The 72,089-nt window shown below is 34.9% G+C and overlaps 2 protein-coding genes across 9 annotated transcripts in view; both read right to left on the reverse strand.

Moving 5' to 3' along the window:
• hccsb (holocytochrome c synthase b) overlaps positions 1-2,162 on the reverse strand; it is a 10,678-nt gene extending 8,516 nt beyond the window's left edge. The window contains 3 exon segments of the mRNA NM_201451.1: positions 190-323; positions 400-534; positions 2,095-2,162. Of these exon segments, the coding sequence (NP_958859.1) occupies positions 190-323; positions 400-520 (255 nt within the window). The 5' untranslated portion in view covers positions 521-534; positions 2,095-2,162.
• Positions 2,163-3,891: 1,729 nt separating this feature from the next.
• On the reverse strand, positions 3,892-50,648 carry tlcd4a (TLC domain containing 4a). 8 transcript variants are annotated; one of them, XR_012399478.1, is made up of 8 exons: positions 50,364-50,648; positions 33,483-33,652; positions 30,731-30,820; positions 30,526-30,584; positions 26,882-26,976; positions 10,241-10,314; positions 6,292-8,565; positions 3,892-4,839 (listed from the first exon to the last, which is right to left on the reverse strand). XR_012399478.1 is itself a non-coding variant. In XM_073940934.1 (8 exons), the coding sequence occupies exons 2-8, from the start codon at positions 41,614-41,616 to the stop codon at positions 8,250-8,252; spliced, it is 849 nt and encodes a 282-aa protein (XP_073797035.1). In that variant the 5' UTR covers positions 41,617-41,702; positions 50,364-50,648; the 3' UTR covers positions 3,892-8,249. The 8 variants fall into 8 exon arrangements, 6 of the variants coding, with proteins under 6 accessions (XP_073797035.1, XP_700558.3, XP_073797038.1 ...); XR_012399477.1 differs by lacking the exon at positions 50,364-50,648 and adding an exon at positions 33,733-34,251; XM_073940934.1 differs by adding an exon at positions 41,572-41,702 and having other exon boundaries at positions 3,892-8,565.
• Between the last annotated feature and the right edge of the window lie 21,441 nt (positions 50,649-72,089).

Here is a 72,089-nt window from a genome sequence, read left to right on the forward strand (position 1 = left end):
CACTATCAAATCTAAAATCTGGAATGTTTTGACTCAAGTTTATTTGATTGGTGTGGGCTTTTTCTTTCTTTATATATTTTTTCAATGCCATGTTTATGTGAGGGATTAAGTTATGCTTTAAACTGTAAAATGAAAAAACTCAATAAAAAAAATACATTAGCCAAAACCATCAACTCATCATCAGCTCACCATATTTGTCGGATCAATGGCTCCTTCTTTGGCCCTCATGGGACATTCGACAAACTCGTAAGCTCTTTCCTGATGCACAGGAGCAGCCGGTGGTGTCTGAGCCTGATGCATCGGGCACTCAGGAGGCGGAGAGCCTGGGTTTACATTACACATGATCAATTATTGCTACTAAAATCCACATTTCAAGTAAACAGATGCTGCATGACTCACTTTTGGGAGGCTCCTGATGCATGGGACACCCGGGGGGAGGAGAAGCACCGGCAAAATGAGGAGCGGAAATCACAGACTCTGCCCGAATAGTGGGAGCAAGACTGGATACGGATGCGCCCATGATGAACACCAGCCCTGAAGAGATGAGGGCAGCGAAATTAAGGCGTAAATACAATTGAAGTCAGAATAATTAGCCCTCCTGAAATATTAGCATCCCTGTATATTTTCCCCCAATATCTGTTAAACAAAAAGATATTTTTCCAACACATTTCTAAACATAATAGTTTTAATAGCTCATTTCTAATCACAGATTTAATTTATCTTTGCCATGATGACAGTAAATAATATTTTACTAGATATTTTTCAAGACACTTCTATACAGCTTAAAGTGACACTTAAAGGCTTAACTAGGCAAGTTCTTGTATAACGGTGGTTTGTTCTGTACACATTCAGAAAATATAGCTTAAAGGGGGCTAATAACTTTAACCTTAAAATGGTTTTAATAAATAAAAAACTGTTTTTTTTCTAGCCGAAATAAAATAAATAGGACTTTCTACAGAAGAAAAAATATTACAGGAAATACTGTGAAAATTTCCTCTGTTAAGCATAATTTGGGAAATCATTCATTCATTCATTCATTTTCTTTTTTGGGTTAGTCTCTTTATTTATCAGGGGTTGCCACAGCGGAATGAACCGCCAACTTATCCAGCCAATTTTTTACACAGCGGATGCCCTTCCAGCTGCAATAAATTGGGAAATATTTGGGGGGAAAAAAATTATAATTTACAGGAGGGTGAATAACTTTGACTTCAACTGTATATCTACTATCTATGATTACCTCTATCTACCATTGATGGTTATTTATTAAACATCAACATTGAACAACTGAAATCAAAACATTCAATAAAACAGTCACTTTTCTTCTTATGAATAAAAGAGAAAATAAAATAACTTGCACGATTGAAAACAAATTTATTATTCATATTTAATATTAGAAGCAGTATTAATTTCCCACACCCTTCTAAATAAATGATTAAAATACTTGACAAAGAAACATTATTACACCTCATATTTAGGCATTTAAGCTATTTGAAACATTATAGCAGAGATGTTTTGCATTTAACAGCATTTTTTATTCATTCATTCGTTTTCTTCTCGGCTTAGTCCCTTTACTAACTTGGTGTGGCCACAGCGGAATGAACCACCAACTTATCCAGCATATACAATTATGCAGCGGATGCCCAGCTTCAACTAACAGCCTTTTTATACGTACAAAATTATTTCTGTCGAATTGTTCTGAGGCCAAAATAGGATGTTTCATCTTCAATTTTTCAATATAATCATCTTTCAGACAGTAATTTGACAAATCACAAGCGAGATAGTTTTATAACAGATTTTTATCAAGTGAAAAAGATCTAACACATCATAACACTGAGCTTTCATATAGACAAACGTGACCTTTTTTATGGTCGTTTTAGTCGTTGCTGGTCACCATTAATTCTTATTGTTTTGAAGTAACGTTAATAACAGTCACACATGTACAGAACAGCCTTCCAATACAGTCATTTACACATACACTTAACACCAACCAGCATGTTACTTAACAAACAACTACTTCAAAACGAATCCAGCTTTTTGTAAAAGTTCATAAACTTTATTTATGACTGAATATTGACAAAAAAAAGACAAACTCACCTTTCGCTGTCTCTTATGTGATCATAGGACGATGCGCAATGTCAACGTGCACCGCTACTTCCGCTTCATCCAGCATGCACCGCGTGAGGGGCAGGACCAAATAATGACGCAGCTTATGAATATTAACAATGTTGAGAAAGCGTTGCTGGCTGCTTGTGCTCAGTCTTGCCAAATTAGCAATTTTGTCGCTAATTTTGCAACTTTTCATACTACCCCAGCAACGTTTTTTGTTTGTTTTTCAAAAGTTCAAAAAGCACCCAGCAACAATTTTAGCAATTTTTAACATTCACTTGGCGCCTAGATATACACATTAGATGTCGTCTACCCTGTTGTTGTCTTTTGGAAGGAATGCGTCAATAGAGCCGCCATTTTGGAACAGGGTAGCGCTCCTTTGAAATGAATGCGGGACCAAGGTACAGTGGAGGACTGTAGCCATCCAAAGCCAGAGATGAACACATATATCTATGATCGGGAGTTTTCCTGGATGTTAGTATGTAATTATAATTTTTTTAATTACGAAAATTATAATTTTACATCACTTTTCTACATTGATAGATAAGTGATCGCATTGGCATTCCTGTCAAAAAGCTTGTGTTTGTGTGTCCGGAAATGTACTATTCACCCTCCCTGTTAAATTTGATCTAATCATGTCCTGAAACCACCTCCTGCTTTCACTTCACATACAGACGGATCAGCGACTCGTTTGTGAATGAATCTCCGTTATAAACGACTCGTTCACTAGCCGACAATAATACAAGTTTCTGGCAGCGCAGCATCTCGTTGTCATATCTTTAGCATTGCTTGCTGATTTTATTCAACAAAACTAGCATAAGCCGAGTATTTAGTGCGAGTGGTGCTACTAATGGTGAATGCAGTATGTACTATTGACGCATGCTCATGGTCTCTATGCGAAATCTAGTGTATATATCTATGGGCGCCTTTTAGAAATTTAAAAAGTGACTCAAAAGCGCAGTGGCTGCAGGCTTCACTCAGTAGAGTAAATTGCTAGCTCAGATTATTTTCATAACTGTTAACTTACTGATATATTTAGTTAGCAGTTAATTCCAATCGTGCTATAATTGTCATTTTCACAAATGTGTTATTTTCACAAGTTAAAAAGAGTAAGTACACAAGCTGTGATTGTTTAAAGGAATGTAAATATTCATTATCAGTGTTGTATTTAAAAATAAAAAATTCTTATCAAAAAGTGTGTGTTACTTTTACAAATAGTCAACTTTATTTTTCATACAAATCTAAATGGACATGTTTCAAATAATGTAAAAAGATGTCGTTTTGAGTTGCGATAACGTAATGACATCATCACACAAATATGTTAACAAGAACCTATTACTGAGCATCTGGATGTAATGTTTTAGTATAATATAATACGGCCTTCCATACCTCAGAGTAGATATATGACGGAAGATACTGCATGATGACGTGAATGATATGCAAATTAGTGGCAACATTTAGCTACTTTTCATTGAAAATAGTTGGCAACACTGTTAGTCATCAATTTTGGCAACCTGTGCTTGTGTTTTTGATTCAGTAATGCAATACCTATTTCATCCACTGGGTGTCAAACTTCTATACTGCACCTTTAAATGCAATATTTGTATAAAATATTATTAATAATAATAATAATAAGTAAATTAACTTAATTCATTAACATTTTTAATGATCATTTATTAATAAAGTTATTGGAATTAAGAATTAAGTAAATTTATTTTGATGAGAGACTGAAATGAACCACTACAAAGGTTTTACCTGAAAAAGAATCGACACATGACACAATCATAGATCAAAATGAACATATTGCTTTATTGAGGCAAATGGCATAATGCAAGTGAAAAAAGTAAGACACGTGAAAGATTACCCATGTTCAAAACTGTCGTGTCGCTCGAGTACATGCACTTACTTTCTTTCACTCAAAAACAAGATCCCTGCCGCCACCGTAACAAATGTAAACCTTATAAAACAACAACTCCCGTGACAGCGTGTGGAAACATAAAAACATAAGAGATACTGTTGCATTTCACACATCCCATAAATCAAACATCAACGCTGCTGAACGCTGAAGGTTTGGTCATTGTGTATAGAAATATTTTTCTTTCTTTAATTTATTAATAAGTAAAAAAATCTATTCCAAATGTAGAAATCAGCCTCGGAAATGACGTGCAAGAGGTTTTAATAACTAATAAACTATCCCTTATTTGTCCTTCGCTTGCTTCCATTTACTGTCTGTTCTTCTGAAAATTAACCATGATTTTACTACAAATTCAACCAAATGGTCATTTTAAACTACGGTAACTACAACTATAATGATGGTAACCACAAATTCACAATGGTTTTTACCGGAGGTCCAGTTTCCTGCAAATTATAGGTACAAACCTGCACAGAAAGCGTATTATGAGCTTGATTAGTTAGCCCAGGTGTGTCTAATTGGGGTTGGAGCTAAACTTTGCAGGACACCAGCTCTCCAAGACCAACTAACCATAATTTTTCCATTGTATTTGTATACAACCTTAAAATAAACACGGCTACCACACTTTTACTATAGTAAATCATGCTGAATTTTTGTAAGAGTGGGTTTTGCAAGGATTTTCATTATCATACTGATGATTCTGACCTTTGGTTGTAACTTTAACAAACACAAACTAGTCATACATGACTAAACACCCAACTGAAAAAAAACAGCAAATGCTGGTAAGGTATGTTTTGATGCTGGTCTTGCTGGTTTCAATGCTGGTTTTGCTGGTTTCATTGCTGGTTTAGATGGTCTTGATTGTTTCAGTGCTGGTCTTAATACTGGTCCAGCAAAACCAGCATTGAGACCAATATTGAAACCAGCAAAACCAACATTGAAACCAGCAAGACCAGCATCGAGACCAGCAAAACCAGCATTGGAACCAGCAAGACCAGCATCGAGACCAGCAAAACCAGCATTGGAACCAGCAAGACCAGCATCAAGACCAGCAAATCCAGCATTGAGACCAAGAAACCCTTACCAGCATATGCTTTTTTTTTCAGCAGGGCACCACACCTTTACTATAATAAATCATGGTGAATTTTAGTAAGGATGGATTTTGCAAGGATTTTCCTTATTATACTGATAATTCTGACCTTTGGTTACAACGTTAACAAGAAAAAACAGAGAAAACAGTCACACGACTAAACACCCTGCAAATAATAATAATAAAAAAAACAGCAAATGCTGATAATGTTTTGATAATGGTATGTTTTGATGCTGGTCTTGCTGGTTTCAATGCTGTTTTTTTCTGGATTCAGAGCTATTTTTGCTGGTTTCAATGCTTGTTTTGCTGGTTTCAATTGTGGTGTTGCTGGATTTAATGCTGGTCTTGCTGGTTTCAATACTGGTCTCAAAGCTGGTTTTGCTTCTTTCAATGCTGGTTTTGCTTCTTTCAATGCTGGTCTTGCTGGTTTCAATGCTGTTTTTGCTGATTTCAGAACTGGTTTTGCTTGTCTCGCTGGTTTTCGTGTTGGTCTCAATAACCTGGCAAGACCAGCATTGAAAGCAGCAATAAAACGAAAACTACAAGACGGTATGATGCCGTTCCTTTTCACGCTAGCAGCTGACCGCTTCACTCCGTATGGACTGCTTTCCCACTGTTACCAGTTTGTCCAGTGGCTCACCGCGTACGTCGTCGAACATGAAACGCAGAGAAATTGACGATAGGGTTCTAGTCCAGCGAATAACAGTTCCAGAAAGCAGATAAGACAAAAACAAAAAATTAAAATAAACAAGTAAATACCAGGGTGAAAATGTGGTAAAAATTAGGTAGCTGCAAGGGCTTTTCTTTTTCTGGATTGCTTTTGAAAACACTATTGGTTGGGTTATGGGAAGTGGTTGAGCACTGGTCAATCGGTGCTTTCGAAAACACCTTTGGTTGGGTTTATGAAAGGAATGGGTGGGGTGATCGGTCGGCAGTGGTCTCTGGTGGACTGAAACCAGCAAAACCATCAGAAACCAGCATTGAAACCAGCATCAAAACCAGCAAGACCACCATTAACACCAGCAAAACCAGCATTGAAACCAGCATCAAAACCAGCATTCAAACCAGCAAGACCACCATTAAAACCATCAAAACCAGCATTGAAACCAGAAAGACCAGCATCAAAACAGACCTTACCAGCAGCATATGCTAGTTTTTTCAAAACCGAGTGGTACAAAAAGACGCTGAAGAAATCAAATAAAGTATGTTTATTTAACCAAAAAAAGGCATTTTGAGTGACTGGATGCAAAGGCAAAACATAAACTCACAAGTATTCCTGTATAACTCGTCCCAATGACAGGCATTCCCTTTTATAGGTCTCAAAATTCAAGTACTTAAGTTTGTTAAAAACAGAAAATCGTTTCCACACAAAACAAAACAATAAAACTCGTCATGCGCTCTCACATCCGAATGCGTGTGCGAATATTCTAGACTATACATGGTGACAATGAATTTATAAAAGCATCTCTGCGTTGTGAAATTCTCTCGTATGCTGTATAGATATCTACTCTGATACATCGACGACGTGTATATCTTTCCGTTAAAAAATAATAAATATGTCGTACAAACATTACCATGCTGTCCCAGTGTGAAACTGGATTAATAAATTAGGTGCGATGCAAGGAAAAGAGTTTTTCGACATTCAAATAAGCTCAAATAAGCCAACCCAAGCTCTTGCGATTCCATTTGTCAAAATAGTCCCGATAATTTAAGTTCGGTACTGATTGGATACACTGTACACAAACGTTCATTAAAATAGCCATCGTATGTTCAATAAAATCTCTATGTACAATGCAAACATTCAGAGAACAACATCGCCGCATGCAATTAACTGTACAGTGCGAACAAAGCATTTGTGTGAAAGGGAATAAATCCGAAGTGAATCTGGAGCGAGTGTAAACCGGTTCATTAACAAGTACAGTTCAATGCTTGTATAAAAAAATATTTTGGCGATTTAACCCACAGGTTTCATCATTTCCTCAACATAGGCTAATTCTGAAAACGTAGCCCTGTATAATATTCTGGAGATTGCGAATTACGTAGCTAGAGCTGCATTTCGTCTTGAAAATGAACGATAGAGGGCAGTATGACGCCGTGTGGACAACTTTACCACTGTAACCGCGTACGTCGGCGAACATGAAACGCAGAGAAGTTGACTGCTACGATAGGGTTCTAGTCCGGCGAATAACAGTTCCAGAAAGCGGATAAGACAAAAACAAAAGATAAAAATTAAAATAAGTCGGTAGGGTCTAAGGAAGTGGTTGTGCGCTGGTCAATCAGTGCTTTTTAAAACACTATCGGTTGGGTTTAGGAAGGGGGAGGGTGGGGCTATTGATCGGTTGATTGGTCAGACAGTCGTCAGTGGCCTCTGGTGGATTTACGAATTCACAAGTGGCACTGACGAGAGAAATTTGAGATCTCAAAAAGCGTACACAGCGGCCTCTGGTGGATTAGCGAAAACAAAAACGGCAACAACAAAAAAATGTACGTTCTGGGACGCATTTTGCACTCTCCAGAAATGTATACAGGGCTACGTTTTCAGAATGAGCCTGGGTTGCATTTCCTTCATTAAAAAGTCACGAATACAGCATGACGTTGATCTTCCGTCTTCAGTAGAATGATCCGAATGGCAGATTTTCTTCATTTGTAGTGCAGCGCAGTTGTGTGGATGAATCTTTCACAGTCAATAAATGCGGCATTTAGGTAAACGTTAACATCTTGCTGACCATTGGCACATAGTACAGTGATTGAGAGCGACGGATTTAACTTTTTTCCCGACGAATAAATAACGTGGTTTACCAGCCCACAGTTTAATTAAAACCAGCTTCATGCATTTAAAAATTCAAGAGTTAAAATACAGTTCAGCCGGTGGATGCGTACAGTGCACTGTTAGCACTTCTGGTGCAGTTTTCCCCCCGAAAAAATTACAAAATAAAAGTCTATCCAAGCATATAAGATGTCTTAAAGTTTCACCTGTGAAATATTGCTCTGGGGGGTGTTTTTTTTTTTGTTTGTTTGTTTGTTTTTAATCTCCGGTCACTACTTCATAGTGTCCTTGGGTTGTTCATTTCTAAATAACACAACAACCCAGTCAGTGAGCAAGTCGTGTAAAAAGTGAAAATTCACACTTCTCCCCCCAGCTCAATCTGTTTTTCCGTTCTCTTGGCTCTCAGCTTTGGATTTCCGGCTGGATTGCAAGACTTTATAGCAGCCGCGAAAGATTTTATGCATCCACATGACGTTCATGATGTCCAGGCAGATGCTAGAGAATATCCAAGCGCTCCGGCCGCCAAACGAAACCCTGTAGAAGGCTTCGGTGCCATACACGGAGCACATCCGGCTGTAGTAAACGGGCATGACGGCGATGCGCACCAGGAAAAACACCGCCGCCATCAGCACACCGTTAGCCATGTTGGGCCTGGAGGATTTGGGGTAACCTAATACTTCAAAGAACCAGCTGGAAAACACAGGTGAGCAAAGTGACATGCTGTCAATATGTGGATAACTTCCTAAAGACAGCATTAGAAAGGCATCTAGAATAAACCCATTTTTACTACATTTACAGTTGAAGTCAGAATTATTAGACCCTGTATATTTATTTTCTGTTTAACAGAAAAAAAAATTTTTCAACACATTTCTAAACATAATAGTTTTAATAACTCATTTGTATTTAACTGATTTATTTTATCTTTGCATGATGACAGTAAATAATATTTGACTAGATTTTTTTCAAGATACTAGTATTCAGCTTAAAACGACATTTGAAGGCTTAACTAGGGTAATTAGGCAAGTCATTCTACAATGATGGTTTGTTCTGAAGACAATCATAAAGAAATATTGCTTAAGGGGCTGATCATTTTGACCTTGAAATTGTTTTCAAAAAAATTAAAACAGCTTTTATTCTAGCCAAAATGAAACTAACCAGACTTTCTCCAGAATAAATCTGACTTTAACTGTACATAACACTTTTTATTTATAATTTTTTTATATAAAAGGAAATAAAAGAAAAATAATTTAATCTATTCATAAATAAAGCCTTTTAAAAATACTAATACAAATTACAAAACAACAAAACTGACAAACTATTAATTAAATCAATAAAAAAAAAATTGTAAGTTTCCACTGCCATGAAATTATTGCTTATTATTTTTCGCCACCCATTTGGTCAGCAAAACGGTCCAACACAAATAATAAATAGAAATATATTTTTGTGCACAAAAAAAGGAGTGAATATTTACTGAGAATGTCAATACTGTTTATTCGGAGTTCATGTTAAAATAAGTAAAAAATAATAATAAATAAAAATAAAAATAGCTTCTCCTGCTCACCAAGGCTACATTTAATTAATCAAAAATACGGTACAAATTGTAAAATTGTAAAATGTTATTCCACTATAAAAAAAACAGTTAAAAAAAGTAGTTTATAATTTAATTTAATAATTTATTCCAGTGTTTTTAAAGATGAATTTTCAGCTTCATTACTCCAGTCTTCGTGATCCTTCAGAAATCACTCTAACATGATTATTATTATTAATTATGGTAATGGTAATAAAAGCAATAATGATTGGAGTAATAATTTAATTCGAAACTATATACAATAAGAAATCAGTTATTTAAAATTGTAATAAATATTTACATTTAATAAAAAAAATAAATAAACCTTGAAAAAAACTGACCCCCAAGTTTTAACGGGGATTGTAAATAAACCTTTCATAATAAAATGATAAAAATAAACTTTAAAAAAAACAGCATTTCACAATACAAAATACTAAAAATACTAAAAAAAAAAAAAACTAATAGAAAAATACTAATAGAAAATACTAACAAATATAACAAAACTACAAAATAGATTAAATAAAAAAATAATAATAATTCACTCAATTGAACACAAAAAAACACTTGCAACACTTCACTGCCATGGAATTATTGCTTATTTTGCCACCCATTTGGTCAGCAAAAATGTAATCATCCCATATAAATATTAAATAAACATCTTATTTTTTGTCCACAAAAAGGCATAGAACATTTACTGTGAAAGCTAATATAATCAATCCACATGTCATGTTGTTATTAATGAAATCAAGACTACATGGCGAGCCTGAAAGATAACTCAACGGTCAACAAAACACCTACCGTTGGTTAACACAGGGTGTGGAAAACTCTGCAAGCAGACGGAAGTTAGCAAAATAAGGCAACATTCCTTGACCCTGGAAACACAAGGTGAAGAACAAACAAATGACACAGACACGAGTTATAGAAAAACACAGCCTCATGAATCAGCTCCAACATCTCCCGCTGTCAGAAATGCACACTAATGAGTCTCAAGTTATGATACTGATACTTCCCTCTGACAAATATAACAAAAACTAAGTAAAAACAGCAGGAAAAGAGAAAAGAGTTTGCATTGACACTGCTATTCTAGAAATACAGGGACTATTTGTAGATTAAGTTGCCTAAACCCTTTAAAGTTTACCATCTAAATGAAGCTCGCAACTTTTAGTAGATACGTAAACTAACAAAGTACAAAATAAAAATAAGGAGGACGCAAAATTGCAAACATCTGTGTGTAATATCCTAAAATACTGATATTTGATAAGGGTATTTCCTGCTGTTTTTTGTGTTTTAAGTTGTACCTTTGAATAAGTTTCCATTTAAATGCGTGATATTTTGCATCAGTGACCCATAAGTAAAATAAGTATGATTTCTAATATGATTAATCATGTTTACTTCACACTTGCTAACACTCACCTGTTTAATTCACACTATTTAAATAGTTTTTTTTTTGTTGCACTACCTCATTTGTCCACAAGATGTCTGAATCGGCTCATTGTTTGAGACTCATTCTTTGGATATTTGTTTACAAAGTAATTGACATACTTGATTCATTTCAATTCACGCATCAAAACAACTTTCATAAACAACAAAAATCATACACTGAGTATTGAGAGGTAGAAATTTGACTCAGTTTAAAATGATTTCTTTCAGTTTCTTGGCGATTTACCCCACCGAAGACATCATTTAATTTTGTTGTGCCTGAATATTATATTCCCTGATTAATGTTTTTTATTGATTGCATCATATTTATCACCTTATTTTTATTCCAGTTTTATTTATTTTTTTGTCATTTTTACCTAAAACTAAGTTAACATTTCTAATTTTGAGTCTCATCTAATTCCATCAAAAAGTTATATTTAATTGTATTGTAATTGCATTATATTCATAGAAGTTTTGAATAAAAAATAAGTTTAATATTATATAAACATTACATAAACATTATAACATAAATGCCGTCATTAATTTTCCTTTGGCTTAGTCCCTTTATTAATCTGGGGTCGCCACAGTAGAATGAACCGCCAACTTAACCAGTATATGTTTTTATGCAGCGGATGCCCTTCCAACTGCAACCCATCACTGGGAAACATCCACACACACTCATGCACTACGGACAATTTCGTTTACCCAATTCACCTATAACGCATGTTTTTAGACTGTGGGGGAAACCGGAGCACCCGAAGGTAACCCACGCCATCACAGGGAAAACATGCAAACTCCACACAGAAATGCCAACTGACGCAGCCGAGACTTGGACCAGCGACATTCTTGCTGTGAGGCGATCATGCTTAAATAATGTTTTTTTTTTTTTTTATAATTTTTTTTAAGGTTTTTTTTATCTTTATTAGATAGGACAGCTATAACTCAGAGTTTCAGCTAAAATTTCAACTACAGAAAAAGTCCTCTACATGTTGAATTGCCTAAACGTGTTAATTAATATATATTATTTATATATATATGAATATATGAATGTTTAGACGCACACAATTCTAAGTGATATCTTAGATTTTTTGAGTAATTTTACTTCTATAGCAAAGAATAGGCTCTTTTCACAGCCTTTAACGTGAAATAACTGAACATAAACATGGGAGACGGAAAAAAAATGCTCATTGTAGAAGAATATTTCAGATGGCACTTTGGTTTTTGAAACTGAACTCTTCATATTATGTACAGTCCAAAGTATAAATGAGTACACACATTTTGAAAATGTATATTTTTAATCTATTTTGCAGCAAATATAGACAATATATTTGGGTGAATTTAACCAAAACAGTTTCATTAAACATAAATATTTATTAAAATAAAAGTTTGGTCACCTGATATCTTTAGAAATAGAAAGATATTACATTTAAAATAAAAAATGGTGTCACAAAATAAAAACTACAATTATATATATATATATATATATATATATATATATATATATATATATATATATATATTTATATATATATAATTTTATTTTATTTGTTTCTCCTGATTTTTCAAGACTTTTGATTGACATTCTCCCTTTGTACATGTCATAAGCGGGGGAAAGCCCCACCCATTAGTTACGATCTCTCTCCCTTATTAGCATAGACAGCCCTGAGTGAGAAGCAGCTGTCTGCTATTAGAGCTTTTGCGGAGTATCTACTAGGGCTGGGCCGATAAACAACACAATGCTGAGCCGGCATCGCCGATCCTCCGACCCACCCCCATCGCAAACCCGCTCGCGAAAAATACACACTAAAGCCTGGCTTATACTTCTGAGTCAAGTGAACAGCGTAACCCATGGCACATACAATGCGCGTAGCTGTGCATTCATACTTCGCTATTTCTGTTGTTCTACAATGACACTTCCAAAACGCTAGTTGGCAGTGAGGTGTTAATGTTCCTCTGAGTTTAGAGTTTCTTCGCTGGTGTTTTGTTTTTTCTGAATGCTTCTTTAATCTACAAGTGGCACAAACTCGCTCATTTTGAGGCAGGAACCAGCGGATGTGCAACAAATTTAACCATGAGGTAAACACAAAACAAAACTTTTCATCTAGAGCTCCTTCACGGGACTCCACACTTGTAAAAATAAATAAATAAATCGCTCCATGGCTCTCAGTCCCGCCCACACTCGTCAGCGCCACCAAGCCGACTAATCACAGAGCTTGCGATACGCGTCATTGCAACGTGTAGGTACATTTTTTGAGATGTACGCGACGCCAAAGGCCAAGGCAAGGGCTATGCGTCCACTGCGCCGTAGCATACGTGTGCTCTTGACGCAGAACTATAAATCAGCCTTTAGGCCCCGTTTACACTAATAGGTCTCAGTTTTAAAATGGCATTTTAGAACAAAAATTATCCATATCCATAACTTGTTTTACCTTGCATTTCTGGACAGCCCTCCAACCGTGACCGAAATCTATCAGGTAACGTGTCACACTGTCAGCATACTGCTTCAATCTTTCGCTTTCACCCTTGTACTTGGTATTTTTGGTGAAAACCTCAGATACTGTTGGTTGGTTGCTGTTGGTCTTGCACCATTTTTACCTATCAAGTTTGGCGATGCCATTATAACGGCACAGATCACTCTGCCCATTTATGCCAGAGTCCCGCTGAAAAAGTGATTGACAGGTGGTAATTTGTGTGCAACTTATTGTTATTTATTCATGGTTTGGTTATGGGTAAAACAAAGACCATGTAGGTCAGGTAGTTGAAACAGTAGGCTACAAATAATTAATTCAGTGTGAATTAATTATTCATAAATAGTTAATTTACCTCCACCTATGACGACAACGCCATCGTCCATCGCAATGTTTCACATTAGACATCATTATAGGCCAAATTGGTCGACATCACCCAACCCTAGTATCTACTGATAATGTCAGCCACTAAAAAGCATTATAAATGTCGACTTTTGTGAAGCACAAATAAACAGTGTAATCTACCTAAACATATATTAAAATAAGAGTTTGGTCACCAAATATCTTTAGTAATAGAAAGATATTACATTTAAAATTCAAAAATGGTGTTTTATATATAAATATATATATATATATATATATATATATATATATATATATATATATATATATATATATATGAATATATATATATATATATATATATATATATATATATATATATATATATATATATATATATATATGAATATATATATATATATATATATATATATATATATATATATAAAAATAAATAAATAAATAAATAAATAAATAAATATATATACATATAAAATGGTGTTTTATATATAAATATATATATATATATATATATATATATATATATATATATATATATATATATATATATATATATATATATATGAATATATATATATATATATATATATATATATATATATATATATATATATATATATAAAAATAAATAAATAAATAAATAAATAAATAAATATATATATATATATATATATATATATATATATATATATATTTATATATATATATATATATATATATATATATATATATATATATATATATATATATATATATATATATTTATATATATATATATATATATATATATATATATATATATATATATATATATATATATATATATTAGGGATGGGAAGATTAACCGATATGTATCGATACGCGGTCATGCGCGTGCACGATGCGAGTGCATCGGTTGAGCAGCAGAGGATGAATGAAATTTTGGAAGCAAATCGAGATGCATCGGTTTTTGCGAGATGCATCGATTTTTCCGAGATACAGCTTATATTTTTAATATAGAATGTATTTTTTATTTATTAACAAGTGTTGTCAACCTGTTTTTGGCGCATAATTTAATCGACCTACATAAAGTAAGCCTTAGCAACGGATTTGCGGATATGTACACTTTCACTACAACTCAGTGTATCAGGTGTGCGGATGAAGCTAGTGGTGCGCCCTCAGAAAGCGCGAGAAGCAAAACAAACATATTCCCCATTGAGTTTTAAATCTAAAGTATGGCAAGCAACATTATGGATTTAAGGATGGACGACATGACAGGACAGATGCAATTTGCAAAATGTGCCGCGCATCTGTAAAATACGCGGGCAGTACGACTAATCTGATATCTCACTTGAAGCGGCGCCACGGTGTTGTTGTGAAAGCATCTTCCAGTGTTTCAGCATCCCCGGCTTTCGCACTGCTTCAACCAGTTCCAAAAGTGGTGAGAAAAGCATTGCAAGTTTTTTTTCCATGCGCAACAGTTCTGCTCGCTCTACGCCAATAACGAATGCTATTGCATTGTTCATCTGCAAAGATATTCAGCCTAGTGTCACGGAGAACGAAGGATTTAAACACCTCCTCCTGTTAATTTTTATTTAATTATAATAATAATAATAATATTAATAATAATAATGATAAAAATAATTGGGTGTCACGGTGGCACAGTGGGTAGTTTGACCACCTCACAGCAAGAAGATTGCTGGTTTGTTATATTTTTATTAGCCTGTTGTTTACAGTGACAGTAATGTTTCAACGCAGGATAACACTGCTAGTTCACAACCTTAAGTTTTGAATAATCAGTGGCAAAATATATCTTTGTAAAACTTGTTTTCATAGTTGAAAAGTTAAATCACAATTCTTGTTGTGCAATGCTAAATTTATTTATGTTGAAAGAGTGCAAATATATACATATTTTTTTAATATATATTGCACTTATACATTCTGTTTATCTTGAAAATACTTAAATAATATGTGCTATATGTTCTAAAATGGCCCTCTACTGTAAACTGACACTCTCTGAGAGAAGAGCCAGTTTGTAAAAAAAAGTCTTGGTTTTGCTTGGTTTATAAATAATCAAACTCATTCAATGGCACAGCATCCTCTTTCACATCATCATAGAATATAAGGGAGATCTGTGAGAGGTGTACTCATTTATGCTGAGCACTATATATATATATAAATAAAAAATAGGTGAACTGTCCCTTTAAATGTTACAGCAGTATTTTTATATAAAAAAACCCTAAACATTACACCTCAAGGTTCAAATTAAAACAAAACCTTTCGATGTTCAAAAGTAGCCTCGGACTATTACATATCAGCGCACCAATAAACAGCCATGCACATTTTTGCTCGGAGCCGCCAAGCGAGAATAATTCTGACCTATTCCAAACCACATTATCATTCCTACAGCAGAGGCACAAACATTCGCCGTCTCGATAACACACTTACCTTGAGGGCTGCAATTAAAAACACACATTAGCATACTTACAGCAAAATGAACCAGATCAAGGATAAAAAAAAAAAAAGAAAAATAAAGAAAAACAATCAGGTTGGCTAGCAAATGCATGCTGGTACCCCTAGGTACTGGTAAGTCCATACTGTAACTGGGCTTCAGTAACTGCTCCATAACAGCAGAACAGCAGACAAGACAGGAGAGAGTCCATCTAGATCAGCCAAGCCTAGCCCTCATCTCTTAACCCCACTAACAGACACACTGGTAGTTTTTGCATGAAGGGTTTTGCTGGTCAGAGGAAGTGAGGCTGCGTTATTCAAGAAGTCATGTTAGGTGGGACAGAGACAGACTGACAGACAGATTCTTTAGAAAAAAAGGTGCAAAAAAATAATGCAAAGGAAGAAGAACGAACGACACAGAAGAAGAAGCAGCAACAACATTTAAGACTCGTTGGACATGCACTATGAGGAACAAATCGCACGACACACTGACAAATTTAAAGGGGACCTATTATGCAAAAAAAACACTTTTATAAGGGGTTAAACAGCTGTGTGGCAATAAAAAAAAAATTTCATTCTATTAATTATAATCACACAGTCTGCCGAAACACTTTGATTGACATTCTCACTTTGTACGTGTCATGAGCAGGGGAAAGCCCCGCCTATTAGTGACAATCTCTCTCCCTCATTAGCATAGATGGCCCTGAGTGAGAAGCAGCAGAGTATCTATCGGAGATAATGTTAGCGACTACTTTTATGATGCACATATAAACACTGAAATGTCCATAGTCTAACTTTTTCTGAGCCACTTTTTTTGACATTTTTTCAGAGATAACATTAGTCGTTAGGGAGGCTCAGATCAATCAGCATTGGCCGATAATCACATTTATTGACTCGATCGGTACTCATTTATCTGGGGTGTGTTCCCGAAAACCATCATCAGCTAACTAAGATCGCTAGTTCCGTTGTTACAAACATAGTTCGTTGATTTGTTGTTTCCCAAATTCTTTGTTCCAATGAACATGCGCAAACTGCAAGGCAAACTTGTACGCTTGCAACTACACCTCTGGAGCTGTAGTCAGAAACATAGTTCCTGTTTGTGTTCTATTCCCCATTACCCCCCTTATTCAGTTAGAACATTCCAACATTTAAACTATCATTGGAATGATTAAAAAAAAAGCATTAAGGTCATCTCTCCTAGGTGTAATTTGCATTCAAAGTATTTGTACAGTTCACTTTTAGCGATCTTCAAATTGACAATTGCGTTTCCTGAAAACATTTATGCCATTTTGAACACAGCCATGGCTCATGGCGAAAGCTATAGGTGACCTATTATTTAAAAGCGGAATTTAGGCTATGTTGCATCTCCAAAACTTGTGAAAACAAAAATATATAGCATACATTAATGACTTTATATGGAATGTTCTCAATAATACTTGTAAAGGAAGCATAAACAGGTCCTATACGTGTCGTTTACATATATTTCAATGGAATACGAGTGCTTGTTTTTACCAAAACTAATATTGGATTATTTTAAAATGCGAATTCGTGTTAAACAATAGTTTCCACAAAAAAATTATGTTTTTTTTTTTTTCTAAAGAAGTTGTTACTCCACCCTGTTTAGAGCATCATTATAGACGTTTTACGTTATAACTAGGGCCAGATGGAATCTGCGGACGTTTTTTGCCATTTCAGCTGAGAACTTTGGTAAAAATCTACTGATTTCTGCAAAATTATTTTGGAGTATCCTAACTAAAACCTTAATATGTAAAATAAAAAATAACATCTTTTAAACTTTTATTGAATGCTAAAAATGCAAATCCAATTAGGTTCACTTTATTTGGTAAACAAAGCAAGTCAATTATATAATATGTCTACTAAAAGACTGCATTGAACATCCATCAGATGAACATTTTCATATTAGTCAATAATATTGCTGTAATTAATTTAAAAACTGAATAAATATAGACATACACACATTAACTCAAGTAAATAAACAGAATTAATGATGGGCTAAAACTCTGCGAAATTCTGGGGAATTCTGTACGCAGATTCCGTCTGAGCCTAGTTATAATTAGCGTGGTTCAAACGATGGATCTGCAACAGAAAATCTGATTTTGGGAAACACTCGTCACTACATTTTTCTTTTTGCAAATGATGCATCCTACTATGATAGTTCAGCCGCGAGTTTGTTGTTTGGGAAATACATCCCTGACCGATCTCATTAACTTATCGAGTTAATGATTAAGTGTTTGTATTAGTTGGAGATGAACAAACTATTTGAATGACCTTGCATGTGTTTAGGCCTTTTATACGTTTAAGAACTGAAAGTCATTGAACTAAAACCTGGCGGAAAATATTAGATAAATTATACTTAAACATATTTATTTTTAACATGAATATTTAATATAACTTACTTATTGCAATAAAGAGTTTATAGGCCTATTTCCTCTTAGTAATGAAGTAATGGATTTATACTGTTGGTGTGCATTTTAACTTCTTATATGCGCTATATTATATATTATCTTGATTGAGACATGTTTAATTCTTCCATCATTTGCAATGTTTCCAAATTGCATGGTTTGTAATTTTTTCTTACAATTTGTTTTATGTTTCATCTATTATTTTCTGTAAAGTTGCTTCTGGCCATGACCTGTTCACACCTAAATTGTTATAGGGGATGTTTTTAAAGGATTATTGGCAGCATCCTTCATTTATTCTAATAAATTAAACAAATAAAATAATTTAATCGCAGCTCCACACAGGAAGTTTGGCCAGAAGAATAATGGTCATGCCCAACAGAGCCTGGTTTCTCACGAGGTTCTTTTTTTTTTCTCTCCTTTACTTCGTCAATTGGTGAAGTTCTTTTTCCTCACCACTGGCTTGCTCGGATTGGGACTTGTGTAGCTGCTCTTTGGTGGAATTGCTCTACAGTGTTTTAACTTTCAGCAGTGAAATTTAAACCAGACTTAACTGGACTAAACTGAACTTAAACTTTGAAATCTGAACTTTACTAGACCTATGTTAAGCTGCTTTGACACAATCTATATTGTAAAAAGCGCTATATATATATATATAAACATGAATTGAATTCTCTTAAGTAAGGAGAGATCTCCACCTAAGTACTGCGTTATACTTTGTATCAGCTGATTACCATCACAAGGAATCGGTACTTGATATCAGCTGCAAAAATCCTAATCAGAGCTTCCCTATTAGTCACGTTTTTGAATCTGCTGCTATGCTGATGCATAGGCATTTATAACTCCACCCGATTCTTTAAATAAGCCTGGGAACACAATCTCAATTAAATCTAAAGCGATCAAAGCTTAAAAATTGTGTTGTGTTCTAAGCTGAAACTTCATAAACACACTTTAGGGATATCAGTGAATGATTTTACATCTTGTAAAAAGGGGCATAATAGGTCCCCTTTAACCTGCTTCAGTAAAAAAAAACTAAATCCGCCTCTAAAAGTTTGATAGACCGTTCAAGGTCAGCGCTAAATATAGGGATTTTTTTCTTTAGATGAAGAAACACACTTATTAAACAGTTCTGAAAAGATTGACTTGCTTTTGTTATGCTGTTATATTCCCAAAATATAACCGAGTCATAATAGTTAACAAAAGACAATGCGCTTAACACTAACAGCATTTCGAAACACAGGAAACAATAACAACGGATGACATTTCAGCACGACAGACTTAATTACTCAGTAAGACCCAACAGAGACTTCCAGCTCCATGTTCAATTATGTCTAATATCCCGTGATAATTTAGAACAAAGGCTTGAAATGGCAGTCATAAAAGTGACCAGTGACAGTATGGTCTACATATCCTGACAACAAAAATGCATGTTCAGGTTTTGAGGCGATCCTCAAAGGTGACTTTAGGGAGTGCGAGCAACAATAAAGCCATTAATATCAGCAGTCGCTGCCCCAGAGTTTCAGGAATTTGAATTATAATTAGATATCGTTTGGAAATAAACACTAAATTAAGCCACAAAACATTATTTGTCATGGTCATTCTAGACAAAAGGGTGCCTTGTCCCTGTTGTATTGTAATATTATAACTAAATGTAGCATTGATGATTGAGGGAAAAAATAAAAATTATAAATGTCAAATTGCAGTTAATATTTGTTAATATATATTTCAAAGTTGATATATGCCAAGTAGAATGTTTTAATATCCATGCGTTAGTACACATATCATGCAAACAATTTAACACAGTGTATAATAGGGCTGCACGATATTGCAAATGTATGTTATTGCGATATTTTTTTTTTCTGCGATATATATTGTGATAATCATTTAGATATATTGGGATGGTCAAATAGTTTCTATGTAGTGTGTTTGCATAAATTATAATAAATTACAAGCATATTTAAACACAACAGAGCAAAGCTAAAAGTGAAATAAACAGTGCTTGATGGTTTCTATCAGTAGTCTAAAAAAGCTTAAGTTTGAATCTAGAATCAAATCTGTTTATTAAAAAGGTGTGTTTACAAATATATTATTGACTACACACGACACTAAAAACTGCATATAAAAACAAAATACAATAAATTATAATTATTATAAATGGAAATAATGATTTTACCACGACTAATATAAATAAAAAATGAACTTTTGCTCACAAAAAAAAATTAATAAATAAATAAACAAGACTTTGGCTCGATTTTTGTTTTTTGGTTTAGGGTCGGAAAACCGATAAACGACATTAAAATTCATTATCCACATGCAGGCAGTGCTGAAATGCCCTATTTTCTCTGATTGATCAACCAAATCTGAGCTTGTGACACCACCCTCAAAATCATAGTCCTCTGCGGATCAGTACCCAGGCTTTTAAGGTTTCCGAGCTTCTGTAGGCCTGAAAAATAATAATAATAATATATTTATATAGATATAGGTAACTTATTTTGAAGGTGGTGTCATGAGCTCAGATTTTGTTGACCAATCAAAGCAAAAGAGGCGTTTTAGCACCGCCTACATGTGTATAATGAATTTTAAAGTTGGTTATCCATTTTCCAAATCTAAATAAAAAAAATTAAAAAAACGGAAAAAAATAAAAATCTTTTTTTTTTGTTTTTTGGGAGCAATAGAAAAACCAAAACCATTTTCTTAGTTTTCCTTTTTTGTTTGAAAATGGATATAGAATGGACGGATTATACCTTGATTCCAATTGAATATGTTTGGAGAAAAATATCAAACAAAAAATTGAAATTTTGTAGTCTATATATATAAATATATATACAGTTATATCCATTAGATAGTTAATTAAACAGTTAGATCCATTAAAATAAGAGTTTAGTCATCTAACACTATTAGGATTTCGAAAGATAATTTAGTTATTGTTTAAAAAAAAAAAAAAAAAAAAATATATATATATATATATATATATATATATATATATATATATATATATGTATATATATATATATATATATATATATATATATATATATATATATATGTATATATATATATATATATATGTGTGTGTGTGTGTGTGTGTGTGTGTGTGTGTGTGTGTGTGTATATATATATATATATATGTGTGTGTGTGTGTGTGTGTGTGTGTGTGTGTGTGTGTATATATATATATATATATATATATATATATATATATATATATATATATATATAAATTTTTTTTTTAAACAATAACTAAATTATCTTTCTATTCCTAATAGTGTTAGATGACTAAACTCTTATTTTAATGGATCTAACCGTTTAATTAAACTGTTTAAATGCCCCAAAAACTACTCCCAATTTTCCCTGAGTACTGTATAAGCAAAATTGTTTTTTGAAAATACATTTATAAAAATAATTTTTCTATTTTTCACTTTTTAAATAATAAAGGCCTTTGTTTTACAGAATGACCCATGCCAAACAACCGAGCATCAACTGATGCCAATTTAAGATTTTTCTTGACAGATTTCTCACTAATTTCCACCCAAACTAATTATGTGGTAAATCAGAATTCAGTTGAGGACCGGATCAACCTGTTATTCAGCAAAACCTTCCAAGGAGCATCTCGACAGGCCAACAAACAAGCGTGATCTCGCTGTTACTCATCCTGCAGCTGAGACGTGGATGTCAAGTGTTAGAAGAGAAAGTGAGAGAGAGGTTGGGATTAGAGATGCACCGATCGATCGGCCAGATATATATGAATCGAACAGTTTTTGTATTTGACAACTACAATTTGGCTGACCAATACAAAACCACACTACAAAGATTTTATGTTAAAAAAGTGTCTAAACACAGCATTGATAGAGGCTAGAAACAGAGAACAGATGCACCAGCAGACATACTGTACTGGCAGCTCATGTTGTGAGATTTGTGAGCTTAGTTAAATTAAACAAAAAAAATATATATATATTAAATTTTGCTCTTCTACAATTCAGTGATGCTTTTGAAATTAAGAGATTTTAAGTTTGGGCAGCTTTTATTATAACTAATGTGTATGGGATAACTTATGTAAGCTAACAGGGTTTTCTACAGGTTTCATCAAGTCTTTTTAAGACCATTATGAATGAAATTTTTTAAGAAACCCGTAAATTTTTTAAGCCGTGTCAAAATCTTCTCCACCAATCAAAATGGCACTTTTGTTCACGTGCACGAAGCTGCTGAAGTTACAGTAAACAGCACTTGGAGGCACTCAAGCGCAAAACTTAATGCGAGCGCACGTTGAAGAAGATCATAGATATATACACTAGATGTCGCCTGGCCTATTGTTGTCTATTGGACGGAATGCGTCAATAGCGCCGCCATCTTGCTACAGGGTAGCGCTCCTTTGAAATGAATGCGGGACCAAGCTACAGAGGACTGTGGCCATCCAAAGCCAGAGATATACACATATATCTATGATCGGGAGTTTTCCTGGATGTTAGTATGTAATTTTTTTTTTCTAATTACGAAAATTATAATTTTACATCACTTTTCTACATTGATGGATCAGTGACCGCACAGGCATTCCTGACAAAAAGCTTGTGTTTGTGTGTACAGAAATGTACTATTCACCCTCCCTGTTAAATTTGATATAATCCTTGTCCTGAAACACACCTCCTCTCCTGCTTTCACTTCTCATACTGACGGAGAGATTCGTTTGTGAATAAATTCCCCGAACGATTCTTTCACTAATGTTAGCCGACAATAATACAAGTTTCTGGCAGCGCGGCATCTCGTTGTCATATTTCTTTTGCATTGTTTGCTGATTTTATTCAACAAAACTAGCATAAGCCGAGTGTTTAGTGCGAGTTGGAGCTGCTTTGCCGTATGGTGAATGCAGTAAGTGACTGTTATCATCAATAACGTGACCTGATTAGCACAAAAGTTCAGAACATTCAAAAACAGAAAAAAACTTAATATTACCTATGAAATGTTCTGCCTGTGTGCTTTGTTTCCTTTGTTTGCTCGTTACTACACCCGTAGACATCGCTAAAGTCCCGCATCTTCACGTAAAAACACTGTCTTGACTAGTGCGGTTGAATGACAGTTGTCCTGGGAGCACTGTACCAATGTGGCGGCGCTATTGACGCATGCTCAGGGTCCCTATGCGATATCTAGTGTATATATCTATGGAAGAAGATGCCCAGAGGTGATTTGAACATGGAGTTGCTTATTGCACTGCTGAACAATAATCATTTCTTCATCGCTAGAGCTGGGGCAGCTACTTGAACTATCCATGCTTGTTCGAATTGCCAGTAACTTTAACAAACGTGTCAACTTTCTGTCTTCTTCTGTGTTACAAGCGGATGTCAGAAGCTTAAAGTTGTGTAGCGCCATCTAACGTCAAGGAGTGATTTTGCATGCTCTTCTGCTTGACGCCAGTGAAAAATTGATTGGGTTTAAATCCGAAAAAACGTCTAGAAAAACGCTGACAATAAATGCAAACGAAAAGCGTCCCAGTGTGAACGAGCCTTTACAATATCTATAATAAATATTTTTTTTAATTATGCGGACTGCTTTGCGGATTTTGTGGTTATTGCAGGTTATTTTAAGAGCGTGACTCCTTCAAATCCCAATGGACCACTGTACATGTTTGTTTCCAGGAAATTACAGAGAAAAATACTTTTATTCTAAATAGTGCCACTTACTGAAAGATTGTGAAACTGCATTTTTAGCTAAATTTCACAAAGCTATAGTCAAATCATTATGCTTAAGTCTATTTCCTTTTTTTATTAAATATGTGTCAAATTAACCAGAAAATCAGTATAATAATTGTCCAATTATTTGTAAAAAGTCATTTTAAAAATACATCTAAAACCAATGACCTTTTCATTAAAGCTACAAATGGGCAAACCTCTGCAACACTGGGATAAATGGATTGTGCTTATGCCTTTGCACTGTGTAAACTGATCTTTATATGTATTTCTTAATGTGAACTGTAAGGAAATATGTGACCAGTCAACCGTTTATTTAAGTTCTGATGTTATTGTATTTATAATTATTATTATTATTTATTATTATATTATTTAAAAAAAAAATCCTAAAATATAAATAAGTAAAAATAAAGTATTTTTTAAAGTAAAAAAAACAAAGAATAATAATAATTGAATCCGAAACCACAATTGTAAGTTGGCCGAGAAAATTCAAGATCGGTGCATCGCTATTTAGGAGAAAGATCGGCTGAAAGCAGAGGAAGTAACCAGAGCATGCACACAAGAAACCCTCAGACGGCACCACAGGAGCAGCGAGCATCAACACATGCACACAATCTGGTGCAGAACCGACCAATAGGGTTACTGAGAGGAGTCAGTGAGGAAGAGGAGAGAGAATGGACTTCTGCATAACCGTCAATGAGCATTCCATGCAAAAAATACCATCATCATCATCATCATCATCAAAGCCATAGTCAGCTACAGAACCTGGTGACCTAGAGGGTAACCGTAACACTTAACCAAGAGTGAACAGCAGTGGTCTCAGCGAGCCCTGCAGACTAGTGGTTAAAGATCTGGGCTGGTGAATGCAAACATTTTTAAGTTTTTCAGAAGCTGTTTTGTTTACATTTAGTATTGTGCACAAAAGGACATGAACGGAATGTTATTATGATGTATAATGTTTTTATAGCTGGCCTAGTTTTATTTTTAGGCCTCCTTTTAAGTGTGTTTTCTGTTGAAATTGCTCTTTGGTGAGATGGTACTGATGATGCAATTTTGAAAGACAGTACTGATGCGCAAAATGATAAATGAAAAGCGTGCACCTATATTAACTATAAAAGGCAAAATGAAGCACAACGTGATCGGCCCTAATTTATGTTTAATAAAAGAATCATTTGCCTTGTTAGAAATAGTAGGGCGTTTACGTGGATTCTTAATAAAACACTTTACAATTGGATGAAGTTACAAGCGGCATATGGGGTTCAGTTTATTTATAGATATCCAAAACAGGTCACTAGACCACAATTATATTTCTTCAGCGATTAAAAAAATTATTACATAAATAAATGCATAAATTAACTATAATAAACTATGCATATATATATATATATATATATATATATATATATATATATATATATATATATATATATATATATATATATATATATATATAAATGCATGAATGAAATAAATAAATGTATAAATGCATATAGAAAGTCCAAAAATAAATTAATGCATATAAAATAATAAATGTATAAGCATATACATAAACAAATAAATAAATGCATATATATATATATATATATATATATATATATATATATATATATATATATATATATATATATATATATATATATATATATATATATATATATATATATATATATATATATATATCAAATGCATGAATAAATAAATGCATTAGCAAATAATTAATGCATAAAGAAATAAATCTATAAATAAAAAAATAAAAACATGAATAAATAATATATGCATGAATAAATAAATAAATGCATAAATAAATATATGAATGAATAAATAAATACCTAAACAATTAAAAGCATAATTAAATGCATAAACAAATAAATGCTTAAACAAAAATTGTTTTAAATACATGCATAAATAAATAAATGCATGAATAAATAAATGCATAAACACATAAACACATAATTAAATTAAAGCATAATACATAAACTAAAATAATTAAATACATGCATAAATAAATGAATGTATGAATAAATAAATAAATGCATGAATAAATACATACACAAAAATAATTAAATACAAGCAAAAATAAGTCAATGCATGGATAAATAAATAAATGCATGAATAAATAAAATGCATAAAAAATAAATGAATAAATAAATAAATGCATAAATAAATACATAAACAAAATATAATTAAATACAAGAATAATTAAATAAATGCATAAATAAAAGCAACAACAAATCCATTAATAATTGCAGAAAATTGGAAAACTTTGGGGGAAAAATTTGGAAGAATGAAAAGAAATGAAACTAGCAATTGGTGGTCTGGTAGATCAGTGTTATCAAACAAAAATATTATGCTCCAATTTATAAAGCAGTGCTGCAAAAAAACAAAATCCTGTAGCAATCAGAAACGCAAATTATTACAGCAGCTAACATAAACTAACAAAAGATGAATGATGATGACAGCAGCGCCACTAATGGAAAAACCTAACAGGTCTTCCAGCCTCCGACAAATTAGTAATTTTTAGCTCTATTGTTTAAAGTGTGTAGTGGAGGGAACACAGAGCTTTGAGCACCAGCTGCACACCTGACACCACCACTGCTCACTCTTGGTTGTCTCTTTCCCATCTTGCCTGCATGTTCTGTTATGGGACAACAGGGAACTCACCAGTACATAGTAGTAAGCATACAATGCTGCCAGGTGGTGGATTACAAAAAACTTGTCTCCTATTGCTCTCCAATAGTAAAATATAAGCAGCAGATCTGAAAAAAACACACAGAAAAAAAGAAGAGAAGTGTAAGAACTTTACTTTAAGCTACTTTTATGCAAAAAAAAACTCCCATAAAAAACTTTACTCCCATAAAGGTGATTCAATACTTTCAAAAAGTCACATGACAACATGACCAATCTATCAATACACCCAAGTCATTTATTAACAATTAAGTTAATTATTTATTATTGGAATACCATCATCCTCACAGTGCATGTTACTGAACTGGAAAGACATAACTTTCAATAAACCACTGGCTCAAATTATTACTAGTTTATCAATTAACATAATATTAAATAATAAAAAAAAACATACACAAAAATAGGGGGGTTGACAAATAATAATAATAATAATAATAATAATAATAATAATATTTTTTATCATTTGAATTTTTTTTATTTTATTTGCAAATAGGTCATAAAATATCAAATACAGAGCATTTATGTATTAACAAAACCTTAAAAGGAAAATAATAATGTTATATACATTTATATGCACAGTAAACATTAAAATAGTAATAAATAAATAAATAAATAAATAAAACTGTACACAAAAAAAGGGGTGTTACAAAAACTATTATTGTTATAATAATAATTATTATTATTATCATTATTATTATCATCATGTTTATTGTTATTATTATTATTTTATTATAAATTTTACTTTTTATAAGTCTTGGGAGTGATGCTATATTACACTTTGCATGTTTGTCTTTGGTTTTGATGCATTTCTATTATTTTTTTACAGTCTTCTTTGTCTACTTTAACATTATAGCAAAAAACGTATTATTACAACAAGCTGTCCCCAATCAAATTTTGCATTTCAAACATTTACAATTAAATGCCACATCAGCAACGATAGCAATATTCGCAGCAAAAACAGCTCAATTTCATTATTCAAACAGTATCATTTCAAAAAAATATTTTGAATAACTGACCAGTCTTCATAAAAATAGTCAACATACAGAAATATACATACATACAGGACTCAGCATATATATGTACACCCCTCACCCCTCATCTTTTAAATTCATATTTTAAATAAAAGCTATACAATATTATATTTGTGCATTTACATTCGAAAATCTGGAGCTAATCTAACAAAATAACTTACAATAATCATCCAAAAACTACTACACCCAAACTTACATGTTATAGAAATACATTAAATACCAATTTATAGATTATTATAAATTAAAAACTTTGTTGAAATTTTGTAGGTTGTAATTTTTTTTGTGCAATATTTAGCATGAATTTAAGTGTATTATCTTTCAATTTTTAAATATGTTTGGTGACTAAAATATTATTTTAATAAATATATCAGTTTTGTTTAAATGCACCAAAATACATTGTCTATATGCACTGGGAAATGGATGCAAATATTTATTTTCAAAATGGGGTGTACTCAATTATGCTGAGCACTGTATATACCTTACATACATACATACATACATACATACATACATACATACATACATACATACATACATACATACATACATACATACATACATACATACATACATACATACATACATACATACATATTAGGGGTGTCAAAATTAATTGTTTCTTCGGTGCACCGCAATGCAGACGCGGACAATTCGATATCAGTTCAGTAGTAATCATAACCAGTTATTATGTACTAACGTCATTTATGTACTGACGTCATTTATCTCATATGCGCTACTTAACTACTTAAAAAAGCAGAAATTGTGCACAATTTCACTTCGTGTGTGTTTGCTGGATAGTCTTTCACTGACACTTACAGCAGAAGCCCCTATCTCACTGCGATTAAGATATTAAAAGTAAACTCCATTTCTTTCTCTATTTCTCTCTCTCTCTCTCTTTCTCTCTCATTGTGGCCAATTTGACCTGCTGGCGTGACGTTTTTTTCTACTCTCTGCTTTTACAGCGATACTTCTGTATACAGACAAGAGCGCGTGTCTGCAGAGTGAGTTTTCTCCAGCACGTCTATCATGGATCAGCTGTGATCACCGCTGCAGTTTATCAGTGTCACTCAGGTGAACAGCACCAGAGCATTAGTGCCAATCTCAGCCCTTTCTGTTGAGCGTGTAACATATCATAGGGGTGTAAAAAAAGAACTCGCTAGACAAGGCTCAGAAAGCGAGCGGGATATTTACATTTATTTATTTGCTATAAATGCTCATGTTGTTTAAAGGTACAGTTCAGATATCTGACTTTTTATTAAAATTGAATTACAAATAGTACATAAATCTGAATATATTTATACATTTTAATACAAGAATTGCTTTGCTGTGAAGAAAATATAAAACTGTGTATAGTAAGCATCGTCAGTGCACCGTGATACACCAAGATATCGAATTGAACTGAAATAATGGCATGATAATTGTAACCGAACCAAACCGTGGGACCAGTGTAAACTCACACCTCTAATACCTTACATCCATACATACATAACAATAATAAAATAATTATTTAAAATCTTTTGAAATGTATAATAAAAACAATGTTTCAGAAGAGAAAAGGCTGAAAAACATTCAAGCTCAACTTACACACTTCAAAAGGGAGAATTATACTGTATATTAAAGGGGTGGTCCAGAATGTAATTTTAAGGCTTGGTTAATAAGATGCAAAGCAATGTGTGCTCATGTTTTACTTTAAGGAAATCATGTTATTTTTTCATATATCTCACTTTGATTATAGGACTGACATATTTCCTAGTTTGTCTGAAAAGCCCGCCCTCAAGTGACTCTGATTGGTCATCATCATAATGTGCTGCAATTCGCGGATCGGCTCCACCTCACACCCTTACAAGCACACGCGTTTTGTGTAAGCAGTCAGTCAACAAGTGTCTGCAACGAGTAAAAATGGGATGCAGCTCCTTTAAGAGAGTGTTTGTGTGCCGTTGTGTGTGTGTGTGTGTGTGTTTATACTATGAATTACCTGTAGCACGAGAAGCGCATGTGCGTGGGACCGATGTTTATTTTTAATTTTCTCTCATGCTCTGATTAAGTTAGTTTCTGTGGTGACGCTGGTGACGGAATAAAGCACAATATGTGGGATGAGACCTGTGTGAGCCTTGACTGGTTTTTTTTTTGCTGCTACACTCCAGATAGAAGAGCATTGCTGTATTTTTTAACTCAATGCGTTACACAACGTCTTTCACACATATCCGGAATATGCCTGTGTAAGTAACATGAATCGTTCATATATCTTTTGCGACTTCATTGTCTGAGATGTAAAACGCATGGAAAAGCTGTGCGTGTATGTGTGTGTGTTTACAGCAGTTTGACTGATAAATATGGATTTGTAGCTAAATCATTAGCGGTGGCGAACATTTCCCACGTCTTACATTCATAGATGTTGTTTATGTTCACAGCTACATTACACATCAACTAAAGTTTAAAACATGATATCGTAGTGGACAACCCCTTTAAAGCCTTTAACAATTAAAATCCTAACTTTGAAAGAAATCTTGAAGTTGACATGAGTCAAGATGTATAAACATTGGATTAATTAAACAAAATAAAGCATTGCATTAACTTTTAAGCTCTCACCAGATATGAGGTAGCCTGTAGTAATGCTCACGTTTATCTTCACCAGAGTAGGATCTCCCCTGTTGTGGTAAAGATGACAGTGCATTGAGATTTACAGCAACATCACCGTACAAACACACACAGAAAGCATCCTGCTTATCAGTAAAGAGCAGCGCTTTCCCAGCATGCCTTGCATGCAGTCGGTCTTGCCGGGCAAAACGCTCACCATACGGGGTCCTGATTGACGGCCTCATCGAAGAACAAGATGTAGAGGCAGAAGAGGCCGACCAGCAGAGCGTGGAGCGTGGACACAGTCCTGCAGAGACACACATGGGAGAAAACACTGATCACCGTTTACCGCGGTCTGCTTCTCCTGTAGAACAATGATGTCAAGGTAAAAACGATGCTAACTGCTGGGATCTCCTCCAGCTGGCTGTTCTTCTGACAGCTCGCTGAAATGAGCACATTATCGCTGACATCTTCGCCTGCTGCCAGTTTCTTTCAGCAAACACAGACATCAGGGATTCTGAGAGACGGCTTACAACCTGCTCTCCGCATTCTAACCTCCTGAGCAGACATTAAACGGGGATCTGTTTCAGTGTAGTGACTGACTGTTAAGAATAATCTGATGCTATTGGAATTGTAATATGTATGTATAATCGTTGGGCAGCACGGTGGCCCAGTGGTTAGCACTGTCGCTTGGGTTGGGCCAGTTGGCATTTCTGTGTGGAGTGTGCATGTTTTCCCGTAGTGGGGTGGGTTTCCTCTGGGTGCTCTGGTTTCCCCCACAAGTCCAAAGACATGTGGTATAGGCGAACTGAATAAACTAAATTGGCTGTAGTGTATGAGTGTCTGTGTGTATGGGTGTTTTCCAGGACTGGGTTGCAGCTGGAAGGGCATCCGCTGCGTAAAACATATGCCAGAATAGTAGGCAGTTCATTCCACTGTGGCAACCCCTGATAAATTATTCCATTCAATTCATGTTTATTCATATAGCGCTTTTCACAATATAGATTGTGTCAAAGCAGATTAACATAGTTCTAGTAAAGTCCAGATTTCAGAGTTTAAGTTCAGTTTAGACCAGTTCAGTCTGATTTAAATTTCACTGCTGAAAGTTAAACACTGTAGAGCAACTTCACCAAAGCACAGCTCCACAAGTTTCAATCCAAGCAAACCAGTGGTGACAGTGGCAAGGAAAATAAAACTTCACCAATTGATGAAGTGGAGGAAAAAAATAAGACACTAAGCTGAAGAAAAATGAATGAATGAATGTATAATAGAAAAGTGTACTTAATTCTAATTCTTTAAAGCAATAGTTCACCTAAAATGTTATATTCTGCCATCATTTACTCATTTTAGCTTCAAACCTTTAGTTTGAAGTTTCCTTCTTCTGTTGAACACAAAACATATTTTGAAGAATGCTGAAAACCTGTGACCACTGACTTGCTTAGTAGTTGTTTTTCATACTAAGAAAGTCAATGGCTACAGGTTTCCAGCTTTCTTTAGAATTTTTGGTGAGCCATCCCTTTAAGAAACATCCAACAGATACACAAAACAAAAGATGCTTAAATAGAAAAAAAATGTCTGTTATTATTTACACACTCGTTACTTATTCCAAACCTTTCTGACTTTCTTTCTTCTGTTAAACACAAAAAGATATTTTGAAGAAAGCCGGAAACCATTGGCTTTTATAGTATTTGTTTTTCCTACTACATTGTAAAACTCAATAAATTAAGTTTATTCAAAGTTTGAGGAAACCCACTGTGATCATTTTGTTTTGAAACAAAATGGTTTGAGCATTGTAAATGTATAATTATATATATATATATATATATATATATATATATATATATATATATATATATATATATATATATATATATATAATTATACATTTACAATGCTCAAACCATTTTGTTTAATATATATATATATATATATATATATATATATATATATATATATATATATATATATATATATTATATTTACACATCATATATTTAAACATCATATAGTCATATACACATAGTAAATCGCTACGAGTTCAGTTAACTTGAATTAAGTGCCTACAACTATATAGCTAGGGCTGTACGATTAATTGAATAAAGATTGTGATCTTGTTTCGAGCCCCTACACAATCTTAATCGAGCATCTCTACAATTCAGCCAATTAAATTTTTAGGTTCAGAAGTGATGCATAAAGGCGAATGCACAAGCCTTCACATTGTTTTATTAACGTTGCTCAGCAATGTGGACACCTCCAAATGCTGTTGAAAGAGTCACATACTTTTATAAGGTATAATTCACCTTCAAATGTCATTTTTGTCTTTATGTAGTGACATATTTGTATCATGATCTTTAATTTAAGCAAAAAAAAAAAAAATGTGATTATTATTTTATTCTCGTTGTCATTCTTATTTGATTTGATTTGAGTTCTGCTTAATATAATCAGTTTGAGTAACCATAACTCTATTTAATTGAGTCAAAGTAACTTTTTTACATATTTAAAGTTAAACTAACTCATTTCATTTAAGTGATTTTAACTGTTTACAGGTTTTACAGTGAAAGGAAGTCAATGGCTGCAGGTTTCCTGCTTTCTTCGGAATTTTGGGTGAACTATCCCTTTAAGAAACATCCAACAGATATCTCAGAACGTAGAAGACAATGCATGCTAAAAAACCTAAATGAATGACTCTCTCAAAAATTACATTTCTGTCATTATTTACACACTCTTTACTTATTCCAATCATTTTTGACTTTCTTTCTTACGCTGAACACAAAATAAAATATTTTAAAGAAAGCCAGAAACTATTAACTTGCATAGTATTTGCTTTTCCTACTTAGGAAGTCAATGGTTACAGGTTTCCAGCTTGCTTCAGAATTTTGGGTGAACGATCTCTTTAAGAAACTTCCAACCAATATCTCAGAATGCAGACAATGCATACAAAAAAAACTAAAAGACAGCTGTTTGTGTACCTTGAGTTCCACTCGATCTTCTGTTTGTGGGTGAGTTTGAGGAAGCCAGGGCTGATTCTGGACGACGCCCAGGGGCTCACGCTGTGAAAGAGCCACTGGAAAAAGAAAAAACTCACCACCGAGATGAGCAGGATCAGCTGGCTGAAGGGGTCCATGGCCACCCGACCCCACTGCAGGAGAAAGAGAGACGTGAACACGCTTTACACAAAAACACCAGCGTCAGGCTCAGCTCAAACAATGCAAAACTCACAGCTCCGGGAGAAAAGTAAAGTAAATGTTTAACAGACATGCCCTCTGCCATTACTGCGCTAATGTAAAGCACACGTCTCTTTTCTGTCGCTCCGAAAACCAATACATGTCACAGTATATCTCGGACACTTTATTTAAAGTATCACTGTTCATATTCAAGGTGCCAGGAGTGACGCAAGAGTTTGTTTACTATTCCAAAAGGCCGTCCAAAACGCTACATAATCTGGTTGCACAACTGTTTTTGAATTAAATATAGAGCTTCTATTGTCATAACTCGCACTGTACATGAACTGTTTCATGCTAGTATATCACATACACCAGCCGTCTCCTAAAATTGCATTCATCTGCAGTTAGAAAAGCAACAGGGTTTCCACTTCCTTTACAGTCTGGCTCATTGTGCACCGGAAAAACAAGTCTGTCCCCTTTTGAAGCACATAGTTAGGAAGCAGCGATCCATAATGATAAAACCTTTGGCCAAATTAAATCGCAACGTTCCAACTGGGTCTAGAGAGGGTGAATCAGCACAAAGAGCACAAGATTGGTGATTGTGATGCTTTGCGCTTAACTTACTTCCTGGATTTCCATATATGGTTGGTAGAGAAAACACACTGGGTTAATGTTCAATCAGTAACTGGGCTAAATAAAGTACTTAAAGGCTGTGCTCAATCGGCATTAGCATTAGGGACTTGTGTAAGATTTTACTTTTAAGCTTAAAAAAAAATGTTTAGCAAATGGATTAATAATAATTCCCTACAATTGTATAGTGCTTTTCTGGACCTTCAAAGCGCTTTTCACCATTTCTTTGGGGGGGATCTCCTCATCCACAACCAGTGTGCAGCATCCACTTGGATGACGCAACGGCAGCCATATTGCACCAGACCGCACACCAGCTGAGTGGTGGAGAGGAGAAGAGTGATGATGAAGCCAATTATGATATGGGGATGGTTAGGCAATTATTAAATAAATGGTTAGGCGATGGGGATGGTTAGGCGATTATTAAATAAAGTACATAAAGGCTGTGCTAAATCGGCATTAGAGTTAGGGACTAACTTTGCGCCAGACCGCACACCAGCTGACTGGTGAAGAGGAGAAGAGTGATGATGAAGCCAATAATGATATGGGGAAGGTTAGGAGGCCATGATGGACAGAGGCTAGTGGACACATTTGGCCAGGATGCCAAGTTACACCCATTTTCTTTTTTTTTTAAGAAACTACTGTTATTTTTAATGAACACAGAGAGTCAGGATTTCGCTTTAACGTCTCATCCGAAAGACGGGATTAGTCAAAGATGTGGATTATAAGTAGGAATGGGTTGGAATAAGATTGTGACGGTATGATAACCTTGGATAAAAATATCACGGTTTCACGGTATTGTGATTACTGCTCTAAAATATTTTCTTTTTAAAAGTTTGGGTAAAAACAGGGTTTCTGCATGTTTCATCACGTCCAATTTATGACTTTTTAAGACCTTTTTTAGACCATTATCAATGAAATTTCAGACTTTCGCAGGGGAAAACGCTAATAATTTTCTGTATTAACCAGTGGAAATGTTCTAGGACATGTTCTAAATGTGTCAAAACAAGCTAACTATTGCTACAAATATTTTCAGAATTCTAAAGCAAGGTTAATATTTATTTTGAGAATAACTACACCTTCAACTTCTAAATTATTTTAAAATGAATATAGAAAAAAAAATGTAATTTTTTAGGTGTCATTTATTCAATTTGAAACATTTGTTCTTACCTTTTCCCAGACTCCCCCAAACCCCCATCCTCATAAATCGCACCCTGCAATTAGTCTATAACTATAAATCAAGCAGAGGCGAGTAAATCTTAGTTTGAGTTTTCAGTGATCGTCTACTCTTTGTTGATCACCCCTGACCTACTTTCTGAATCTGAATTCTGCTGAATCTGAATTTCACAATATGAATTTCTGGTTTTGAATTTTAGGATATTGAATTTGATGTTCTGAATTTCTTCATCTTGAAAACTTGTAAATTGTATTTTTACAAAATGGATATCTGCAGTTTATGCATTCAGAACATAAAAAACTGATGTTTGAAAATATGTCTATAAAAAAAATTCAGCCTTTTAAAACCTGTTGTCTTAAATTTCAGATGTTCAATCCAGAAAAAAACAAACAAAAAGCACTCTGGGGTAAGTTCAAATGTATGGTCGGAGCTCTTTGGGTAAGGGATTCATCAAATCTGCAACAAGAATCAGTCCAAGGCACTCGAGTAAAGTGAAAAAATTAAAAAGCCATTTTTAATTATAAAAGGCTTTTTAATTTTTTCACTTTACTCGAGTGCCTTGGACTGATACTTGTTTCAGATGTTCAATATTCAAGTTAAAAAAATTTAATTAAGAATTTCAAATAAAATACATTTTTAACGACATTTAAAAAATTCTGATTTATTCGATTACAATTATCAATAATTCGATTTAACACAATTTAAATTCAGATTGTTTTGGCATATTTTTAGCTCCATAGTTGTGTGAGTGCAAAGCGTGCCTGAGCCTGAAACTGAAGATGCGACGTCACTCTTGAGGGACTGTTTCATTTGCATTTATTAATCATTCTTACTTTTCAATGAATGAAATTTGTCGTTGATTATTAAAGACGCAAACCTCTTGCTGCACATCAGCTACACCTTTAGCAAACCTCCTAAAACGTGCAACACGAGGACTTTTATGATAATTTATAAGAGTCAAAAGTGGTGGATCTGTTTTGCTAAATATTTGGAATTGTGAGTGTCACTGCATATCCAGGATTCCTCAATGTAATTTTAATACTGTTTTTAAGACTTTTTAAAGACCTTCTTAGAATATTTTAAGACCTCATCACCACTTCAAGTTCTAATCAGTATCAAACCTTTACTTGATAAACAGTTGTTAATAAACAGTTGTAGTTACATAAATCAATGGAGCAAAACTGTGCAACAGAACTCAAATAAGCTCAGAAGAAACAAAGCTTGAAAGAATAAGTTACGTGGTTGTAATCAGCAACAGGTTTCCGCCATTGTTTAAACTTGTCTTTCTCCAACCAGGAGTGCGCAATCTTACATTTTCACATTTAATGTCTGTTTTGCTCTATGGTTTTGCACATGTGGAGAGCGTCACATCACCTTCTTGCTTTTGTCGCAAATTACGTGACATCACCCGGATTGGGGAGTTTAGCCGGACATGCCCCGGCCTGAACCGATCGTGTTGATTGAGCACGCCGTTGTTAATATTAAGTGAAAAAAATAATATATATATGCTTTTATAGAGTCAAACACTTTGGATAACGCTAAAACTAAATTAAGACCTCATAAAAATGCGATTCGGTTTTTTAAATAACTTTTAAGGGCCTTAATTTTCTCATTGTTGATTTAATCAACTTTTAATACTTTTATAACCCCGCAGACACCCTGCTATCAAATGACTAAAAATTATACAAAACGATATAACTAAAGCAATGTCCACTGTACTGAGCAAGAGTGCTTCTCTTTCTGTCAAACTGGACAGTCACATCATCGATGACGTGCTGCGGTTCAGAAGGCAAAATGCAGTGCTAGTGCAGGCCGTCGGTGGTGAAGCGGACTTTAGCACGGTTTAAGGTTAGTACCTAGTGCGAGCACGCTTTAAATGTTTGAATCTTGATTTTTAGTCCGAGAATGAATTAGATCTGAAAAATTCACCCCATTTTGAAAATGAATATTTTTATCCATTTCTAATAAAAATAGCTAATGTATTTTGGTGCATTTAAACAAAACAGAATTATTCAACAGATATATTTATTAAAATAATATTTTAATCAACAAGCATATTTAGAAATGGAAAGATAATACAATTAAATTCAAGTTAAATATTGCAAAAAAAAAATAAACCTACAAAATTTCAACTTAATTTTTTTGCTTCACTTGATTTTCCTCTTTTTAAAATTTGTAATTAATATTTTTATATAACATATAAATTTGGGTGTACAAGTTTTGGACTGTTATCGTAAGTAATTTTATTAAATAAGCTTCAGATTTGGCTTCAGTACTCACTAATGAAATGTATAAGCACAAATATAATATTGTAAAGCTTCCTATTAAAATGTGAATTTTAAAGAGAGATTTGTGAGGGATGTACTATATATGCTGAGCATTGTATATTTTACCAGTTTATTTTAATATCATTAAATAAATTATTTAAAAACATAGCTAATAAAAATAGCATTTTAGCAAATAGTTGTCGCTATAAGTCAGAATTATAAGCCCTCCATTGAATTTTTTTTTTTCTTTTTTAAATATTTTTTAAATGATGTTTAACAGAGCAAGGAAATTTTGTAATTTAGTATGTCTGATAATATTTTTTCTTCTGGAGAAAGTCTTATTTGTTTTATTTCGGCTAGAATAAAAGCAGTTTTTATTTTTTTTTAAATCATTTTAAGGTTAAAATTATTAGCCCCTTAAAGCAATATTTTTTTCGATAGTCTACAGAAAAAAACATCGTTATACCATAATTTGCCTAATTACCCTAACCTGCCTAATTAACCTAATTAACATAGTTAAGCCTTTAAATGTCTCTTTAAGCTGTATAGAAGTGTCTTGAAAATAAATCAGTTAATAAAAATGAGTTATTAAAAATATTATGTTTAGAAATATGTTAAAAAAAATCTCTCCGTTGAAAATAAATTGGGGAAAAAATTAAACAGGTGGGCTAATAATTCAGGGTGTTTAACAATTCTGACTTCAACTGTGCATAGAAATATGTTAAATACAAGTGTCTGTGTTAATGTTTCAAATATCGGTAAAAATATGTCAAAATATGAAATAAAACAAATGGCAAAATATTTGTAGAAGCAGCATCATTTTACCAGGCATCTTCCAGTGGGCATCAAAGTGCTCTTAACATTTCCCTCTGATCTAATTTCATGACCTCTGGCACATAACGGCTAATGGAAAACATGAATCGGACTCTTACCTAAGGCTACAAGTTTTCAAAGGATGGCAGAAAAAATACAAAACATGAACCCTGTGACCTGAGTGTTGAAAAGAGACTGACACAGATTTCAAAAGCGTGAAATTGAAGTTCTGTGGCTTTCAGACCACATTTACAAGCTTTGAGGTCATCTATATTGAAGAGAGTTGGGTTACCGAAACACACTTACAGCAAAGAGAGAGATAAACAAATAGGCAGACAGATAGATGTACTTCAGTGTGCATGCACAAAGTCTTTACTACAGCATTTAACATGTCAGAACCTTCAACGGCAATCAAACGGTCAGGCCAGGAGATCTGCATTTCGTTTTGAGAAGCAAATTTCACTCTAGGAGTTAGTAATTTAATGCGATCAAATATGCTATAAATAACGCCTGTAAAACATTATTTATAAAATCAACAGTACCACTAGGCATGGGCCGGTTTAAGATTCTGATGGTATGATGACCTTGCATAAAAATATTACGGTTTTACGGTAATGTGATTACTGCTCTAAAATATATTCTTTTTAAATGTTAGGGTAAAAAAACTTACTATTTCCTCTTTGAACATAATACATTTTCAGAAATATTCAACATATTTTAGAATAGGAAACATCCCAGCAGGCACAGGACATCAACATGACATCAGATTGACGTTGTACCCCAATGGGGGTCTTTGGATTTTGTTTGGAATTGAAAATCGGGTTGACATCAGAACCCAACGTCCAACCTAAAAATCAATCAATTATCAACATCTAATGATGTTACAGCTTGACGATGTGTGGACGTTACCACTATGCCTATCAGACGTTGGGATTTTGGTTGCCATACCTGACGAATAAATGTCAGTATTTGACGTCAATATGACGTTGGTTTAAGATGTTGCCTCAACATTGGACTTTGGTCACTTTGTAAAACATCCTAAAATCAACGTTGTTATTGGACATCAACATAATGTTGTCCTTAGATGCTGGCTAAACTTAGAATTTTGGTCACCTGACGTCACGACCTACATCTAACCTAATATTACTTCTTATGATGTTGTGTGCCTGCTGGGATGTCAGCGTAAATAATTAAAATAAATCATTGAATCATTCATTCTGCTGTCTTCATTCATTTCAAAAACACAGAGTTCTGTACAATTTGAAACGGAATCTTTGGAGATCTTTTCTGCTGGCGATACTGACGTCCTAAAAACAGCAAAATGAATGTAAATAAAAATCTTACACACACCTTGGAACCACCTAAAATTTGTTTTAAAACCTTGACTTAACCAAACCGTGAAATACCCTGAAAACTGTTATGGTCCCATATCAAACTAGCACCTCCACAAATAGGCCTGTCTTATCGCATGACCTTAAGACACGACCTCAATCATTTTCACACAGTTAGGTTTCGTCTGCGCTATTTGTTTGCCGTTGCTTGGCGTGTGCCAGCCTTATTAAACATACATGGATTCATCTCACAGAGTGAAATACTACAAACACGACTGAATTTATGAAGCAAGTTTGGAATTAAAAACAACGATATTAAAGTGGTATTTTCATGTGCTTTTAGATGCAAGATGTACAGTCATAGATCAACTAGGCAAACAGCTGTCAAATCACAAAATGATTATCTTTGATTTCAGGATCACTCTGGCTGTGTATTAAAAAAAATAAATAAATAAATAAAAAATATTCACACACTTCCATACTATATAGTAAGCTTAAAAACAGTATGTGAGCGGAGTAGTGTGTGCGAATTCACAGAATTCGAAAAACAGTAAGTGAAAAGTACCTGGATGATCTACTACTCCAGCGAGATTCTGAAGTGCGTATCAGATAGACGGTAAACTATCCCATGATGCAGCGCAAGAGAATTCATAAAGCAATGCAACCGACGCAAGTAGGTCACTTGATCATGACAAAATGTAGTATGTCTGAGTTTCATTCATACTGCTCACATTCACACTGCATAGAACAAACTTTTCTTATGGCCTAGCTGGGTGATATGGCAAAAATGCAATCTTGATAATTATATTTCATATTGAACAGTAACAATTTAATATTTCAATTTAAGTTGTTAATGCTTCCAGATTTAAAAGAGTACCCCAACAATGACTGAAGCCACAAAAATTAGAGCGTCTATTATATGGCATGACATGTTTCAACCGATAAATCTTCGGAGGCCGAAAATACGGTACATCTCTATTATTAACACACTTTTAGATTCCTATTGCTGTACATTTCAGCGTTGTGATTGGTTCTTAGATCAATAAAGATTAAAAAGTCCAGAGCTTATCATTGTTATTGACATGAATTTTATTGCGATTCTATATAATATTATTTATCGGCCCAGCCCTACCGTGGTTATTTAATTTTCAATGCAGTACCTTCTAAGTAGTAAGCGATTTCGGACGTAGCGTCTGATTAAATCCTCTGCGATTTTGTAATGTGTACCTAGTGAGTGAACAGAGTTTGCATGTTCTGCATGTCTGAAGTGTATGGGTGTTTCCCAGTGATTGGATGCAGCTGGAAGGGCATTTGCTGCATAAAGCATATGCTGGATATGTTGGGCGTTGATTGCACTGTGGCGACCCCAGATTAATAAATTAAATAAATTATTAATTAAATTAAAGCCGAAAAGAAAATGAATGAATGAATAGTCGGTGATCTAATCTGAAAGCAGCTCTTAGATGTTTTACTGATTGCACAACTGGCTTTCCTGACAAAAAGCACATTAAAATTATCTTTGATTAATCATGCAGCGCTCATTTTAATGTTCTGGATTCATAGCAATCATTTAGGTTTAGAAAAGACACTACAATAAAAACTTGACATTTGTTAAAAAGTCATATTAACAAAAGTGAGGGGTGACATGGTGGCTCAGTGGTTAGCACCCATAGCCTCACAGCAAGAAGGTCATTGGTTTGAGTCCCAGCTGGGTCAGTTGGCATTTCTGTGTAGAGGTTTCATGTTCTCCCCACGTTGGCGTGGGATTCATCCGGGTGCTCTGGTTTCCCCCAAAGTCCAAAGACATGCGCTATAGAAGAATTGAATAAACTATTGTTATCTGTGTGAATGAGTTAATGTTTCCCAGTACTGGGTTGCAGCTGGAAGGGCATCTGTTGTGTAAGCCGAAGGATAATGAATGAATGAACATAAGTGAGTTGTCATAGTACTCAGTTTGTTGTCATTTTAAATACAAGCAGTTGAGTCCCACTTGTCACTAATTCAAAAGTGAAAGTAATTAATAAGTACAAGCTATTTAAAAGAAGCCGCGCTCCCGGTGATACCGGTATTACCTGTGCTGTCATACATTGGTTAAACAACAGGGAAATGTTGTGACTGTCACAATTATGTGACTGTACTTAACTTGGAAACTTAGAGTTAAAATGAGTGTTACATGACTGGTGAAAAGAAAGAAGAATAGCTGTGGTGTTCCTAAAATTCAACACAATTCTTTATGCACTTTTATTGATTGAGTCTGATTTAAGGTTAACATTTATGTGGCTCATTCATTTATTTTCTTTTCGGCTTATTCTCTTTATTAATCAGGGGTCACCAAAGCGGAATGAACCGCCAACATTTCTAGCAGATGTTTTACGCAGCAGATGCCCTTCCAGCTGCAACCCATCACTGGGAAAATGTATGTGGTTAATTATATTCTAAATCAAATACCCACAGAAAAAAAACATCTGAAATTGTAAATTTGGTGAAAAGGTGAAATAAATGTGAAAAGCACAATGTTTTCCTACCAGTTCTGATTCAAATACAAATCCTACTAAAATTCTGCTGCTCTTTGTTTCATTTTACACTATCTACAATTAAATTAATAATGTTGGTTGGTAGGGGTGTCAAAAATAATCGTTTCTTCGGTGCGATGCAGACGCGGACAATTCGTTATCCGTTCAGTAATAATCATAACCGGTTATTACTGACGTCATTTACCTCATATGCGCTCTGTCGCGAGGGAGGCGATCGCGAGTATTTACAGCGCTTTAACTACTTATAACTCATAAACTGCACAATTTCACTGTGTGTGTTTGCTGGATCAGTCTTTCACTGACATATACAACAATAGCCCCTATTTCACTGAGATCGAGAGAATGAAAGTAGCCTACTCCATTTCTCTCTTTCTCTCTTTCTCTCTCTCTCTTTCTCACACACACACAGTGGCCCATTTGACCTGCTGGCGTGGCTTTTCTTCTCTACTCGGCTGTTTTACAGCGTTACTTTTGCATCCAGAAACGAGCGCGTGTCTGCAGAGTTTTCTCCACCGTGTATCATACATCAGCACTGAGATCGCCGCTGCCGCCTGCCGCTCAGTGTCACTCATCTGTGAAGAACGCAGCGCGCAAGAGCCAATCTTCCAAAAATTTTTTTAGAGGGTGTGACCAAACAAAGGGGTGTAAGAGAACTAGACAAGGATCAGAAATTGAGCTGGATATTTATATTTGTTTATATTTTTTGCTAAATGCTCGTTTTGTTTAAAGTTACAGTTTATATATCTGACTGTTTGTATTAAATGACAAAATTGTATTACAAATAGTATATAAATATAAATATATTCATACATTTTAATACAAGAAATGCAGCTGTGAAGAAAATATAAAACTGTGTATGGAAAGCACCGTCAATGCACCGTGATGCACCGAAATATCAAATTGAACCTAATCGATGGCATGATAATCGTAACCGAACCGAACCGTGAGACTAGTGTAGGTTCACACCTCTATTGGTTGGGCTAATCCATTACACAAAATTAGACTGAAAGACAGAAATACATTCATTGATTTATTTTCTTTTCGGCTTAGTCCCTTTATTAATCTGAGGCACTGAAAATCAATCCAAAGAATCCTGAAGAGTACCGCAAGAGCACATGCTGTTGTGTGTGTGCGCGCCGTGCTTATCCTCGGACAGCAGAGTACACACACATCTAACGCGATCTTAATGCGAGCGCTTTAATGGTCAAATATATGCACACTTGTGTTAGAGCACGGTGTTTAGTGATTATTCATATTAACCCTCATTTGTGTAAAAAACTAACAAGTTGAGAATCAAAAGACATGAGAAAGAGAAACCATATCAGAGCCGCACTATTCTTAAAGTGACAGCGTGCGATATTCCTTCTGCTGCCGACTGTTTTTATCATTAATCAATATTAAAATCAAAAATACAGTGAAGATGCTTAAAGCACAGTTTAAACATAACAGATTTAATAACTCATTTCTAATAACTGATTTCTTTTATCTTTGCTTTGATGACAGTACATTATATTTTACTAGATGTTTTTCAAGATACTAGTATTCAGCTTAAAGTGACATTCAAAGGCTTAATTTCTTAATTTCAGTAGTTTCTTCTGCAGACAATCAAACATATATATTGCTTAAAGGGGCTAATAATATCGAGCTATTAAAATAGGTTTCAAAATATTCAAACCTGCTTTTATTCTAGCTGAAATAAAACAAATAAGCCTTTCTCCAGAAGAAAAAAATATTATAGGAAATACTGTAAAAGAAAAACTCTGTTAAACATAATTTGGGAAATATTTATATATTAAAATAAATTTACAGGAGGACGAATAATTTTGACTTCAACTGATAATCGTTTTGAATAATCGTGATTACAATTATGACCAAAATAACCGTGATTATGATTTTTCCCATAATCGAGCAGCCCTATTCTATACTGTACATTATTTCTGTTAAGTGACAAGACTTTTGTATAAGCAGAGACAGACCTTACTGCCCTAATTAAATAATTAAAAATCAAAGCATGATGATTTTTTTGGTAAAATAAGCATAATCTTGAGGCCTTTGTCCTTCATATAAGCCACTTCTAATACCAAATGATCATCTAGAAGTTTTTATTAGTTGTTCCTAAAACTTACATAGGCGAGAAGACTTTTGTCAGGTAGTGTACATTTGCAGACTTATACCCAACCTTAAAAAACCTCAGAAAGATTGTCAAAAGCAGGAAAAAAAGAGGCAGAACATTGTCACAAAACCCCTAATAAAAAAACTGTGACATCAGCACATCTGCTCATAGGGTGAGAAGTCCAAAAACATACCGTGACTAAATATAGACGGTCTTTATGAAGAAAGAGGCTACATGTACACACACATCCACCCACTCGGAAGAAGGGGTGGGGTAAGTGTATTTAAAGATCCTATAGGGTGATGTGGCTGTGAAGGGCAGCCACCTAAAGAGGTCACAAAGCAATGTATAGCAATGTCTGTGGTGGCTCAACAGGAAGTTCAGCAGTTCTCACATACGAAGGCGTGATCACACATTTTCTGCATGTAATCAGCTGTGAACATGCAATCGAAAAAAAAATCCAGTTTCGATGACAGAAATGTTGGATCAGGCTCGTCTGATAAACATGCTTTCCATACTAGCAGGTTTATCGTGTTTTTTGGTCACAGCACTGACGAAGTTACATTGCTGGCATGCTTTTGTGCACCGAGTAAATGCGCAATGCATTAAGAGTGCAGCCTTATGAATGAAAGATTGGCCAAGTAAAGCTAGCTCACAGAGCAGCAGGATGGATGGACGCTTTAATAAAGCCATGAGAAAACTGCAGTGGCAGACAATGTATGCATGTATTTGTGAAAGTACTGAAAAACACATTTAAAATGATACATTACTAAAACCTTATGATAACAAAATAGTTAATAAATATATTTATTAACTATTTTGTTATCATAAGGTTTTAATAATGAAAAGATTTTTAACTTCATTCATTTTCTTTTCAGCTTACTCCCTTTAAGATTTACTACTTCATTTAAAAAACTAGAGGTGTGAACCTATACTGGTCTCACGGTTCGGTTACGATTATCACGCCTTCGATTCGGTTCAATTCGATATCTCGGTGCATTGACGATGCTTTCTATATACAGCGTTATATTTTAGGGGCGAGGTTATAACAAGCTGTTTGTATAAACACACAGCACCACACCACAAAAGAAGCACTTTTCCGACGGTCCCTTACTGAGAGCTCCTTTTAGCGCGTGCTCTCCCGGCTAAACACATATTGCAAGGGCTTAAACGGAGCAGTGATCGTAATGTCGAGCGAAAAAAAAAAGAAAGACAGCTGTGAAACATAACCAGCTTTGTCTTTTTGTAGGAAACACACTTTAGATCTTTTTAGGGTAAGAGTTTTTTGAGTTAATGCCGTCTAGTTGAATGTGTGTCAGGAAAATCGAAAACAAAACCAACTGAACCGCATTCATTTCTGGCGCCCCCCTGGATGTACAGCGCCCTTACATTTACATTTACATTTAGTCATTTAGCAGACGCTTTTATCCAAAGCGACTTACAAATGAGGATAAGGAAGCAATTTACACAACTAAGAGCAACAATGAATAAGTGCTATAGGCAAGTTTCAGGTCTGTAAAGTCTAAGAAGGGAAGTATTAGTAGTATTAGTTTTTTTTTTTGTTTTTTTTTGGTACAGTTAGTGTGATATTCAGAGAGGCAATTACAGATTAGGAAGTGTAGTGGAGACTAAATAGTTGAGTTTTTAGTCGTTTCTTGAAAGTAGCGAGTGACTCTGCTGTTCTGATGCAGTTAGGGAGTTCATTCCACCAACTGGGCAGATTGAGCGTGAGCGTTCGCGAAAGTGATTTCTTCCCTCTTTGGGATGGAACCACGAGGCGACGTTCATTCACAGAACGCAAGTTTCTGGAGGGCACATAGATCTGCAGAAGCGAGAGCAGATAAGAAGGAGCAAGGCCAGAAGTCACTTTGTAGGCAAACATCAGAGCTTTGAATTTGATGCGAGCAGCAACTGGCAGCCAGTGCAAACGGACTAGCAGCGGAGTGACATGTGCTCGTTTAGGTTCATTGAAGACAACTCGTGCTGCTGCATTCTGGAGCAGTTGAAGAGGCTTGATAGAGCTAGCTGGAAGCCCAGCTAGTAGAGAGTTGCAGTAATCCAGTTTGGAGAGAACAAGAGCTTGAAAAAGAAATTGAGCTGCATGTTCAAATAAGAAGGGTCGGATCTTTCTGATGTTATAGAGTGCGAATCTGCACGATCGAGCAGTTCTAGAAATGTGGTCAGAGAAGTTTTTTTTAGCATATGCTTATGGTGCCTATGCCACGGGCCGGCCCTGAGTTACCTGAGTGTTGTAAATACTCGCGCTCACCTCCCTCGCGACAGAGCGGATAGGAGATAAATGACGTCAGTACATAATAACCGGTTATGATTATTACTGAACCGATACAGAATTGTCCGCGTCTGCATCGCGGTGCACCGAAGAAACAATTAATTTTGACACCCCTATAAAAAACCCAATACAATCAGTACAAACAACACTTCAGCATATTATTTGCAATAGTCACATGATCACGAGTACGCAATGTTGAGTCTGGATTATAATTTATCATTTTGCAAGTGTTTTTTTTTTTTTTTAGGCTTGTGACTGTCTGTGAGTTTTAAAAGCATTCAGGCATAAAAAGAATGTACCGTTTGTAACTTTGAAAAAGGTAATAACGATTAACTTTATTGAGTTATTTATAAAACAAAAACTACGCAGTATTGTTTCACATTTGATTATTTAATTACTGTTTACCTGAAAACAATTCAGCTCTTCGGAAGACAATAAAACGCTGTTTATTTAATTAGCATATTTTTCTTTATTGAATTCATCTATGCTTGTAGATTGTTTGTTATATGTTACGCACCCCCTATGAATCATCCCAATCAATCTAAAATCGTTTATTTGAGAGTGCACAAGAAGATCTGCGCTTGAGCAGCGTAGGCTATCTTTGAGGGGGTGTGCAAGAAGTTTTGTGCATGAGCTGACGAAATTGGCGCGCAAGCAAAGAGATTTGCATGCTCATAGGCCATTACATAAATGCGATCTCGACTTAATACTGCGCTCACAACATTTGTCATTGAAATAACACTACATGTAGTTGATAGATCTTTGTAAAAAAAAAGGCCTGCCGCCACAGCTGGAAAAAAATCTTAGAGGAAACACTGATCATTTTTTCCAAACAGTTTTTTCTCATTTAGAAAAAGTGTTTTCGTAGTATGGCTGTGCTATATGGCAAAATGCAAACTCAATTATTTTCCATATTGAACGATAACAATATTTCGATATAAGTAGTTAATGCTTTCAGATTCGAAAGAGTACCCCAACAATGACTGAAGCCACAAAAATTAGTGGTCCATTAACTGGTGTAACATATTTTCGGCTGATGAATTTTCAGCGGCAAAATATCTTAAATATTAACACACTTTTAGATTCCCATTTCTGCTGTTGTACATTTCTGCTGTGTGATTGGCTCTTAGATTAACAACGTCCAGAGCTTATTACTGTTATTGACATAAATTTTATCGCGATTCGATATAATATCATATATAACATCAATATATATCGCAGAATAAAAAAAGTAATCGCAATGTGTCATTTTTTTTTCCAATATTGTGCAGCCTAAAGCAAAGTATTTTCAAATATCAAAGTCATAATTGTCAAGAGACTGCAATTATGATAAAATTTCTAACAATAATCTAGATATTTTAGTTATGATTAGGCCCACATGAAATTTGCGCGCGCAGTAATCTGCATATTTTTAGCCCATCAATGAGTCTATTTATTTACTTGTGTAAATGTGAGTAAATTTATATTTATTGAGTTTTGAAAAATTTCACTAATAATATTGACTAATATCAAAATGTTCATTTGATTTATTTTCAATACAGTTTATAAAGTAATATTATCTGTCTTTTAGTAGATCTTATGTGATAGGGTTGGGACGATAGACTATGCCATTATCCATCGCCGATGGCCAATAGTCATCACAATGCTGAGCCGGCATCACGACCCTCCGCCCCGGTCCCATTGCAGCAGCAACCCAAAAATACACACTTAGGCCCCTTTTACACTAATAAGTCTCAGTTTTAAAATAGCATTTCAGAACGAAAACTATCCACATCCACACTGACGTTTCATCTGGCATTTCTGAAAAGCCCTCCTTCCACACTATACCAGAGAGGATTGCACGTTGGACAGCTTATCAAGAATGTATTGTTGGATCACATCTCACTATAATTGTTAAACGTGCATTTAATTAATTTTGTCTCCATCTAACGACTCTTCTGTTTTTTGAATCTATCAGGTAACGTGTCACACCGTCAGTACACTGCTTCAATCTTTCGCTTTCACACTTGTGCTTACTAATTTTACTGAAAACCTCATATATTTTTTGGTGGTGCAACTTTTTTACCAACCAAGTTTGTCGATGCCATTGTGATGACACAGATCACTCTGCCTATTCATGCCAGAGTCCCACTGAAAAAATGATTGACAGGTGGTAATTTGTGTGTAACTATTTATTTATGATTAGGTTATGGGTGAAAATAAAAAAAGACCATGCGGGTCAGGTAGTTGAAACGGTCGGCTCCAAATAATTAATTAATTAGTTCTGAATTGAATAATTATTCATAATAATCAAAACACCGCAGCCTACGACAACGATGCCATTGTCCATCGCGATGTTTCACATTAGACATTGTATGATGCCAAAACATCGCCCAACTCTAATATGAGAGACTTACTTTGTTTACCAAATAAGTGCATCTAATTAGATTTGCATTGTAAACATTAAATGAAACTTTAAAAAGCTATAGTTTTTTTTTTTTATTTAATATATTATGGTTTTAGTTATGATACTCACAAAAGTCATTCCACATAAATCCGCAGATTTTTTACTAGTTTCTGCGCTGAAATAGCAAAAAATGTCTGCAGATTCTATCTGGCCCTAGTTATGATCCACTTTTAGTTATTAAAATATTTTATTGCTTTTACATTTAAGGATTTAAAAAGCAGTTGTGTTAAAATAGCATAGACATTTTATTGTGTGTTTTTGCCTTGAAAATATGAATAAATAACCTGACACCTGCTAAACCTGACATTTAGGAACCATTAAAATTATATATATAAAATATATATATTTTTTGCTAAATATTTCATTTAAGGTTTTAAAACCAGAACAAATACTATAAATATTACATTTTAATTAAACTACTTAAAAAAAAACATTTCGTGTGGCATTTTTCTAACACACACACACAAACACACACACATTACAGTGTTAAAACTGAAAGTACTATAAACCAAAATCAGGAAGAGCAGAATAAAAGTAAACAATAACTTACTTTTCAACTGTCAGAAAATCACTGTTGATTAAAAAATGTCAAACACGGTGGTTCATATAAAGCTGTGCAGATATTTAGACTGAATGAAGCTCCAGTTCATGAATTCCCAGTCTTAAATCTTAGCAAAATGCTTTCCTTCATACTGATACACACTCGAAGCACGGATTTTGGCTCTATAGGACGTAGTTTGTCAATAAAGTCGGTCATTTAACGACTGGTGTGCTGCATTGAACCGCATTGCTTGTGTAACGAATGCACATACATGTGTATATTTATGCTTAGATGTGCATGTTACGGGTTCCCACAACACAAGTGTTACTATTCAGTACCGACAATATGACAATGTCAATAAATACAGCATCGCATCTGGATCTCGGCACTGTAAAACATTGCGATGGACGGAAATCGACTTGTGTTGTCATCAGCAACATGCCTGCTTGCTTTCTTTAGGCCAAATCGCACCGCAGTGCTGAATGAAAACACGTCGCCTGTGCGATAAAATATGGCATGATATAATGCGATTAAACCATAGGCTTACCTTTTATCGAACATCAATGGTGTCTGTGGGTCAGTTGCGCATGGTGTCTGAAAACATGGACTGATTAAATCCGTGTTTTTCCGTCAGTCAGACACATGCATGGTTCTCCTCTCTCCACGGCGATATGAAATGCATGATTTCATATCAAACACGGAAACGACAGGTTCTTATAACAATCTCAGCCTGCGATGTGTTTCATAAGCGCGAGTCGGCGAAAAAAACATGTTGAGGATGATGTTGTGTGTTGATGCCTGGCTGTATGTTTTGAGGTGAGGGGAAAAAAGCGAGGAATCCAATTTCGGTACATCCTCTTTTGAATTATGAATCATCAGTGAGTCGATTCTTTTGAATCTGTTCACTAAAATGATTGGTTCATTTCTGCGCAGTGACTCCAGTGGGTGGCGGGGAACTAAAAGTGGCCTAAATGAATCAATCCCTCAACAGAGTCGTTGTAAAACGAGTTTTCCGTCTCTAAACAAACTATAAAGTCGTTTTCCTCCATTTATACCGTCTTGAATTTGAACTGGTGTATTCATCACAACATTAACCGCCAAAATAAAGTTCCAACAAAGTCCTTACAACGTGTAACGTTAGAGTGCATATTTCTTACACGTTCATGATTATTCATCCGCTTTCTCTTCCGAAGGAGATGTGCTACTTAATTCAGGTAAATTAAATAATGTAACTGTTAATAAAGAATAACTATATAAATCACAAACAATGTATTTGTGTTCGTTTGAAGATGTTTTTTTTTTTATTGACTTCAATAACAAACATACAAACTTCAATTTTACACAAAAAACACAATGATAAGATCAGGATAAATAATATAAATATTAAAAATTAAATAAAAAGAAACAAAAGAGAGAAAAGAAAGAAAAAATAAATAAGTTTAAACATATATATAACACAAAAACAGCAAGAGAAAAGGACTTATGTATCCGCGAAATTTTAAAAAGAATCTGTCACTTTTCTTATTATTAATTAGTCTAAGAGATTTAATAAAAACATCAATTTCTATTAAAAAATGTGAAAAAGAAGGCTGCGAACTGGAGAATTTTTTTTCGTGAATAAAATATTTTCCATGCAAAATAAAAAAGTTAATAATGTAATTCTCTAAAATATCAGTTTTACCTTTATAATAACAGATGATATTTTGAAGTTGAAAGGGTCTGGAAGAAGCAATGTAGTAACCTATATGGAGATATAAGCTTTTCCAAAAGCTTTTTGTGTTTTCACATTGATGTGAAATATGTGTCCCAGTACTGGGTTGCAGCTGGAAGGGCATCCACAGTGTAAAACATATGCTGGATAAGTTGGCGGTTCATTAGGCTTTGACGACCCCTGATAAATAAAGAGACTAACTAAGCTGAAGAAAAATGAATGAATGAATAAAAGTTTTATCAAAATCTTCTCCTTAATTACCATATTATACTAATTCATTCATTTTCTTTTTGGCTTTATTTTTCTGAGGTCCCCACAGTGGAATGAACCACCAACTTATCCAGCATACGTTTTACGCAGCGGATGCCCTTCCAGCTGCAACCCATCACTGGGAAACATCCATACACACTCATTCATACACATACACTACAGACAATTTAGCTTACCCAATTCATGCACTGCATGTCTTTGGACTGTGGGGGAAACCAGAGCACCCGGAGGAAACCCACGCCAACGCGGGGAGAACATGCAAACTCCACACAGAAATGCCAATTGACCCAGCCGAGGCTCGAACCAGCGACTTTCTTGCTATGAGGTGACATCGCTACACTGTGCTACCGCGCTGCCCACCATATTATATCATGAGTTCAATCTATAAACGTGTACAACTTGGCAGCTAAAAAAGCAAAGCAAGACATGAGCTGGATTTTTTCCCCAGGTAAGTTAGTCTGTGCAAACTAAATAAAATAAGGTTTTTGGTCATAACCTGTCATATGTTTTACACTATACACTGACCCCACAAATATTCTTATCAATTCACAAATTAGAAACATGAGTAAAACGTCACTTTTTTCACTGTGAGTTGAACATGGATTTGTCAAATTTACATTGTAGAGTAAAATTAATCTCAAGTTATGTTTAATACAGACCTCATGAATTCAGAATTATTAGCCCCCCATTAATTTTTTTTCTTCATTTTTTAAAATATTTCCTAGATGATGTTTATTAGACCAAAGAAATGTTCACAGTTTGTCTGATAATATTTTTTTCTTCTGGAGAAAGTCATTTGTTTTATTTCAGCTAGAATAAAAACAGTTTTTAATTTTTTAAAACCCATTTTAGGGACAAAATTATTAGCTAACCTTTTTTTTGATAGTCTACAGAACAAACCATTATAACTAATTACCCTAACCTGCCTAGTTAACCTAACTACCCTAGTTAAGCCTTTAAATGTCACTTTAAGCTGTATAGAAGTGTCTTGATAAATATCTAGTCAAATATTATTTACTGTCATCATGGCAAAGATAAAAGAAATCAGTTATCAGCAATGAGTTATTAAAACTATTATGATTAGAATTGTGTTGAAGAAATCTTCAATCTGTTGAACAGAAATTGAGGAAAAAATAAACAGGGGTGAATAATTCAGTGCGGCTAATAATTCTGACTTCAACTGTGTATTACACCTATTTAAATATTTAAATTCAGTTGATTATTTACCATTTGATGTAGACCATTTCAATGTGGTCATGTCATTGGCCCATGAATATTTCCTGCTTGCTAGCAATAACTGCATCAATAGGCAATTCAATGATAACTTTATGTTAAAACTGCTGTCATAACGTTATTTATCAACATGTGGCTCTTTTTAGATTCTTGGAAGCTCTAGAAATTAAAAAAGTAAAACAGGAAATACGTTGGAACCTCTGTTTTTGTTTACATCCCTCAAAATGGTTTATAGTCAGACATTTTCTTTCAGCTGCTATCTGCAGTGGGTCTGTTTGGATTTGTAGAATCTAAACTAGTTTCTGCAACTATCTTCATGCAGCAGGCCACATATGTGTGTAGGCGTGTAGTGTCTAAAGTGGCATTGCCAACTGCTTGGCATTCATAAAGTGTTGTGTTTTTTAGTCATTTTTTGCAATTCTGTGTAAACCACAGTGTTTGTATGACACTGTTTGCACACTTTATATATAGAACAACAGCATTTCTGGAGGCCTGTAAAATGCATAGCTTTAAATAAAAGCCTCATAATGCATTATTTCAATTATACTATCATGGTGCAGGGCCGGATATCGTTATTTGGGGGCCCTAAGCAGTTTAAGCCACGAGACCAGGGAGTCCTACAGTAATATGCACACTTTGTATTTGTATTTATTTGTCTTTCTCTTATATCTTGCTTATATCTTGTCTTGCGTTCACATTTTTATCTTAACACAATCTCAACATTTTAAAGATTTGTTCACTAAAAATGAATTCCCAACATAAAAATAATGAACAAACTCTTTGTTTTTAAGACTAAATTTTCATCTGATTTGACTGCTGGATTGATCAATGATTAAGGGTGGGGGGACACATTTGCGCAGATGTAATAATTAAGGTACATTTGTAATTGTTAGAGCCTTATCCTATAAAATATGATTGAACATGTCATTATATATAATTTACAGAAACTTAGGTAGTTATTGTGGTCCTCCAGACTTCCTGGGGCCCTAAGCAGCCTCTTACCTCTCTCATTGGTTAAATCCGCCCCTGATTGAGTGCAAACAATGTGATTTCATTAAAAATAGTGATGTCATGATGTCACAGTATGCAAGTACTATAAATGGCTTTATCAAATGTCATTAATATTATACAACATGTTTCATTTATTTATGCATTTTCCTTCAGCTTAGTCCCTTAGTTATTTATTTAACCCAATATTTAGTTATTTATTTAACCTAGTGGTTGAGTTATAAATATTTGGTGCTTTGTTGGGTTATTTTTAACCTTTATTTGGTTATTTATTAATAACTGAACTAGTTGGGTTAAATGTTTGGTGCTTTGTTGGGTTATTGTAACCTTTATTTGGTTATTTGTTTAATAACTCAACCAGTTGGGTTAAATGTTTAGTGCTTTGTTGGGTTATTTTTAACTTTTATTTGGTTATTTATTTAATAAGTGAACTAGTTGGGTTAAATGTTTAGTGCTTTTTTGGGTTATTTTTAACCTTTATTTGGTTATTTATTTAATAACTGAACTAGTTGGGTTAAATGTTTAGTGCTTTTTTGGGTTATTTTTAACCTTTACTTGGTTATTTATTTAATAACTGAACTAGTTGGGTTAAATGTTTGATACTTTGTTGGGTTATTTTTAACCTTTATTTGGTTATTTATTTAATAACTGAACTAGTTGGGTTAAATGTTTGGTACTTTGTTGGGTTATTTTTAACCTTTATTTGGTTATTTATTTAATAACTGAACTAGTTGGGTTAAATGTTTGGTGCTTTGTTGGGTTATTTTTAACCTTTATTTGGTTATTTATTTAATAACTCAACCAGTTGGGTTACATGTTTAGTGCTTTGTTGGGTTATTTTTAACCTTTATTTGGTTGGTTATTTATTTAATAATTCAAACAGTTGGGTTTAAAATTTGAATTCCAACATTCAACTGATTCAACTGACACAGTACAGTATGTGGTGGACATGTGTGCGTAATGTTGTTTTGCGTTATAAAGTTTATTTAAGCTCCAATGCAATAATATTTCTGTTATTTTTATCATGTTTACCTCTCTCCGTGTGTCGAGTGATTTTTATATCCGTTTCACCCGCACTCTTGAAAGGGGTTATGCGGAAGTATGCTAAAGGACTTTTAATTTGTCAGTAACCTGGGTGAAGCGCTTCCGGTGAACTGTATGCCATTACAAAATCAGCGCTTTTAAGGTCTGTTTTCTTTAAAAATTGCCACTAGCTGAGTGATATCTATATGAAATGGGTCTCAGATTGTACAAGAAGCACTGCATTAAATTACATTTTCCCCCGCCATGTCTTTTAAATATGAGCATTTCTTTTACCCCAGTATATTCAGAGCTTCTGTGCTAGCCTGCTGATTCTGACGGGTGTGTGCGAGTAAAAGGCTTCTTGTCTCATATTAGCAACTAAATGAATGACAAAGTCTATTCAATTATATTTTCATTACATTACAACATCGATGCTGTAAAAGGAATTGTATAAAATGGAAAAAAGTCACATTAACCGTTCACCGGAAGTTTATCAGTATGGGAAGAAACACTAGCTCCGCATATACCCTATTAAGAATTATACAAACGCTTCGTAACCAATATATATTTAACGGATAAAGTTTATCTACCTTCCAGGTTCATTTTTGCATTTTTCGGAGGAATTGATACACATATTTGAGATGTTTGGCAGTCATTCTTGCATTAAGGACCCAGCAGAGACATCAACCCGGTTTTGCTTCCAGTCTTGTTGAAGGTGTGTTGCCTTTTTATGCACATTTCACACACATTTCTTTTCGCTAAAAAAACTATATTGTAGCATTTAAACGCTAAGATAGACATAAATATGCTAGATTTTAGTGATTATTATTTACCACTAGAGGGCGCTGGCATGATCTTAACGATCTCAACGTTTCTTTCTTTAGTCAAGAAGAAGTCATCCTAGACGAGAGCACAGGTTTGCTATCATTGTTTTTGGGAGAGGATTCGTTATCCATTTCAAGGTACTCGATTACTAACTATTAAATATTAAATTTTATTATTAATTGGGGGTCACCACAGCGTAATGAACCGCCAATTTTTCCAGCATATGTTATAGACAGTGGATGCCCTTTCAGCTGCAACCCAGTACTGGGAAACACCCATACACACTCATTCACACACATACACTACGGCCAGTTTAGTTTATTCAATTCACCTATAGCGCATGTCTTTGGACTGTGGGGGAAACCAGAGCACCTAGAGGAAACCCACGCCAACTGACCCAGCTGAAACTCAAACTGTCACTGTGATGCCCCTTCATTCATTTATTAATTTATTTCATATTTAGTGTGCGTGTGTGTATGTGTGTATTTATCTTTTTTTACACCATTGTAATCCATTTACGAAATGTTTTTAATACATTGCTGTCATGTAAACACAGCATAAAGCTTTTTCTATCCTCCAAAGCTAATATAGCTGTGTCAAAACCACCACTGCCCTCAATTCCCAGGCCAAGCTATTTAATGAAACACCATCTATCAATACTTCTCATTCTCATCATTCAGATATTTTAAGGATATTTTCTATTTTTAGAAGTCTAATGAATTTTCTGGATATGAGGATTTCCTGTGACTCACTGATGCTTAATGTAAAATTAGATAAAAGCCCGGTGTCGGCAATGAAATATATTCTTAGAAATCATTTTTTAAATAATCATGTTATTTTTAGATGTCATTTTAAATGTCATTACTGCCCTGGTTTCTGTGTGGTAAGTTTTTAATACTGGTGTTTTATAACTCTTATTTTCATGCACAAGCCAGATGGACTTTCAGGCCCTTGAAACGTACTCTGCTGATGATAAACTGTGTTTTTTAAAGAATGTTTAGAAATTTTAAATCAAATGTGTAATACTGTTTGCTCAAACATGTCTTTGAGGTCTGAAGGCTATACATGACACTTAATAAAATGTTCTAATTTACTGTTGGAAAAAGATTGCTTTGAGATTCTTGATGCCTTTAGAGAATGTAGAATATCAGCAATAATGTACTTCATGAGGTCTAGTGCTGTTTTGGGGAAAATTAATTAGGTACATTGCTAAAAAATGCTTCATGAAGCGGGATGTATGTGCTGATGTTGAAAAAAAAATCCTAATATTAAGCTTTTTTGCTGTTTTATAACATGTAAATGTTAATTTAAGCAACTTTTTTTTAAGTTTACGCATCAGGTATGACATTGTGATAGCTTAAAACTTTAATCCTCTGAAAAGGTGATAAGGTAATTGTTTTGAATCTTAACATGTGTGTTTGGCATAAAATGTTAAAGGTTTGTACTCATGGAAAAACATTGCTGCTATTATTGTTCTTTTAAGATTATATCATGTATCCTGTTATAACGGGCAGCATGGTGGAACAGTGGGTAGCACAATCGCCTCACAGCAAGAAGGTTGCTGGTTCGAGCCCTGGCTGGGTCAGTTGGCGTTTCTGTGTGGAGTTTGCATGTTCTCCCCGTGTTGGCATGGGTTTCCCCCACAGTCCAAAGACATGCGGTATAGATGAATTGAGTAAGCTTGTGCGAAGTGTGTGTGTGTGAATTAATGTGTATGGGTGTTTCCCAGTGATGGGTTGCACTTGGAAGGACATCCGATGTGTAAAACATATGTTGGATAAGTTGGCAGTTCATTCTGATGTGGCAACACCAGATTAATAAAGGGACTAAGCCGAAAAGAAAATGAATGACTGAATGTTTGATACATATTTTCCGGTTAAGTGCAAACTGCTAGGGTACAAATATGTACCCATGTGAAAGGGTACAACAGGTGTACCCTTAAGCAGTGGTGGAAAGAGTACTGAAAAATCATACTCAAGTAAAAGTACCATTACTTGCCTAAAAATGTAGTGCGATATACATATCTGTTGTAAATATTACTCAAAGTATGAGTAAAAAGTAAACCTTTCAAAAGTACTCAAGAGTAGTGAGGATTACTCTGTAAAAAGCTGATGTATTTACATGTAGTTTGTGAATGTGTGTGTAAACGTAACATTCTGTAGTGCATCTAGTTATTGCCCACACAAAGTCATTAGATGTTGAAATTAGGTTAGATTTAGGTTGTGATGTCAGGTGACCAAAATTCAATGTCTAGTTAGGATCTAAGGACAACGTTATTTTGCTGTCCAATAACGATGTCAAATGATATTTGGTTAATATTAGGTTGTCAGAAAGTGACCAAAATCCAATGTCAAGTCAACATCCTAAACCAATGCCATATTGCTGTCAAAATACATTTATTCGTCAGGTATGACAACCAAAATCCAACATCTGAAAGATGTCAGTGGTAACGTCCACACAACGTTAAGCTGTAACATCATTTGAAGTTGATATTTGGTTGGTTTTAGGTTGGACGTTGAACATTGACGTCGACCTGACGTTGAGGTTTAATGTCAAATGTCAATGGATTTTCATTTCCAAACAAACATAACATCCCTCTGATGCTAGGGTACAACGTCGATCTGATGTCATGTTGACGTCTTGTGCCTATTGGGTGTTTAAGGCCATTTCGGTCATCATACAGTAAACACCCGTCATTTTCTCATCAGTGAAATGCATCTGAATAGTCTCGGGGGTCATTGCATGTGACGAGTTTGGACATCGTCTTGGACACTTTTAATGCTTCCAACAGTTTGCTGCAATTGTAAATCGCCCATGTCTTGAGGTTCATTATGATGTGATTTTCCTTTTATGTGAGATTTGATTGGACAAAAATCACAGGACTGATTTTTCTAATCCCCATATTCATTCATTCATTTTTTTATCAGCTTAGTCCCTTTATTAATCCAGGGTCACCACAGCGGAATGAACCGCCAATTTATCCAGCAAGTTTTTACACAGCGGATGCAACCCATCTCTGGGAAACATCCACACACACATTCACACACACTCATGCACTACGGACATTTTAGCCTACCCAATTTACCCGTACTGCATGTGGACTGTGGGGAAACCGGAGCACCCGGAGGAAACCCACACGAAGGCAGGGAGAACATACAGACTCCACACAGAAACACCAACTGAGCCGAGGTTTGAACCAGCGACCTTCTTGCTGTGAGGCGACAGCACTACCTACTGCTACTCTACCTTCTCTAATCCCCATAGACAAGACAAAATAAAGTTGCGACTGCAGGTTGAAGAAAAGTAGTGGAGTAAAAGTATCGATCCAGCACTAAAAATGTACTTAAGGGAAAGTAAAAGTACACATTTTTAAAACTACTTACTTAATTACAATTCCTGAGAAACACTATTCAAATACAGTAGTTTGAGTATTTGTAGTTAGTTACTTTACACCACTGCCCTTGAGGGTTCTACCCCAGTGACAAGCCATTGTACCCCTTAAGGTACAAATTCTGCACATTTTTTTCTGACAATGCAGGGGTGGCAAGGTGGCTCAGTGGTTAGCACTGCGGCCTCATAGCAAGAATGTCACTGATTCAAGACCTAGCTTGGTTAGTTGGTGTTTTTGTGTGGAATTTGCATGTTCTTCCCGTGTTGGCTTGTGTTTTCTATAGGTGCTCCGGCTTCCCAAAGACATGGGCTACAGGTGAATTGAAAGCTAAATTGTCCTTATTGTATGTGTTTGAATGTGATAGGGTATGGGTGTTTCCCAGTAATGGGTTGCAGCTGGAAGGGCATCCGCTGTGTTAAACATATGCTGGATAAGTTGGCAGTTAATTCCCATGTGATGACTACTGATTAATAAAGGGACTGAGGCGAAGGAAAATGAATGAATTAATTTTTAGAGCAATAAAATACAAAAAGTGATTTGTGCTCTAGTTAATTTCTGTTAAATAAAAACTTTTCAGAATTTATCTGGAATACAATTTAACCTTAAATTTGTTATATACACACAACCGTCACATTATATTGATTAAGCAAACAGGTGGTGGGATGTTCATATTTGACCCCCAGTTGAGGCTAAACTAGGTTACTAGAACAGCACCTTTGTCACACCTGGCAGCAGAGTGAAAACACACACACACGCCAAATTTGCAAAACATCTTCAAGTCCACTACTGCTGGATAAGTTGGCAGTTGTGTTCGCATCGTGTTTCTGCGTGGGTTTTTTCCAGGTGCCAAGGACATGCGCCATATATGAATTGAATAAACTAAATTGGCCATAGTGTATGTGTGTGAATGTGAGAGTCTATGGGTGTTTCCCAGTACTGAGTTGCAGCTGGAAGGGCATCCGCTGTGTAAAACATATGCTGGAATAGTTGGCGGTTCATTCCGCTCTGGCAGCCCCTGATGAATAAAGGGACTAAGCCGAAGGAAAATGAATCAATGAATGAAGGCCAGTACACACTGCTGTGCATTACACCTACAATTTATCAAAACGCAATAGCATCTAATCACCACCAGAGAGCAGTCAGTCTACATTAAAGTGATAGATCACCCCCCAAAATAATGAAAAATGACTCTCTATTTACTCGCCCTCAAGTTAGTTCCAAACCTTTAAGAGTTTCTTTCTTCCGTTGAACATTAAAGAAGATATTGTGAAGAAAAGTGAAAACCTGTAACCATTGATTTGCATAGTATTTGTTTTTCTTACTATGGCAGTCAAAGGTGACAGGTTTCCAACATTTTTCAAAATACCTTCTTTGTGTTCAACGGAAGCAACTAAGTCTGAGGTTTTAAACAAGGAAAGGGCAGGTAAATGATAACAGAATCTTCATTTTTGGGTAAAATATCTCTTGAATATGCACAGGAATGAAAACACAAACGGATTTTACAGAGAATTCTCACTAATATATCGATTTAGACCTCTGAAGGTAGTGTCTAGTATAAATTTATTACTTTTTATTTTCATAATAACTTAATTTCCATCAAATCTGCTTCTAGGATCATTCCTAAATGCTAAACGTTTGTAAAGTACAGGGTCAGTACACATTGCTGTGCATTATACCTACAATTTATCAAAACGCAATAGCTTCTAATCACCACCAGAGAGCAGTCAGTCTACATTAAAGTGATAGTTCACCCCCTAAAATAATGAAAAAAAAATGCTATTTACTCGCCCTCAAGTTAGTTCCAAACCTAGTTTCTTTCTTCTGTTGAACACTAAAGAAGATATTGTGAAGAAACCTGTAACCATAGTGTTTGTTTTGCTGACTATGAGAGTCAATGGTGACAGGTTTCCAACATTTTTCAAAATATCTTCTTTAGTGTTCAATGGTAGCAAGAAAGTCTGAGGTTTTAAACAAGCAGAAGTTTCATTTTTGGGTAAAATATCTCTTTAAAATGAACAGGAATGAGAACACAAACACAGATTAAACAAAGAATTCTTACTTATATCTGGATTTAGACTTTTGTAGATAGTGTCTAGTATTAATGTAATACCTTTTATTGTCACAAACTCACAATGACTTCACCTCCATCAAATCTGCATCTAGGATCATTCCTAAATGCTGAAAGTTTGTAAATCATCACAGTGACATGATTTTCCTGCATCTGTTTCACGTCACACGCGGAAAGGATTTCATCCTCCAGGCCTTTTCCTGAGGAAACGGAGAGCAGAATAGTTATAGCGAATAGAAGGAAACACAGGAAGAATGAAACAGGCCCAACTGTAGCGTGAAATCTCACGAACTCCAGCTGTCTGAAGACATTTATGAGTGTCAAGTTGTATCTCTGGAATCAATTTTGGGGCTCCAGCAGGGAGAGAGAGGAGAGAATAGTGCTGCTGCATAAATCAGGGGCTCATTTATGTTTCGCCAGATCTTACATCATAATAATGTGAATGTGAATTTAGTTAGATTGTATTTTACTAACATTTTTAATAGCTTTGATGATTGCATTTTATATTTGGTTTGCATTTTAAAAATTTTCTTGGGTGTTTTATATTTTTTTTATTATTTACTGCTTTTTTTAATTTGGCTATAGTTGTTATGGTCACACTTTATTTTAAAGTACAGTTTTTTTTCTATTAACAAACTATTAATTAAGACCTTTACTTAATAAAGTACCAGTTTGTTGTTTATTAGTAGTCATTAAGGTATTGGGTATGGGATGTATAATAACAATATACACTACACTACTAATAAACAGCCAATTTTGGAGGACCATATATATATATATATATATATATATATATATATATATATATATATATATATATATATATATATATATATATATATATATATAAAAACACACACATATATATACAGTTGAATTTTAAATTATTTTATATTATTATTATTTTAATATATATATTATTATATATATTTTTTATGTTATTATTATTTTAATATATTATTATTATTAATATATTATTTTATATTATTATTTTAAAATTATTATTTATATAGTATGTATATATATATATATTTCTCTATTTAACCAGGTAAAAAAAGCCATTGAGATCGAGATCTTATTTGCAAGGGTGACCTGGCAAAGAGGTCTGCAGCACACGACTTATATAAAAAAATTTAAATAAAAGTAATAATATTATTTAAAAAATAAAGCGAAAAAATAAAGAATCAGGGTGTCACGATTGCGCAGTGGGTTGCACAATCGCCTCACAACAAGAAGGTTGATGGTTGGAGCCTCGGCTGGGTGAGTTGGAATTTCTGTTGGCATGTTCTCCCCACGTTCGTGTGAGTTTCCGATTGTGTATGGAGCAGGTGAACTGGGAAGGCTAAATTGTCCGTAGTGTGTGTCTGTGTGTGTGTGTGTGTGTGTGTATGTGTGTGCATCCGCTGCGTAAAAATGTGCTGGAATAGTTGGCGGTTCATTCTGCTGTGGCGACCTCAGATTAATAAAGGGACTAAGCCGAACATAAAATAAATGAATGAATAAATAAATAAAGAAAGAATTGAATCAAATTATCAATTTAATAATTGAAACATAAAAAATACATATAAATAAATCACAATTTAAATGGACAAATAAATGGACATATTTAAATGTGTCAATTTAATTAGTGTTCTTTTTTATGCATTTAAAAATATTTTTATAAATAAAGACAATTTTAAAATATTATTTATTTAATTGGTCTTTTAAAATTCTGATTGATCAAACAGTAAAAAGCATATTAATAATTTTACATTTTAAAAAGCTTTTTAAAAAGGCATTTGGCAAATGCTTTTCTCTCTCTATTTGTTAGCTGGTTTTCTTTTTGGTTTTGCAACATTATTTTCTTTTTTCATTTGTCAATCGAGTTTAAAAAAATGTTATTGGACCTTTGTTTCATTTCTAACTGGCACTCCTGGTCCTCCATAGCCAATATCTGAACAATAAGCAGGTACATAATTAATAAATTGTGGAAATTGGTACTTAAGCTAAAGTGTTGTAACTTTTATTCATTTAATAATTAAAGATTATTTTATGGCATGTATCCATTTTCACATTATAAACTAACTAGTGATAATATTTTACTAGCTAGTACATTTTTAATAAACCTGGTCAACATATCTTGCTAAATACATGCTAAATTATGCAAAACAACAACTAAAAATTCAAATCCACTAAAAATAAGAGTACCATGCTTAATTTATATCCCCAGTTTATTAGTCCAAATTAGCATACGCAGTTCCCATAAATCTCTGCATGTAGACATTGGCTAAAAGTCCTGTCTGTTGATGCCAAAAAAAAAAACAATCCAAAAGAATGAAATGGGCTTAGTCTGTTCCTTTTTTCACTGTTCATGCAGAACACAATGCAGAGAGATCATTTTACTGACTTGAGACCTACAGCAAAACACTGTGTCAAGATGCCAATGTGGCTGAAACGGTGAAATCAGAGCACATCCAGGGGATAAAGAAATGCTCTGTCAGGACACAAGGCAATAATCAATCAGGCTTTTTGATCGTATACAAATCAGTGGACACACTGACTGACAGCAGCGGGATCATCGTTGTTTACATTGGAAGTTTTACAGCGAGTTATATGCAGTTTTTCCTGGTATTCATCCAAGTGCGGTTACAGTGTAAATTGGCAGTCATTACACTAAGGTCAAAGAAGCCACTTGTATTTTTTTTTTGTCAACAATAAATGCACAAGAAATTCAGGATCTATTTTAAAAGCATTTTTTTGTTGTTGTTGTTGAAGTGTAAAATTAAAAATTTAAAGTGTGAATTCATCTTAAAACTGTACATTTGCTTCTTATAATTGAAAACGTATATCTCACAATGGGCTCTATGCACAGCTAGAGTTTCAAAGTCAACGATAAACTTCCAGGGAAAGCTTAATGTGAGTTCTTTCAATTTCACAAGCTTGTTTTTACAGCATCGATGCTGTAATGTCATTAAAATACACTCAGTTAAATAGACTTAAGCATTCATTTAGTTGTTCAAGAGTAAAATGAGATGAAAGCGCTTGTAACGACAGGCTAGCGCAGAAACTCCATTGAAAATACTGGGGTAAAATAAAGTATCATATTTGAAAGACATGGCAGGGGGAAATGGAATTTCTGCAGTGCTTCTGGTCTGATCTGAGACCCGCTTCATATCATATATCTAACAGGCAGTGAAGATCGCTGACGTTTAAAGAAATCAGATGTTAAACAAGGCAATTTTGTAATGGAAAGACAGTTCACCGGAAGCCCTTGGGCTGCATGGCTGAAAATGAAAAGTCTATGAGCATGTAGCCAATTCTGAGAAAAAAAAGGTTTGATTTCCAAGATTTTCCTTAAATATTACAAGATAAAAGTCAGAATTACAATAAAGCCTATAAACTGGCAATTGCAAGAAACAGAGGAGATCTAAGACGGCGGCTTAAAGAACGATCACATTGATCAGATGGTGCATGCTTTGAGATTCAATTCTCATTATTTTTGACAGAGGAGCTCATTATCTTCTGTGTTGCTTGCAGCACACGTTGCTATAAGTATAGACGCATGCTTCTTGAAGCAACTGATTGCCATGCCTGAACGGAACACTAAAACAAATCGAGCAAATCAGAGACAGAACGTAAACCGTCAAACCGCCTTTCCCTTGCTCACAACATTTGGACACGACTGTCGCAATATGCCCCCTTGTGGCAATCGCACGGAATTTTCAGTGTTGTCCTGCACCATGAGAGAGAAGCTGATTCTCATGATGTCTGAAATCAAGTGCAAAAAGAACCTTTATTCTCCGTGCGTTCACCATGGTTGAATGAATGAATGAATGAATACTAGAAACTCATAGACCTGTAAAAAATTTGGAGGTAATGTGGAGAGAGCATTAAAAATAATATTTTTATTACTCATTTATGAATATACAGTAAATGCTTTTTAAATATATATATATTTTTCTCATTCAAAAAAATATTGAAAAAAAAAATCATGTTTCTCATCTTCCATAAATGGACCTGCTTGGACAACATTGAATACATCACATCCGGTCGGCCAATCGCATACGCTCTAGTTGCAGAAGTTCAAATATTTTAACATATCCGCAGCTCAAATCAAATCCGAATCTGCATACGGAGATGATCAGAACTCCCGGACTATGCTCCTTTGGAAATGAATGACTTCGGGTCAGTTGCTTGTCGTATGCAGTGGAAAGGCAGCTTCAGAGTGACGATAATGCTGCTATCACCTTGAATGTGAACACAGCAGTGTTCCCGAACCTGGCATGCTGCAGGTTATTCTGAAAATCAAGGAAAACTTTTCTAAAATAATAAATGAATATCGATGAGTCCACGGTTGCAACAACAGAATGAAAAACTTGATGACCACGAAAAATGAATCGCTGAAACTGAGAACCGTATCTCCGCAGTGGAAGATGCTGCTGCCCAGTCGAGGGTGAATACAGACGCTAGAGAGGCGAATTCTGAAGTTAACCAAACATTTGGATGATTTCTCGGCTTCCCGAGAATGTAGAAGGTGATCACCCTATCAAGTTTTTTGAATCCTGGTTACTGAGCTCTCTGGGGATTCAAACAAAATCCAACTGTATGAAGATCGAAAGAACCCATCGCGTTCCAAGCAGAGCTGTCAAGACCGCACTTCTGTATCTAAGGGCTGTTATAGCAATTACACGAAATAATCATGATTTTAACTCAGAAGCACGGTGGTGCTGTGGGTAGCGCAATTGCCTCACAGCAAGAAGGTCACTGGTTCGAGCCCCGGTTGAGTCAGCTGGCATTTCTGTGTGGAGTTCGAATGTTCTCCCCATGTTTGCGTCGGTGTTCTCCGGGTACTCAGGTTTCCCCAACAAGTCCAAAGACATGCGCCATACAGTAGGTGAATTTGGAAAGCTAAGTTGTCCGTAGGTTGTGTGTGTGTGTGGGTGTGGATGTTTCCCAGTGATGGGTTGCAGTTGGAAGGGCACCAGCTGCATAAAACATATGCTGGATAAGTTGGCGGTTCATTCCACTGTAGCGACCCCAGATTAATAAAGGGTCTAAGCCGAAAATGAATGAATGAATAAATATAAAATTTAGGGAATGACAAAATAATTGCTAAGAATTCATATAAACTGTGAATAATAACTTTTTTTGAAACGTTTCATTTATTTCAAGTTGTTCAGCTTTTATTGCATGGAGCTGTCAGAAAAGGTTGCAATTACACGACTATTACTTTTTATTCATTGAAGGAAGGCTAAAACCAACTAATGAAATTTAACAACCAAACCAAAAACTGATAGTTTGACCAGTGGAACATTCCTCTATTTAAAGAGAATGTGCTGAAACATACAGACAGTCTTCTGTTCAAATCAATTCCATTCAGTCCAGCACTCAGAAAAAATACTAATGTCTGTGTGTGTGTGTGTGTTGGAGGTAAAAAAGCAGTGTTTAATGCTTTCATAGCAGGGTTATGTAATGTTCCAAAACCTTTGCATTACTAAGACCAGTGAGGTCTGAGCTCTTCAGCTGAATTCCTCTTTAACAAAGCCATTCAAAATGGCTCTCCTGCAACTGACTGGACTCTTGGGCAAGATGCCAGCCAAGCACACACAAAAAAAAAAAGTACAGTAGGAAGGTCGGTTTTTTTTCCAATGGACTCACTGCCAAAGTGAGCGGCGATTTCCTTTCTACCACTTGGTCTGAGATTTTGTTCACATGTGTGCTACTCTTCTCTCTCGACGTGCGAGGACATTCCTCACTGGTTGGCGATTCATCTTGGAGCACTTTAATAGAAATTGAGAGCATGCTATAATCCCCTGGGCCATAAATACCTGTGTAGTTGTAAATCTGCAAATGTGCTTCCATTGGTTTCCCATGCAGACTCTAAAGTAACAAGTTGAACCAAAAAAGGCAGCCATTAGACAAGTTATTAGCTAATACAAAGGATTTTGACAGCCCAAATCTTTATAAAACCATGCATGTATGTTCACAATAGAGGCCAACTGTAAACTAGGTTGTGTGAGTAAAAGTCACTCCACTGGCCTCAAGAGGCTTTTGGCTTTAGTTTCTTTGTTAATGCGCTTCCTGGTTTGAATCCAACTCAGAGCAAGATGAGTAGAGCAGGGGGTTATGTTGGTGCCTTGACCCTGATGAGAGTGAGGAGCTGGAGTTGAAAAACCAGAGGGGTTACATCGGTCTGGTTTAGAGGAGTAAGGAGTAACTAGTAATATTTGTGTGATTAAAACTCCCTCCCAAGAAGGGCAGTACAAGTAAATCCAGAAAGTTTATATGGTCAAAAAATGCTTTTGACATATAGACGTTTTAAAACCAAGAAGCATTTTTAGACAAGTAAAAAAAATGTATTTTTTTCAGGAAAAGTTTTAAGCAAGTTTTTCCTTAAACATGCTTAATAATCTGCCAGTAGGCTTCGCAAAATAAAATAGTTTTTAAATTATTTTGCTCATCCCAAGGGTTTGTCTTAAGAAATAAAAAACTTTTGACTTGAAAATGCACTAGTGATTTATGCTAAAACATTGCAGTCGTTGTTACTTCACCTGTCTCCCATGCTGGGATCTCTGGTCTGAATCTTGCTTTAGATGGTATAAGTAGATCCAAAAAGTTATATTGGTGCCATGACCCGGATGAGAGTAAGTAGTTTGGTGGGTGATGGTGTGAGTTAGTAGTAGCTGTCTTCAAAACTGATATTATAGGCTGTAGTCTGAAACACTGATTCAGATCTCACCAAATTGAGCAGAAGAGAACAAGTCTAGAAAAAATCTTCAAGTACAACTAAGAGCCAGTGAGTAAAACCAGAGGGATTATATTGGTGCCTCTTGAGCTGGGGAGAGAAATTTTTACTTGCATGCCCAATACTAGCTGACCTAAATTACTTTCACCACCCTCAACATTCGGGTTATGCCACCAATGTAATCTTCCTGGTTTTCTTATTTGACTCAGTGAGATCAGAATCAGTGTTTCAGACTTCAACCATTAACATCAGTCACTATTGCATTACTTAAGACTAGGGGAGTGAGTTTTACACACAGAGCTATTACTAATTCATACCTTAGAGTTTAGCTTCCAACACACCTGAACCAAAGAAATCAATTTCTTCAATCTTACAAGACACTTTCAGTAAAGTTTGAGAAAGTTTGCAGGAAATAATCTCTTCCGGATGTTGGTCATCAAGGAGCAGGACTGGCCACTGCTTTGTTGAGGTTACAGCCTTAAACATCTTTGTTAAAAATAATGTTCAAGCACAGCTGGGAGCCAGTGAGTAAAACCCAAAGGATTATATTGGTGCCGTGACCCGGTGGGACAGATGTTTAGGGGCAGAGTGTACTGGCATTCAGCATTAGTCATACCTCTTGAGCTGCGAAGAGTAAGTTTTACTTGCATGGCTACTACTAGCTGATCTCCATCACATTCACCACTCTAAACATCTCTCCCATCCGGGTCACGGCACCAATGTAATATTCCTGGTTTTCTTCATTGACTCACTGAGATCAGAATCAGGGTTTAAGACTGCAGCCCATAATATCAGTCACTATTGCATTTTTGAGGCTAGGAGAGTGAGTTTTACACACAGATATACTACTAACTCACACCATAGAGTTTAGCTTCCAACACACCTGAACCAAAGAAATCAATTTCATCAGACACTTCCAGGAAATTTGATGGGGTTTGCAGGAAATAAGCTCTTCGGGATGTTGGGCATCAAGGAGCAGGACTGGACACTGCTTTGTTGAGGTTACAGCCTTTGACATCGTTGATAGAAATAATGTTCAAAAAATGTTCAGCTGGGAGCCCGTGAGGAAAACCAGAGGGATCGCATTGGTGCCGTGACCCGGGTGGGACAGGTGTTTAGGAGGGTGAGTGTTATGGAGGCCTGCTAATAGTTGCAATACCTCACTTCCCAGGCCTCAAGAGGACTGAGGTGAGTAAAGCCAGAGGGGTTCTGCAATGAATACACTGACTTAAAGAGACTATAATGTAAGATAAAAGTGTTTTTATCCAGTTTTTAATATATCAGCTCAAAACTATATACGATCATATATACCAGGGGTGCCCAAACTCGTTCATGAAGGGCAAAGTTTACTTCCAACCCCATTCAGACACACCTGGACTAGCTCTTACTAGTCTTTCTAGAAACATCCATGCAGGTGTGTTGAGGCAAGTTGGAGCTAAAATCTGTAGGACACTGGTGCTCCATGACCCACGTTTGTGATCTTATTTCAACCATTCTGAATTAAAGTTCCTTTTAATTAATTAAGATATTATTTTTTAAATAACCTAAACCAACAAGTTGTTCTCAATGATAATGGGAAAGTCTATTTAGAAAGTAAACAGTGTCAATTTTGATTTCAAACACTATTAATATCTGTTATTTATATGACATAACTGAAGCCCTGTGACATGTTTGTGTGGTTTCCACTGTGTGGCCTCTGTTGATTGTTATTCAGGCCTGTTGCTGTTTTGTGCCTGTAAATAGAACAAACTATTTGACTAATTGGCTGTTAAAGAGAGGAAGTCTTACCTTCTATTTTACAGCCTGACTAAATACGAGAGGGTTCACATCATGCTGGAGAAATGTGGCCTGCATTGTCCAGAAGCTGATGTCATAAACTCGTGTCACAGTTTACAGGTAGTCCAGAAACGCTCTCGCCTTGCTGTAAATGTAGCTTTGTCTACCTGCTTGTCAACACATTTGTGCAAAAGATAACATATGGATCTTAACTCAGATCCAGCTGTTTTAGATTATCGGGAGGTACTATAACAGAAACTCCTTTTAATTAATAAAGAACAACTTTGGAATTCCGACATATGGTGCGATTTTTCTCCTCCCTCTCAGAGCTGAATATCTGGGGAATAAATGGAGATGGCTCGAGGCCACTGGTTTGGATTTGTAAGGGGGGGAATCAACGCTGATCTCCTCGTTCTGAAATTTGTAGAGTCTGAGTGGCTGGGGAATGTGAGCGTTCGGCTAAAAACAATATCCACAGGCATGCGAGGAAGTCTCAGATGTCACAGACACATGGTTACCGCTTGTATCCAAAGAAATTTAAACTGGGAGAGCTACTATAAAGCATCTGTGGTTCTCATTACAGCTCCATATTTCACCTCCAATAATAAGCGTAATAATGTGTAATATACAGTACTGTGCAAACGATTTAGGCTAGTATTAAATGTTTTACTGATGATATAATGGATGTATGCGACTTATTACCACAAAACCAGTGTACATTTTTTGTCAGTTATTTAAGAAGTGAGATTTATACAGGGTGAAAATATATATATTTCAGTTGATGTATGGCTTGTTAGGAGTTAGGTTAGGATTTGAATTATTTTGGTTTAAGACACAACAATTTAGGAGAAAGGTTGTTTGTCCTGGTTTGAGTTGCATTTCTAGCAGTGTTGTTAGCAATATTGTTTGAATTGACTGAATTGTGAATGTTGAAAAGTACAGGTACAGTAGGTTTTGAACCGTCATGCTATTCCTTCTGGAAAGGACTTCAGTGGTAATAGTTTTCATTTTCAGCATGATGCTGATCCACTAATTGCAGTGAAATCCTATTTGAAGAAAGAAAACAGCTGATTAAACACAGACAGTCATGAAACGGCCACCAGAGTCCAGACCTGAATATTATAGAGGTGTATGAGATCACCTGGATAGAAAAAAAAAATGATGAACACTCTAAACCTAAAATACACAGTCATGAAATGACCTAAATATTACAGACCTAAATATTACAGAGGCTGTATGAGATCACTTGGACAGAAAATGGAAGATATAACATTCTAAACCTATAGACAGTCTAAGATAACACTTGAAACCCAATGATGACAGTCATGAAATGGCCTCCACAGAGTCCAGACCTGAATATTATAGAGGCTGCATGAGATCACCTGGACAGAAAATGAAAGATATAACACTAAACCTAAAGACAGTCTAAAGATAACACTCTAAACCTAATGGAAACGGTCATGAAATGGCCTTCACAGAGTCCATACCTGAATATTATAGAGGCTGCATGAGATCACCTGGAAAAAAAAAAGAAAGATATAACACTCTAAACCTAAAGAAGACAGTCATGAAATGGCCACCAGAGTCCAGAACTGAATATTGTAGAGGTGTATGAAATCACCAAGATGGAAAAAAAAGATTAACACCCTAAACCTAAAGACAGACTAAAGATAACACTCTAAACCTAATGGAAACAGTCATGAAATGGCCTTCACTGAGTCCAGACCTGAATATTATAGAGGCTGTATGAGATCACCTGGAAAAAAAAAAATGAAAGATATAACACTCTAAACCTAAAGAAGAACTCTGGAAAGTGCGAAAAGAAGCCTGATAATACATTAGAACAAAACAGTCTCCAGGGAAGCCACATTAAACAGATGTTTTTGGTACATATTTCCTATATGTTCTGTTTGTTTTTAATAAAGGGACTGATTGATTAAATATTGTGCAGGTATTAGGTTAAAAAGCTGTTAGGGTGTTCTGTACTTTTGCACAGTACTGTACATTTGGTTTGGATAAATAAAAAAACCCAGAGTGAAGCACATGCAAGGCATTTTAATGGAATTCTACAACAAACACCAGCAAGATCTTTAGAGGAAATGCCAGAATTGAACTAAGAAAGATTCAAATTGGGTTTGGAGTGTAATACAAACCAAGTATATTCACCCACATATTCTCAGCCATCCTTCATCAAGCCTGTTTTCTCTAGCGAAGAATGAATTCCATGCTGATCAGCAGTCACAA

This window comes from Danio rerio, chromosome 24, assembly GCF_049306965.1.
Source record: "Danio rerio strain Tuebingen ecotype United States chromosome 24, GRCz12tu, whole genome shotgun sequence".
Taxonomy (NCBI): domain Eukaryota; kingdom Metazoa; phylum Chordata; class Actinopteri; order Cypriniformes; family Danionidae; genus Danio; species Danio rerio.

Excerpts from the sequence above, each read along its gene's own strand:
- tlcd4a (XM_005162852.6), bottom strand. The coding sequence starts at position 33,783 with ATGGCAGAGGGCATGTCTGTTAAACATTTACTTTACTTTTCTCCCGGA. Across the intron at positions 30,585-30,730 it reads GTCAATCAGGACCCCGTATG|GGGAGATCCTACTCTGGTGA; the intron begins GTGAGCGTTTTG and ends TTACCACAACAG. Across the intron at positions 8,566-10,240 it reads ACACCCTGTGTTAACCAACG|CTGGTTCTTTGAAGTATTAG; the intron begins GTAGGTGTTTTG and ends TGTGTTTTCCAG.